We start from the raw sequence: 72089 nt of genomic DNA, 5'->3' as shown, positions 1-72089 counted from the left end.
TTGGACAGGCGTCCACGGAGCAGTACTTCGCATTTTACTAGCTTGTCATAGCAAAACTGGGGCGAGCTCGGCAGCGCGCACAGGCCGCTCAAATAAGGCACCGCAACGTTTTCGCACCAGTGCAAGGGAACACCACACGCCGGCCATGAGCTGAAGAGCAAAGACTTTGAACTAGCAAAGTGCGGAAACTTTGCAATGTTTGCAAAGTGAAGTTTGCAAAGTGCGCAAACTGTGCAAACTCCCCGATGTACACCCAAGCCTCCTGCCGAAACGAAGACCACATACAACACCAGCGCAGGCTATCGTTTCCGGTTCCCGAAACGACTATATGACGTCACCCTGAGACGGCCAGACACGCCAGACAATGTGTCGTCACGTTGATAAGGAGTTCGCTAGTGCTGCTGATTTCCGGTAGCTCACGGACGGAACAATTAAGATCGATTGTCGATGTGATTCTCTCCTGGCGTAGTTTCAAACATTTCTGTGAAGCATCTATACAAAATACTAGAGCCAATTACATCATTTTCTAGGCTTCAATATTTGGTGTCATTACTCCTTTGAGGCCCAACTATCAGTTCGCTTTTAGTTCTAATTCGTCCTTTATAACATCACCGCTTCTTCAATTCTGTCGTGAAGATTATGTGCTCTATTTTAGATGTCAACTGTCAGTGCCCCGTTTGCTTTACCGCCCTCGTATTTTTTTATTTAAGGTCATTCAGCGTGTATGCCTGTGCAAGATGGCAAGACCCGCCGAATCCCGCTTTTTGGTTAATCTTTTATCATCCTTGGTGAGCCGCATGTGCCTGCGCATCTATGTGTACAGGTACTGACACCGCATCCCCTAATCTTGTCCGACGACAGGCTTGTAGGTGTGAAATCTGTAGAAGCAGTTTAGACTGCTTGAAATTGTTCGTCTCCACGTGCGGCCACGTATAGAACAAATTAAGGTGTTAAGCGTGAAGTGCAAAATGCTCTAAACCGCGCAACTACTCTGGTACATACGTCACGACACGTCACGTTACCGGATGCTCGTTGGAATATGATAACATCTGGAAGAAAAGTTCAATGCTATGCCCCTGAAAACTTACCCTCTCACTCACCAAAGACTCCTACATGCACAGGCTCCCACCCTTCATCTTCACACTTTTCACGAAAAACATAATCGAGAACTCCTCGTATTACGAAGCGTGCAATATACACTAAAAATTAAGCATCACCTTGGCCCCGTTTTTTTTTCTATTTTATTGTCGTATAGAGTCCTGCTGCATTTTTTATCTGTTGCCCTGTTTCTTTTCAGAGTAATGTTCGCACACAACTGCGTGATCAAGGTAGTTGAAATTGAAGACGTATTCGAGAACAAACAGATAACGACACCGACTGTTTCCGCTTCGCAAGACATGATCAAACACGTTCACGGTAGGCGCCATGTCGTTAGAGTCCGGTTTCAAGAAAACGTAGAAAAAACACCAAAATCAAGGGACTTAAAACAGTGTCTTTGTACTTGAGGCCGAAACGGGTCTAGTGGGAACACGCCGACAATGTGAACACGACCTGGAGAGCAATTCCTGTTTAGCTGACAGGCCCAGCTTTTTAGGTGACTCAGCTACGTCAGAGTCCATCAATGCTTTACTGCTCACGAAACGGCTCCGTAACTCAATGGGAGAGCTTCATATGCTGCGTTTGGCCGCCGCGCGGTGGCGCCACTATCTCACTGAGGTCACTCGTCAGGCGGCGTTGCGCTGGCTCGAACGCCGAAGACGCGGTGAGTTGTGTTAGTTTTGTGCGGGAAAAAAAAATTTAACATGCATCTCGCGCTGTTACGACGATGCCGAACACGTGTTGCGTCCCGGGATTTCGTCCCTTGTACAACGATACAACCGAAAAAGTTTCCTTGTTCTGTTTGCGGAGCGACGGTGAGCTGCGTGGGAAATGGAGACGCGCCATTCCAAGGCAAGAAACGGGAGATTTCAGCTACGATTATAAAGGTGTGAATGTGTGTAGGAATGCACTGTGTGTGAGAGCGAAAAAAGCAATGTACCCTTTTGAGAGCATCTTGGACCTAGAGTTGTACAAGGCTAACTTAAACCGGATTTTAGTCAGGACAGTCAGGTAGTAGCGGTGCTTCATTATCTGTTTGCGAACTTGTATTACCTTGCTCTCAGGCTCGCACGTAAAAAAAGCTTTGGGACGTCCTTGTGCTTTTATTTTTCATATTTCCGCGAATTATCCCTTGGGGTTCGTTTTTATTGTTGTGTAACCACGCGTGGCTGCTTCCGGTTTTCTGATCCGGCATTTCAACTGGAGTGCCTGTTGGCTGTTTTTGTCGTACGTGCCGTCGGGCAATATTCTTTGATATCGAAAGGTTGTCACCTTGTCGGTAAGTTGATTTTTGCTTCTTCGACAATGATCTGGATCCTATTTCCAGGGATCTCAAATTAATAACGTTGCGAGAGTAATGCATGTATAGCAAACGCCGCGGAACTCACTTTATCGACATTCATCTGTGCACGTCACACTGCGGACTGCTTCTTCGACGTTTGAGTTTCATTCTAGTCTTTTGAAGAGCAGGAGGTCGCTTTTATAGACGTCTTTCAGAAAAGCTTTGCGTCGGTCTTGGCTACTTGGCAATATTCTGTTTCCTCCGTGTGCTGCACATCGCCGCGCAAAAAATATATTTTTGTACGCTGCAACGCACTCTTTTGCCTCCTTTCGTAATATTGAAAATGTTTTGTTGCGTGTAATAAAATCAGTGCTATTGTTCTTTTTTCTCTTCCTTTTTTTGCAAGGACTCCAAAGCGCGGAAGTGGAAAGGCACACGGTGCAACGTATATCTCTTCGTGTTTTGATCTTTCGCGTTTCTGCAGCGTTTTTAGATTTTCTCAAGTATGTACCAACTCCTCAAAACAACAATATTATTGGGCTATCTCTTTTAGCGTTCTGTGCATTTCAGAGCATTCAACAGATTCATTTATAGCGTAGTCTGAACGACGCGCACTTGGTTTCTTTCCTTTTTTTATTGTACTATCGATAAGCACGGAGCTACCGTATATATGGTATTTAAAACTTTTGCTTTAGGAAAAGAAGCAATAGAGATTTAAAAATCCCCAAACACGACAACGCAGCGCTTGTGCCAGAGGACGCAGAAGCCGTTGCCGTTCGCGGCCGAAGTCTACGTTAATTTACTTGAAAAATAAAACTCCATTGAAGGTAGGGGATATACACAATATCTAAACTATTTATCGCTAACTACTACAAAAAAAATCACACTTAATCAGCGCGCAGACACCAAAAGTAGCGAGCGCTTGCACGCCAAGAGCTGGCCAATATGTCGCACGCGCGGCGGCTGGATGCCCTTCGTGCGGCGGTGGCGCCTGTAGTGGCGCCCGCGGTCCCAATATGAAACGAGTGCCGAAATTTCGTGACCAGTAAAGCATTGAAGGACTCTGGTTACGTCGAAGTGCAAGAAAGCGCGAGCTCGTAGAAATACTTACCACGTTATATTTACATACCGGGTTTTCGTTCGGATCTGATGTGCCAAAAACTGACTTAGTTCTGTACTGAAGCCTTCCTTCAAGAATGGGTCTAGAGGAATTCCAAACACGTGCTATAGGTGTGCAAAGCGATGGCTGTAATCAAATTAACCCAAAGAAGAATGGACACTCGTGTTTGTAACTATCGGTGGTTTCAGAATCCACCGTTGCGCCGCAAAAAATTACGGTTGCTTTTATTGAAAACAAATTTTGACATTTTTGCGACCAGCATTTGCAGGCGCTGGTGGAAAAGGCTGTTTCCCACTATTTTATTCTAGACCTTTTGGGCTATGTTGGTCAGCTAGAAATTTATTTTATGAATCATTGCCAAACATGAGGCAGCATTGGCAATCACTGCGTACCAAAATGTAATTGTATTACTGATTATTATCATAAAAGCAAACAAAACGTTTTTCTTAGTTTGACGCTAAACTAGACATTTCCTCCGAATCGATAAACTATTAGCAATGGCACTGTATTTTTGCGAATAGTGTTTGCTTACCAACAGGCCTAATTTATAATTGTGCCTACTAACCTATGGCCAGCGCAAGTTACCGACTGAATTAGGTATTAATTCTGGTAGTGCTTTAGGGCATCACACTCTACAAGATTCATGATGAGCGCTCGTGGCAGGATGGACTTCGCCAGTTGGTTTTTGCTTGGAAATGGTTTCGTACATAACCATTGATGATGCTATTTCTTTTGATGCTGCAAGGGCATCTAGTGCAGACAGCGGCCAAAAGCATATATAAGAAACGGTGGTGCCAAGTATAAGCAATATTGGTCAGATAAATCAAAACACCGTCTGTTAAAAACCAAGCATATTGGATAGGGTCTTGTGTAATGTAATGGTATCCCTTTGGAAATCTCATTTCCAATAAAATATTAAAATGCGGTTTTCAGGACTCATTGCTTTTTTGTGTAAATAAGTGGAAGTGTAATTGAACACCCTCAAGAGTGAAATTCTGAGGAATGACTGCTTGTTTTTGGGTTTAATGTTTTGCATTTGGTTAGGGTGCTACCAATAAATAGGTGTTCTCAGAACCCATTACACAGAGTCTTGAACATTCAATGAAAAGCGGCGGATATGTGACATGTGTGTAGCATTTAACTATTCTAACTAGGAAGCAGCAGTAAAGCGGTTGCGTGTTTAATGCTGTGTCGTCCCAAGTATGGTTTTATACCTGCTGTTTCCCATCTATACATTGCTGACTTTTGTCTGCCAAAGGTGTTGAAATGTCCGTAATATATATGGTTCCTGCGATCATGTGGGACTGGTTCTCCATGTCACTGCATATTGAGCCCACTAACCATTCAATTATGCAAGTTTGTCTTTGTTTCTTGCATGTCGATTTCCCAGAGAGACATCTCTCGCGTAACAAATACAACGTTCGGCAGAAAGGTCAGCAAACGCTAATTTTAAGTTTCTTTGAACTCGGAGAGCCGTGTTTGAGATCTTGCGCTTTTATCTGCATAAGATACGCGGGAACGGCTAAGCACTTTAAAAATATAAAGCCAGAGGTGCATTTTACAATGACACATCAGCATTCAATTTGCAGCGATGTCACCTTCCCAGTGCACACCATATCTGCATTGGTACGTAAATGATCACAGCACGAATTATCAGCCTCAATATGCAAGCTTTGAGTGAACCTGCTTTTGAAAGCTCCAATCGCAAGGCTGAACGTCAGATGTATGACTAGACCCGAAATGTTTGAAACCGTCTTCGGGACTGACCCATGTCCTTTCGAACGTCCCCCCCCCCCCCTTCACAAAAGCAGCCATCACTCGAATGCGCCAAATTAAAAGGAGACTTTAAAACACACTGCATCATTTCTGTGGGATTTCTTTGGAAAATAGATTCATCGTCCTGAAATATACCCGTTTCACCTGCTTCATATCATTGGAAATGTTGTTTTTTCTTCAGCCGTTCATCAAACAAAAGTTGTGTATCTAAGTGAAATCTCGATATAACGAACTTCAGGGGACCACAGAAAATTGCTAGTTTTTCTGAAAGGTCATTGTAACGAAAATCGCAAAACGTAAGACAACAAATAATGCTTCAAAGCCTATAAGACCTCCCGTAGAGCAGTGCATCCTTGAACTCCTTTTCACAAAAAAATGCACAAGTGATCATGAAACAATGCACGTTTATTTAAAGCAGCTGGTAATTTTCATCTGGTGCGTGCAGCACAAACTTCCTAGCACGAAGGACTCCAACTGTTCCACATTCCTGTGGACTGAATCAGTGGCCGTGCGGTTTTTCCCTGGAGATGTGCGGTTTTCGCATGCTGTTCAGCACATCCGCAATCATCCAGTGCTAGTCGCAGTCATCGAGTGCTTCCGCGGCATTCTCCGATGCGTCATCGTTCATGCCGTCCTCGCTGCCTTCTTCATCCTGCACGCTCACGGTTTGGAGAGTGTTCTCTGTAGTCAGCTACTCTTATGTCTATGAAACTCCAGCACGCCACCCGAGCAGCGGTGAACGTAGAAAAACTTGGGGTGGGGCGCGAATAGGGTTGTCGCGGCTACCTGGACGGAGGCCACCCATGCTTCAATTTTTTTTACTTCTTCTGGCCTTCTTTTTTTTCTCGCATCGGCTCGCACATTTTGCGGAGCAAGCTGCAAGACGTCCCCTTCTGCTCTGCACTTTCCCGGTGGTCTGCCTGTCTGCTCTGCTAGCTAGGCTCCGGCTGACGCGATTGTTTAACGGCAAGCTAACAATCTTCGCCCTTGAAAGTATGAGGTCGTAGTACTGAGGCGTTGTTAACATGGTTCAGAAATTAATAAAACGATCGTTATTTTGAAAAGTTCGCTATTCTGAAGTACATAGTAGAGAAATAATTTTGCTTTACAATTACACGCTGTCGGCGTGGGATTCCTTAAATGTTCGTTAATCTGAAACGTTCGATAAAGGGACCCAGAAAAGCCTTTTGTAAAAGTTACAAAAGGCTTTTATTGTCGCGTAGTACCAATATAGCGATGCAATTCCATTGGAATTATTAATCTACATTGAGCATTAGCTGCACCAGAAGCAATTAAGTGCACCTTTCCCCCCTTGCCAAACGATTCCACCTCCCTCTCTGCTTCTTTCAAAGCAGCTGGAAACACTGGCAATAGCCATGTGACATCGCGATGCTCGACTTCCATTTTCCGCTAGCTACATTCCTGCGCCTAGGCAAGCGTCAATCGCTGGAGGCCCGCCTTTGCCTCGGAATGGCGCAGAAAGGAGGAAGAGCAACCCGAAGCCAATGGCAGTGACGTTGCCGGCGACCGACGATCGGCCGAATCAGGGGGGCGCCTCGCCGTTGCGTCAGCCGCGGTCGGCATTGCGTCAGCCACGGTCGGCTCGCTGCGGCGGCGCGCTCATCGGCTGAGAAAGGCGATCTTCAAAAATTGTTTACAAATTATCCGTACAACGTATGGGGCTCACACTTGGCTCAAAAATCCCCCGTTATGTGTTCTATCACCTGAATGCATTTTATCGCCACCTTCGCAAAGTTTTTGTTGGTCCCTTTATTGTGGGGTTCGTTGTACCGAGATTTGATGGTATATCATTTCGGAATCATTGATTTGAATAGTACGTTCATTGATTTTAAATAGTTCAAAATTTTGTTATGATTGCTGTCAAGGGGGAGTTTTACATTCGTTGTGCTTAAAACATTTATTCTTAATATTAGGGTAAAGGCTAAACACCGACTATTTGAGGTACCGGCGCTCGTTGAAACCTGCGCGTGGTCAAAATTAACCTAGAGCCCTTCGCTACGGCGCACCTGATCACCGATGCAGCGTCGACGTGTTAAAAAAACAAAAAAAATGCGCGCCAATCCACCCTGTCAAGCTGCTTGGAACGCGAAGATGTAAACAACGCCCACAATGATTACCAATGCGACGTCACTTGAATTAAAACACGGGGATTTACAAGGAGTGAACCCAGAGAGAAGTGAAATGCACTTACACAACCATGTGTTCCAAGAGATATTATTTGCTAAGGTTACCTTAGTGAATGAATAATAAACGGTGGTTGGTTGAGTTGTATTGGTCAAGAACATGAGTGGAAACTCTTATTTATAAAACAAAGGAAGCTCACACCTGGTGTTAGACAATTTCATTTCTCTGCCTGTGCCGCTGCCAATAGGGGCAACGAGATCGGCTGCACAGACTGAGGTGAAGTGCGATGTCATTCGTTGCTGTGAGTTTCCTTTACTTTTTATAACACCTAGCCCATACTCATGGTGCAAACACGGCCGCTACACGTCCCGTAGGCTGAGCACAGAGGGTCCCGAGAAGTCACGTGACATTATTACGCCCCATTCAGCGAGAACGCAGGGAGTAAACACGCAGATATCCTCGGTGAGTTCACGATCTGTCTCCCCAGTCTCTGTGTGGGCTGGTATCTCAGCGAGCCTCGCTCCATTTCCGTATTTCTTCCAGGTTAGATTCCTGGCGGAGAAAGTTACTTGTTTTATTCGTTGGTGGGAGGTTTCCTCTGACATCAACGGTCGCGACGGAATCCTTGGACGGTAGAGGTAAAAAGTTTCCCTTGAAAACATGATTTTCAGCATTAGGCCATACTGGCTGGACCTTTCGGGGGAATGTAAGACTCTGGCAGGACCCCGCAGCTTTTGGAAATACAACCGAAACGCAATTGATTATATTTAACAGATTATTGTACACATAGACAGTTTTCTAATACCAGGCTAAAGCTGGGGTTCACAAATACAAATTTAACGTGTGTGTTAAACCTTGTTCTTCGGAACATCGTCTTGCCTACGTGGAATAATATAGTTTACTCGCGGAATTATTAGGGAAGAGAAACCTTTTCAGCGTAATTGGAAATATAGCGTCACGACCAGCTTATACAGTGTTTAAACCTTGGAATGGCAGTGCTTAGTCCCAAGATTGATAAGGTTAAGAAGAATTCCCAGAATACACATTTTGCTGAAATTGAAGTGCGGTCACTCGGAATATTGGGAGACTATTCTTTAAGCAGAGATTAGTGTCGAGCTCGTTGGTATAGCATGGTTGGAATGTTACACTCGATCTTGTAACTGAAACGCACAACACATGGAGACGTACACTTTTTTCTTAGTATGCAGTAGAATACGTTTTTTGCAGTGCGTAAGAAAACTACATAAGTAAAAGCACTACAGACCATAGCCCCAAAGCCTGCGTCTGTATCGGGACCATTGATAAATTAACGCAGAGATAACGCTTACAATCATTTGGTAGAGACCGCGCAACAATATAACCCGCTCAAAATAAAGGCAAGAGGTGATTTCCTTTAATGTAAACAATTAAAATAGAAAAACCTCACCACAGACAAAGTAAGACAAAACGGCTTGAAGGCAGCGCATATATGTAAAAGGTTTTATTCAAAATGATGCGAAATATCTAAGAAAAGGAAACCAAATAACGAATATTGCAAGCAAGTATGGAAGACAAGATACATGGCTACAATAAATGCTGGCATGCGTTTTGGCCGAGGAACGTGCTGTTGCTATAAGAAATGCTCCAAAAACTGCGGCTCATGCTGACTGAAAGTGATAGAAGGGGAGCTCACGCACTATACTCTGGGGCCGGAATTCATTGTGAGTGCTTCGAAAATCTCCGGTGAACTTCGGTCACGTTAACCAAACAAATTTGTTCTCTTTTATAAGACTGAGTCACACTTTACCTTAATCTGTGTGCGGAGAGATGCCCTGCCATCAGTACTTGCTTCAACGCATTTCCCTGGTCCCTTAGCGTATCGATGATGCATCGGTTGAATAACCAAATCGTAACTACTACAGCACAAAGGTATCCAGTTAATGACACAATGTGAGGAATTCAGAAAAAACGCACGTGCTTCACTTCCATTGCGGTTTTAAGGAGCCGTTTTGCATCCGCTTTCTACGGCAATGATATACCCATAAGTTTTACACGATCTTTGTGATACACCAGACACTTTATGCTTGCCTGTAACTTTTTGGACTAAGTAACAAACCACCAGTATTCTGCGGTACGGAGGGACGCCGTTCATTTGTTCTTTCTTTCAAACATTTTCGCTTGACCATAGCTTTGACCACATTCTTTTTTTTCCAAGCTTTTCCTTTGATGATAGTTTTGACAACCGCCGCGATGGCTCAGAGGTGCAGCAGTCGCCTGTCATGCGAGAGGCACCGGGTTTTAATCTACGTACCGCCGGGCACCCACCTGTATCTTTGATAGGTACCAGGCACCCCTGGTCGAGTGCCGAGACTTGAAACGGGAATCCACGTCTGAAAAGCTGCCTTTACCCTTTTGAGGGGGCCCTTACTGTTGTAGAACTGGCGGGTCCCTCCACCCATTACAACACCACGCTGTCGAGTTACAAAGTAGTTGTGCGGCATGTCTTGCCACAGGCGTTTACAAGTTGAATGTCTACCATGGCTATGGAAGTCACCATGTGTATTCGCGTGCCTTGATGGGGCCGGACACGTACCGGTAAATTAGGTACAAACGGCTCTGCGGTCTAGCGTTTGGCCCTTTTGCGGGGCTAGAATGCTTGGGAAGTTTACGTGGCTTGCATGGCAAATCGCCCCTATAGAATGAGGAGGCCACATAGATGTAGAAACTTTTTCCTCCATTTGCCACAACCCCGTTCAGCTCCATGAGGGCTACAGCCGTCATTTTATGGTTCACGCAAGAACTCATTATAATATTCTTCGACGTCTGTATCTAGTAGCGCTACTCTTATTTTCAGGGTCCTGTTGTATTTTTAGTCATTGAAATGTTTTTTTTTACGGTAGATGTTGCTTCCCACACGTGCAAACCTTTCTGTCTGATCACTACGCTCTGCTTCCCCCGAAACACTCTATGTGGAGCGCTCCACGTGTTCTCGAGTTTGTCCCGTCTACTCGCCTATGCCAGCGATTTCCCTTATATCTTCATATTTTTCTTGTTCTGTGTGGTGGAGGGCTTGAAACAGGACCCATTTCGTTAGGCTTATTTTGCTTCCCCCTTGTTGGGGCGTCCATGCATTTATATTCCTATAATCAAAGTAGTGGTCACTGCACATAGCTTTTCGTGTGTTAATCCAAGCAGCGATCGTCACGTTTATCAAAAAAATGTGCGCCAATTTAAGCTGTGAAGGAGAGCAGAAAGCGAAGCTGTAAACTACACCCACAACGATTACTCATGCGACGTCACTGGAAATCCCCCACGTGGCTCAATAAAGAGTGAATCCAGAGACAAGTGAAATGCACTTAACCCAACTCGTTAGTACTTCAAAGAGGTGTACTTTGCTAAGATTAAATCACGGCATCGTCCTCGAATGGTGGTTGGTTGAGTGGCGTTAGTGAAGCACGTAAGTGGAAACGCTTTCTTTATAAAATTAAAGAAAGCTACATTCATGTGTTACACCATCTCACTTGTCCTTCGTGTCAGCCAATGCGCACTGGGGCGGCGAGAGCGGTGGCATAGACGGAGAAGAGTGATGCCATGCATTGGTGGGAGTTTCCTTTTTTTACTAACTTCTATCGCACGCCCAGGCGCGCACACAGCTTCTCCACAGCCATGGGCGGAGCGCGCAGCAGCGACAGGCGTCGCCTCAGGCTATCACATGGCATTCAGCGAGAACGCAGGGGTTAAACCCGCAGATGTGCTCGATATGTGCACCGTCTGTCTCCCCCTCTCCGCTTAGGCTCGTAGCTAAGTTGTTAATATGACGTCCTCTCGCGCCATTTCTGTGTTCGTTCTCGGTTCGATTCCTGGCGGTGCCAGTAAATTCTTTAATTTCTTCGCGGGAGTTTTCTGTTGACTTTAAAGGTCGTGACAAATCCCTTCGGAGGTAGACGTAAAAACCTTCGGTTTAAAAGTCATATCCGCCGTGGTGTCCGAGCTATCGCATTTACCGACGCGTGTGGGAAAATCCGGTCTGTGATAAGTGTCATACATTCCTGTCGGGCATCGATATGTCGGAGCATCGCCGAAGATGACGAAGCACCGCACTAAACCTGACTTCGGGAGCCTCGTGGAGGGAGCGGTCATGTCTCCTAGGCCCTCCGAGAGTGCGGCCAGGCATCGTCACCGCTGGCCGGCAAGTGCCTTCTGTTTTGAATATATGGGTTGTTCTGTGCCTCGGCGTTTTCATTGGATAGTGCTACCATCATCCATAATTGTCTGCCGTTCCGTATTTCCGTAGCGTTATTCAAGACCGCACGTGGCGCGCTGAAAACGTCCACTATTATTACTGCTGTGTTTTGGAGATGTGTGACGTTGACGAAAAAGTGGGGCTAACTTGTGCTTCTTTTTCAGATTAAAATACACCTTCAGTACAGAAAGGGTCCCTTTCCTCGTATTTTATCGGGAAAAGATTGATTAAAAAGACAACTGTTTTGTTCCGTTCACGGGACTCATATTCCCGGTACGTTTTAAAAGTTTTTTTCTATGACGCGGGGGCGATGAGGAAACTCCATGAACTCGGCCGCTCCTGTCGCTCTTCTAGTTTTTGCAAACGTACTACAAGTAACTTCTCAGGTGCACCCCACCGCTTCTTTTTTTTTAATGCGATATATTGCCCTACGGCCTAACAGGAAGGTTTTCGGTCTCTTCTTGGCTCTCTTCATGTACTCTGAAACCTCCCACCGCTTCTTGAAGTCATGTCTACTTTAATTCACCACATGTGTGCATTATTTGTAGCTTTCGTTTCTGCATTTGTACGTTTCGCTCGATTTCGAATAAACCCAGCTGCAAGTGCGCCGTGTTCACGCCAGCGTATGACAGTTTTTTTTATTGTGGGTATAGTAAGTTCCACCGCAATCCCAACCCATGAAAATGAGGGTTGTCCGCGCATTCCAGAAGGCGTAAGGTGGCGCGACCAATTTTGCCTTGTCTAAAAGGTTCCCTTGATCTGACTACACGCCTCCACAAGTTCCTCTTATAGGTTATGTACCACTTCTTGAAGTAGCTTCCTATTCAAAAACGTCTGCATACTGATAAATTATCTTTGGATGAATATGGTGTTGAATTTCAGCCGTTAGGCATTTTAACGCTGAAGATGGCCACACAAAAATCCCCGAATATGTTTATTTTGTAACCCCAATAATAAAAATTAGGAGTGGCTTTGCTCGGCTGTGCCAGGATGTACGTAGCGTGAACTAAGGTTCAGCTGGTTTTTCTTACGTTTCCTGGTTGTCCAGGACGAGCTGATTATCATGCTTACTGCTGCTAAAACGATTTCCAATCCAATCCAATCCAATCCTGTCAAGTCGAGTCCAATCTAATCCTATCCAATTAAGTCCGGTCCAGTCAACTCCCGTCACTGGTCCTCGCGCATGTGCAGCACGGCTGTCCAGGAACCACGCGAAACGGCTATCAAGCGGCTCCGGCGCACCGTCAGACTTGCCTACTGCGCAACGGAGGCGGCTATAACGCCTGCAGGCATCGTATTCTTCTGGAATACGCAGACCGGAGAATGTGGCGACCAAATTTTCTACACACCCATACTGCAATTGAATTGGATTTCCCAATCTAAGATAATCTAATTTATTCAAATCCAATCCAAATCCAACTCCATTTATTAAATTCCAATCCAATTCAATCCAGTGCACCTCGCGCTTGCGCAGCACGGCCCTTCAAGGTCCAAACGAAACTCCTAAACCTCGGCCAGTGTAGCTTACGTTACAAAAAAATTATTTTTCCGCTTCATTAGCACCTCAACGGGCGAAATAAGATTTTACGGTGGTCTCAACAATTTTGAGATCATTTTGGTGGGGCTGATACTTTGAGGCCCGCCTTTTTGGATGATTCCGGTACTTTTGTTTAACAGCTGGGAAATGTACACAGAGACAACCGAACTTTCTATAGTACTTGTCTTGTACGTCATATAAAAAGCAGCGTAATATATATGGGCTAATGGGCCTAATAACTTGAAGAGAAGAATTTCAATTTGGCACTACAATTTCTGGGGGCTTACGGGTGGCGGAATGTAAGGTAGAAACGCGACACTACCGTATGTACACGTGCAGATCCGTCAGTTTCAATGCGTGATTCTATCACCGCATGGAGGCATGGGAATGGCTGTCTTTTATATATTGTTTGGGTGTGCACAATTTTCAAATGCCTTTGCATATTACGTTAGTAAATGTATGTTGCAGGGCCTATTACTGCCATTTTGGCAATGATTCGTGTTCGACGCATGTGTAGTGCTTTCAGATTTAAATATCCGCCTTCACGTGTTTTGTTTAACTCTAATGAAAACTGTGTAGGATCAATGTGCTTTATGCATTTATCGTTCAATTGGGATAACAAACATACACTGTAAAAATACCGGTAGTTCATTATTCTATTGGTATATTAAATTGCACAAGCGGGGTTATTTTCGCATGTCGTCTCCATATAAAGTTGGCGACCACACGGGAACGGTTTTGGAAAAAGAATGACTTGCCCAGGCAGCACAGCAAGTCCGATTCTTGACCGGCCAACCTACGGCTGTTCTCCGGAATGCTCGGCCATCAGCAACAAACTGGGCAGTGTTGAACATAAGATAAACGGTTTGAATACGGCCACCATCCTCTGCGCACGTTTTCGGCAGCCAATGTTCTTAAGTTGGTCAGCTTTCGCTCGTTAACCGTCAACACGGTTTCCCCTCGGCGAAAGTTACGCAGTAGTTATCTGGCGGATCAGCCACTGGCGATGAACGGCACTTCCCGCCGTTCAGGCGGCAGGTTTCCCGCCGCCGAGTACTCGCTTGTTGCTTCAAAGCGGGTTTACAGAAGATGATCAGCCTATGCACGGTCACCAGGTCACCGTTTTGTTTCCGCTTGCAGTGGAACACATGATGAATGGCTGTTGTCCAGTTCTAGAGTACTCGTGTTTCGTAGGCAGCCGCTGTTCAAAAGTTGTTTTGGAATCGTACGTTTTCCGGTCCGCTTATGAATCTGCACGCTCCTGCTCTTCGAAAGGTGAAAGGCTGACGTCTGTCGCAGGTCTAGCACCGCCCGTGCCCATTCACCGGAATTCCGAAGGTCATGCGTGGACACGCGTCCTGTCACCGAACATTGTGCTGTATATACATGTGCGCTCATGGACAAATGAACCAGGACACAAAAATATTAACCGAATGTGCTAAATCAAAGATAATGGATAGTGAAGACAAAATAAGGGCTTGCTAGTGGTATATTTGGAAGGGCACATTTTCAGTCTTGTGTTGTGACATGTGTTCGCGCTTTGTGGATATCCTGCTTGCCACTTTGGAAACACGTGAGGCTAAGGATAAGCTTAAATGCTGCTGCAAAAAATCGACGAACGGCGGCGTTTTCCAATGGCCGGACAAAAAAAGTTCGGTAAGTTCACTTTTGGTGACCATTTTCTTGTGCGACTAAGGTTCGGTGCAGAAACGTGTTACGGCTCGATTTCCCTCTTTCACTTCAGTTTAACGGTGTGGTTCGAGGAAGCTAAATTGAATTTACTGATGCTGATGACGTTCGATATGTCTAGCGTTGCTGATGGTCAGGTGGTAGGCGCAGCGGAGGGGGCAAGGAAGTCTGAAATAATTGCCGGTGCTCTTGCTGACATCATGAGGAATGGAGGTGTTTTGTACCGTATGCAGGTTTTTATCGCACGGGCTGCGTTTATACAGGGTGATCAAAGTTAAGTCGACATGTTTTTTTTAAATAGGCGCTTAGATTTACGCGAAGACCACCTCTACAGTGAGGTTATTCTCCCAGGGGGAGACATAATTAGGAGGTATATATTGATATAGGTGGTTTATTAACTAAAATTGATTAATTATCTTTTTATTGGCGGCAGTAACCAGGCATGATTGTATTGGAAAGTTATACGCAATCGTGTTCCTACGCAGTTTCAATTGGCAGAATTCTTCTAGCGCATCCGTAGTCCGAGATATGAAACGGCGAAGTTTAATTGCCGTTCGCATGATTACGCATGCTCGAAGTCAAGACCAGCGCATAGCTCCTCCATTTTGTTCTGTGTTTCGATAGCGGTTCTGAGTACTGCAGATTGCAATATAGTAAGTAAGTAAGTGGTTCGAGTGAAAAGGAAAGGAGATGCACTGGGGATATTATTGAGCCCAGCTGGGGGCTCACCTGCATACAACCCAGTGCGGGGGGGAGGGGGAGGAGGGGTATATAAAGATTAGAGGAGAAAGGGAGTGATAAAAGGATAGGTAGGAGAAAGGGAGAGATAAAAGGATAGGTAGGCGAGCACCAGATTGCAATACCGCACGCCAAGAATGAGTGGGTGCCAGTTATCACTTTTTCCTGGGCCTCCACCCCTTTGTCGATCTCAACACCGTACACAGCAGGCACGTCACAGAAGGGAGAAGATTTGCGCCGGTGCAGACTGTCTTGCATGCGTAATCATGCGAACGGCAATTAAACTTCGCGTTTTGATATCTCGGACTACGGATGCACCAGAAGAATTCTACCAATTGAAACTGCCTAGAACCATGATTGCGTCTAACTTCCCAATAGGTCTGGTTACCGTAGTCACTAAAAAGTAATTAGTCAATTTTAGGTAATTAATCCTCCGAAATCAATAATTACCTTCTATTTATGTGTCCCCCTGGGCGGATAACCTCACTGTAGAGGTCGCCTTCGCGCAAATCTAAGCGTCTATTTTAAAAAAAACCCGTCGGATGGCGGTTTCACCGCACTATCATGTGACTTCGATATCTGGACCACTTTGAACAAGGCAAAATACAATATGCGACTGCTGAACTTTTCGCAGCTAAAACTTTCCTTGAGAAAAAAAGTAAACATGGAATAGTTTAAAAATCTAAGCTTTCCAATAAAATCGTTTTCCTATTTTTATTTTTATCTGATTTCTGGCTGAAAACCTTTCTTAATGCTTTCTCGGTTTCTGTTTCTTTGGAAACTACTTATTTTCTTTTACCAATGTTTTGTTCAGGAGCACCACGGCTGAACGCGCGAAAGTTGTGCGCTCTCACCTGGAGTGGGGTGTGGCTCACGCTGTTCTCTTTGGGGGCCATCGCTATATCGTAGGCCGTGGAGTTTTTTTTTTTCTCCGCAACGTGGAGGGGTCTATTTCCCGTCTGGTGCCACAAAAAAAAAAAGCAGGAATCGCTGCCTATTCGCAAGAGCGTGCTCAGTCTGGTAGGGCGTTTTCACCGTAATGAACGTTTGTTGTCGAGTGATCTCGTAGAACGGGGACTATTTAGTCGGTCACTGAAACTCCTTGCGCACTAAAAACAGAACAGAACCCCCAAAACTCTACATACAGGTTCCCTCTTAGAAGAGGTTGGTACACAGCGCCGACGAATAGGAAATGCAAGAAATAAGCCGCAAAGTTGTCCAGCGGCAGCAAATAGGACAGCCATGGCCATAATGACGTTGTTTTGGCCATGCCAGGGGTGCATAATGAGCAAAATTGAAGAGAGTGCGGTTGGATTTTCCGCGTCTTTCACAGTGATTTTTCGCGCCCACCGCTTCACGTGCACGTGTAATATTTGGCTCAGGTATTTCTGGCAGTGTAATCTAAACGTCGTGCACGTTTACTTCCACTGCTCCAAGAGTATTGTAGGGTCCCTTTAAAGCAAGATACATTGCACATTAGCAGTGTAAATATCTGTAGGTGCCTCGAACTGCCTTTCTTAGTTTGGTGAGAGTGTGATGTGGGCAGAGTTCTATTTTGTCCTTTTTTTCTTTTTTTTTGTGCTGCAGGTGCTCCTGAGCATGGCATGATGTGGTTTCCATTGGAACTCTGTCTATGACCATAGTAGCGGTTGCATCAAATGGAAGCAGCATCACCATAGGAGCAGCAATTGAGAAAATAAATCTGCACCACATTTTGTTATCAACAGTCTTTTTCAGTTGCTGAATTTAATTGTTTAATTAAAAGCAGGGACGATTGCTGTTACGAAGTTAAAAATTCGGCACTTGGCTTTAGAAACAGCTCGACTATACCCATTCTAGGGCCGGATAAAAGCTGCAGTACCACAATTATTATGCCTCCTGCAGTGGAACGGCCGGACAAGTAAGTTGCACGGCTAAAGTTCAACCTTGCCTGAGCGGCTCTGGTTCAACAGCTGGCCTCCAAGCAAGGATGAATACCCGTCGTCTCTAAAAGTTGAACGGCCGTGGGTTGTTAAAGGTTGAACGGCCGCCGGCCAACAAAAGAACAGCACACCGACGGCAAAGTCTGGCGGCCGAAGGGCGGTTGTAGGCCCCTTGGCGATGCGTTGGTCAAAGGTTAGCAGCTGTTCAGCTTACACCAGGGAACTTTTAGCACACGGCCAAGGCCCACTTTTGAGTACGGGCTTTACACTCTGACGGAGCAACGGTCGAGCAGAAATTACCCGGCGAGAGATGGACAGCTCATGTTTAGCTGTACATGCTTGAGCGGCTTGGGTGGGTTTGGCTGCACAACGCCCAACCATTGTGCCAGCGTTGGAGGTAAATACACAAGTGGCGCGTTTATAAGGCGAAAGACTTACGGGCCTTACTTGAAGGTACACCTAGAATGATCCCCATCTATAACAATGGTGCAGAAATTTGGGTGACCCAAGGAAGGCCAGAATAGAAGGAAAGTATACCAGCCTTCTATAAAGAGTATTAGGTATTCGCACAGTTTCCAAGGATTGATTAGTGATCGGTTGTAACGCTCGTGAGGCAGTATTAGGGCTGATTGACGTGAATTAGTAATAGTTAGTTTTGAGTGAAATGAATTTGGACACGTTACAAATGGGTTAGTGATTGATTGAAAACCCTAGTAAGGGCATCTGAACATTATTAAGTAAATACTTCAACAAGAAATAAAAATATAATAACATCTATAAATGAATTAAAAGTAATTTAAATGAATTTGGGTAGAATTACACAGAATAATGAGAATTGCTGTAGGAATTGCGTTGAATATTAGGCTTAGCTAGGACAGTTTAATTGGTTGAAGGAGGTAAAATAATAGATCACCTCAATGTAGCCGTACAAATGATTCTTAATAAAATTGATAAATATTAATTCAACTGTATAAGATGAATTCCAGCAGCCTAATGCTAAATATGTGCAGAATCAGACACATTTCGGTGGTACTAAACATTCTATGGCAGTGAATAGTGCAGAATAATATACAGTAAGGTGGAGTACGGTGTGTTCGGTTGAAAAACATTTAGAAAGACGGATTTACGAGGTAAAGAAGCATGGATGCTCTTCGGTTTTTGGACATGTATACAGAGCTACTTGTCCAAATGCTATGATAGAATTTTTTTTTAGAGCACGTCGGAGCACCAAATAACAAGATATATATTAAAGCTTCCGATTGGCGTAGATAAGCCTTTCATTTTTACGGCGGGAAAATTGGCCATCTGGTGTTAACATGCTTTCTTGATTATGACTGAGGAAAGTGGAATAAGGCGGGCCCTCTTGTGACCAAGTGAATCGAGTTTCATGGCAAACAATACTGTTACTCTCAGAATTGAAAACGATATTTATTTATTTATTTATTTTTATTTCTTTATTTATTTATTTATATATTTATTCATTCATTTAGAAAATACTGCAGGCCAAGAATGGCCCAGCCAGGAGTGGGGGTGGTACAATAAAAGAAAACGTGACCAAAAAAACAATACAGAGGTAATACGAACTAACAGGTAAATTTGGAACATAAACATATATGATTTATGAATCAAGATATATGTAGTGTTTGTTTGGTGGTAGTTCGGGAAAGTACACGCTTACACCAGTAAAAGTTCCTTACTTGAACATGGGTTCGTATTCGAACAAGGCTTACGGTGGCTCCAACTTCCTCGGTGTGTACCAAACGTGCGCTTCAATTTGCTTTGTGCAGGAAAGTATTCTTTAAAACAACTTTATCAAATTGGCATTGTTATGTGTACGGGCTTCGCCCGAACGGTTTAAGACCACCCAGTGGTTCGGAGCGCATACTTGAAATTTGAGCGGAGCTGTAAAAAACAGGGAAAAAGAGGTCCGAGGAAAGCTTGAAGTATGTTGGAGGTCGAAGAAATGTGTCAAGGCTCGGAACACCATATCAGTACTACTAGAGTTTCAGTTTCATCTTCCAGTTGCTGTTTCCCGACTATGCCCGATAACAATGATAGGATGATATACGTTGCAGAAAAAGCCTTTTGATCTTGCGATTCCAAAACCAGCCGCTGCACTACAATTTTTTCTGCCTTCGGAAGACACATAGCATTGGGAACGGTGTGTCAGCGACCGCTTTCGCAAACGTCCTGACATTACTAGGTATGAGCACGTGCTATACACCTGCTCCTAGCTGCAAGCTTTATTTGTTTCCTTGAGATCGTGTAGACCTATGTTTTGTGGAACACAAAAAGAATGTTTGGCAATTGTATTTTCTCCACGCTTTCTAGCGAGGCGCTTGGGTACGCATATTGGCTGACAATATCTTTGCTAATCCCTGCACCCAAAAACCACAGAAGTAAAAAGGTAGAAAAGTAGAACTATGCGATGCAAGCCCAACGGAACTATTAGAAAATATGTCTTCTGCATCGATATTCTCCTATGTATCTGTTCCGAACGCGGAAAATCACAGCTGACGGCGGCGACGGCACATGGTTTCCAACATTCTCGTTCGCCGCCGGATAATTCTGATACAACACTGTTGAGGAACCCCAGTATTGCTTACGTTGGCTGAACTTGAACTTTGGGTGATTATCTCAGACTCTTTTGTCGGCCTACATGTGTCACGTCCTGCAAAATAAAGGAGTTAATTAGAAAGAACCCCAGCTAACGCTTTTTACACCGCCTATAGGGTAGATATGGCAGGTTTCTTAATAAGTTTCAAAAAAACAAATTATGCCACACACTAGGACGGCGTATCATTCAAAATTTTTAATGCAGAGCTTTCTGCCTCTAGCAAACGGTTTCGTCGTGGCGTGCACCACATGAAACTCCTAACTAGGCTGAATAAACCTACTGGCACCGCCAGGAATCAAACCCTCGGCCGAAGAAAATCAGATAGTCAGCCCGTCGTCTGAACGACTAAGTTACACAAACAATTTTTTTCTTTATTGCACAGCAAAAAAAGTACAACAAAATCAGCCCGAAGGGATTAAAAGACAAAAGAACTCGCATAAAAACGCCGCGGTCTTAGCTGGTGGTTATGTTTTTGGGAACATTTAGGACAGCAAGTTGATAGATAACCGATATCATGTGGTATTCGCTTTCCAGCCTAAAGACACCTCGCGGAGCTTACACACGTGTTCTAAAAAGTGGTTTACAACAGACTTTGCTTTCACATCTCCATTCCCTACATCCATTCTATTTTCCCATATGCTGTGTACAACCAAAACAGAAAACAAGTCGAATAGTAAAACATCTGGCTTGACGTCTAGAAATTCAATTCCACGTGCGGTAAAGGGTCAGTCTTTTTCACCGTACGTTGCAAGAGATCCCAAAAAACGACATCGTCCGAACATTGGATAAAGACAGGTTCAACTCTTTCCGCGTTTTACATAGTGTACAGCTGGCGCTCCACGGCAAAAATAAACCGTTTTTAATATGCACGTTCTTACCGGTAGCGTACCAGTGTGTAATTTCAGGAAGAACGTTAAAGCCGGTTCTAGCGCTACCATTCTTTTCACTCTCCTTAGAACATCATGTCCGGATCGAACACTAGGCAAGCAACAGTACGTCGGCTCAGGGAAAAGACAATCGATCAGGCCACATAAAAAATTTTTACGGCTTACAGTAGACAAAAGTTCTCTACAAAAACGCGCGTTTAGAAACCAACAGGAAAAAAACTTTTCCCAAAAAGAGACTACCCCAATTGCATGTCGAGTCCGCTGACGTCAGTACAAGGTCGGGCAAAGCACTCGCAACCATAAGCAATAAGAACATGCGTATAATAAACGGGTCCCCCTGATCCCGGAAAAAAAAGGGAAACAAGTTATCTTACAAAAAGATAGGAGAGAGACCGTTCTCCCTTTCAGAATATTCTAAACCAGTTGTTCCTGTCCGTGCTCTGTAAAGTAGACTGCGACACAAAGAGGGCAAAAATGCGGTGAAACTTCTGCACATTCAGCCGAGGACAAGAAAGGGCCTACATGACGTACCACATTTTCTAAGCCGGGTAAACATTACAAACTGTTGCGCGGGAAAAGATTGAGAGGCCGCGCCCCTCCAACTCTGGCGTTGGCCCGATCGTTTCGAATGCTCTTTCGCTCCAGCATTTAGGGCTATTTGCGATACTGGTTAAGGGTATCCCTATACGCCTCGAGATTCGCGATCGCTGCGCCGCCTGCCGCCGCTTCTCCGCGGCGTTTGCGGGATTAGCGCTGCGTGGCTGATAGGTGGTCATGCGGTGTTTTGGTTCTCCTTCGCTTCCCTTTGCCTTTCCGCGCACTAAACAACTTGTTGAGGTGACGTCTGTAAGCTAACTGCACGTTTAGGGCACTTAAAAGAAACAGCTGCGTCTTGGTAGAGCGCTCTAACGCCAACAAGAGCGACCCGGGGAGGCGGTTCTGCGCGCTTCTTGGCGGCTCTTGCGGGCGTCGGCGACGGCAGCAGCATATCACCGCTGTCACCTTCGAACACGTCAGCACAAGTGAATTCTATTTATTGTCGCCTCGTTTAAACCTGATATTGCCACTGTAAAAGGTTCGTTCGATTTGCAGCGCAGACAACAAATGCGGCTTTGCTTCGAATATGTACGTCGTCGAAAAATATGTTTCGTGGATGTGATAACCCAATAGCTGACAAAAACTTGTGCCTTTTATGGGAATATAAGCCACGCGAAAATGTTAAGTACACTTAAAGGCTGTGCATTGTCAGATATGTGCCCACTCATGCCTTATAGTAAGAACCAAGGTATATGTTAATGAAACCACGGGAAAATTTATGGTCTGCAAGTCAGGAAGAAATAGAATAGTCGTACGGGAATGAAAAAAAAAACGAGTGCAGCTTCTGAAATGCTAAAGACGTTTGTTTGAGCAAGGTAGTATTCACCAGACCAAGTATGTGCGAAATGCACTGATATTTCGCTAGATATGGGGGGGGGGGGTGAGGAGGCGGACGCTCAACTATCGTTGTTTACAAATGCGGAGCAGAATCAACGAATGAACGTTTTAGTAATCACACCCACAAGCGGCGTGTTCACTTTTCGTTTGTTTTTCGCCTTCAACGAACGGCTGATCACTCGGCGGACGCATTTTTTGAAGAATACAGGATAGGCAGTTCACAAGCATTATGAGGTGTCGTTGGAAGAGTTGACTGATTGATTGCAGGGTTTAACGCGCCGACGCAACGGAGAAGATGAGACACGCCGTAGTGGAGGGCTCCGGATTAATTTTGACCACCTGGAGATCCTTGACGTGCGCCGAAATCTCGTACACACGGGCTCGTTGGAAGAGTGTCGTATCTGATAAGGGTCTCTGATTTGGTTTATGCTAGATTCTGCAGTCTCCCTGTGTCATATGACGATGTTTCGAAGAAGAGTTTGGTCACGGACGCGGATTACTCTATAAGTCCATCTTCGCGCTTCTCGTGGAGGATAAATGTAAAAGATGAAACTTTGCGAGCGCTCACCTCGGGACAAGACGACCCAGCATTAAATTTCTCGTCGTGTGCTGACTCCGGAGTGTAATTTTGCATTATCCATCGTTTCTTTGGTACAATGTTTGTGAAATTTATGCCGCATTGGCTTGTTCATGCTACTCATCAATATCTGATATGTGATATTGGCAGGCGTAACTTGCGTGCTGTCAGGTATGAGTGCTCCGCTGGATTTTGTAAGTGCACAAAGTCGATTTACATCATAGTGTGTATGGCCGCAACATGACCATTGGAGGAAACACTGCTTACGGAGACGCTGCCACTAAATTTGATTGATTGTGGGGTTTAACGCGCCGACGCAACGCAGGCGATGAGGCGCGCCGTAGTGGAGGGCTCCGGATTAATTTTGACCACCTGGGGATCTTTATCGTGCGCCGAAATCTCGTACAAACGGGCGTTTTTGCTTTTCGCCTCCATCAGAAAAGCGGCCGCCGCGGCCGGGAATCGAACTGCCACTAAATTTCAGGGCAGCGGAATTGCAATCAGCTGCATGCAAATGCTGGCTCCGGGACCCCGGCCTGTGACACACGCCGGGCGCTCATATTGATCTCACTAAGATCGCGCCATAAACGTTTATACTCTCGTGAACACACCACGCTTGCAAACAGAGTGCCTGCTCCACGTTATTCGGTATTTCGAACGCGGACAAACGGTAAATCGCTGTCTTGAATGAGCCCGAAAAGCAACGGCGGATGGGGGGAGCGGGCCGGGGACTCCCGCGGCTACTTTCGAAACGGGCCGCTAGAGGGATTTCAGTGGCGCCCCTACAGGCCGCGCTCGAGGCGTATATTCTAATTTGGCTGGGTTCTCCAAGTGAGTCTTTCAAAAATATTTGGGGCATTTAACCATTCACCAAGCCACAGTCGAGTGCATTTGCTGAAGTTAACAGAACTACAGATTATACTACAAAACTCTTGGGTTATACTTAGAGCGGTAGGACACTCTCTTTGGTCACACAAAAAAAAACCATATAATCGGCTTACGCAATAAGATTAACCTTGCAGGAATTTACAGTGTAGCCCTGTACCAGGGTGTATTGATTAATTCTAGCGAACAAGGGTTCAAGATTGAGGGCGAAAACAAGGGCCGAAAGGGCACACCCCCGACGCACCGATGCCTAAACTTTAATTGGTTGTGTTCACTATTAATCAACACTCTTGTTGTGCAATCCTCTTACGGTGTTTTCACTCCATCTAAGAATAATTTCTTGATTTAGACATGTTCAAATACTTTAAAAAGGACCTTATCACCAACCTTGTCAAATGCCTTCCGTAAATTTATTTGTAACATAATTGGCCTTCGGAAATCCATGTCACAAAATTCCACGATACTTCTTGCTACCTGAATGATAGCAGATATGTTTCTTTCCTTGATCCCACATGTTTGGTGGACTCCAACTAAGGTTGTAATGACTGCTTGTACACGATATGTGATCACATTCGTAAAGATGTTATAGTCTGTGTCAGGTAATATTGTCAGCCTGTTCCCAGTGACTTTCTCGATCTGCTCCGTAGCCCCGCACGGGGCACCTTGAGTATTCATGGTGACGGTGAGCAGCGCCACTGCGGACCCTGAGCTCCCAAACATAGGCTGTGTCCAACCATGGTGAGGTGTTTAAAGGTGAAGGGTAGAAGCCGTAAACGGTGGCCGTCGGAGCCTTGGTCAAGCTCCAGCCGATGTGCTCCCTGCCTGTCTACCAGACAGGGAGCTCCGGGACCTCTTTGACTACCAGGGTAAGGTAAAAAAAAAAGTACCTCCGTCTCCCTGCTTTTTCCTATGCCATATGGATAATTCAACCTCCCCCAAACGTGATCGGCCCCCGAAAATGGGCCGCACCGAAGTTTCCTTTCCACCCCTTCCAACAATCCACATTCCGAAACCTAAACTATCCTCGATTCTTGGTTATCGAGGCAGTTGACAAAACAAACCCAGTTTCTTCCATGTCCGTATTCTTGATCACTACGTTCCTGGAAGGCATCATCGGAAAATCGTTCGATGCTAAGAAACTCCGTACCGGTGAAGTCCTAGTCAATGTTAAGACGCAGCAACAAGCCACTAACCTCCTGTCGCAAAGCTGCATGGCAGATCTGGCCATCAGAGTCACTCCCCATCGTAGCATCAACAGCTCAAAGGCTCTGATTTCGGAGACAGATTTGTTGAATGAGACCGAAGCTGATCTGTTGGAAGGCCTGAAAGATCAGGGTGTAACTGCAGTGAGGCGTATCACCATCAGAGGAGATAAGCAGGAAATATAATCTTGACTTTCAACCACTCCACACTTCCTGAATACATTAAAGCAGGCTTCATCTCGTGCTCCGTTTGAGCGTACAACCCAAATCCGCGTCGCTGCTTCCAGTGGCAGCTGTTCGGGCACGGTACTAGATTGTGTTGGGGCCAGCCAACCTGCGCCAAATGTGCGCAACACCATCTCACTGATGACTGTGCATCCAATAAATTGTTCTGTGCCAACTTCCAAGGACCTCATGCAGCATATTCGCCGACCTGCGACTGGTTTAAACTTGAGAAAAAAATAATAAACATCAAGATCATGGAAAACATCACCTTCCCAGAGGCGCGAAAGAGGTGTGCCTCTTTCCCCCTGGGGAGGTACGCCGACGCAGCTCACCGGGGAGCGGAGCGGCGTCTGGTGTCGCCGGGAACCCAGTACCGAGAGTCGGACCTGGTCCCGCCCCCGACCCCCCTGGGTTGCCTCTTGCAGCCCAACCCGCCTCCGCACCACTCGCTGAGCCGGCAACGGCTGTGGTGGCAACCACGTCTGGTGGGGATGCTGCTGCACCCACTGTTTCCTCTTTTCCACCGGCCCGAAGCACACGCGAGGGCCCGGAGGAGATGGAGACGGAGGCACCCGCGGCAGTTTCCACCCCCGCCGCACCGCCTGTGCCACACGAGGCGCTCCTGACGCCCTCGGATGTTACGGCTCCAACTAAGGGCACCTCGAAGGGTGCCAAGTTCGGGGGGTCCGGTACGCCGGGTGCCCCTTCCAAATCTGATGACGACATGGATGTGGGACCTTACCTGTCTCTTTCGCCGCGGAAGGAGCGAGTCCCTCCATCTAAACCTCCAGAGAAGGTAAAGAAACCTCTCCCAAGCGTGCAAGCTCCTAAAGACCCTACATAAATAGTCACACACAAGTAGCTCTAACACATCATAATGGGAACACAAAATATCGTTAAATGTAACTGCAGAGGCCTTCTGAACAATCTTGACGACGTGTAGGAGATTCTGCATGCCAATCAGCCAAGTGTGTTGTGTGTCCAAGGGACACATCTGAATTCAAAACACGCATATTTCTTGAATAGTTACCTGGTATACAGAAAGGACAGACATGGCTGCACACACTCTTCTGGTGTTGTGGCCATAATTTCCCGGAGATCTTTAGCCTGCCACCCTGTCATTCTGAACATCATCCTTGAGGCTGTAGCAATTAGCACAATAATATTCTATGGGTTGGTAATGGTATGCTCTATATACATTCCTACCGATCTTGCAATTTTGAGCTCTGACTTTGAGGCGCTGGTCGACCAGCTACCCGAATCATACATCCTTACAGGTGACCTTAATGCACACAACTCTCTTTGGGGCTCTTCTCGCACAGATGCCCGAGGTCCCCTGATAAATTCCTTACATCTTCAGGAGCATGCCTTTTCAACAATAAACAGCCTACATACCATACCATAGGACAGAACACATCTTGACTTGGCTATTTGTTCTGCAATTCTCTTCCCATATCTTGAGTGGGGTGTGGGCAAGTACCCGTATAGTAGTGGCCATTTCCCCACTTGATTAACGTACATAGACACAGGCCCGAGCCGTCCATCTTCCCATAACAGGTTTAATTAATCAAAAGCAAACTGGAATACATTTACAGAAACATCCAAACTGCATCACACAACCATTACACACCTACACATTGAAGAAGCTTCCCAACTACTCACGGCGCAGATCCTCGACGCCGCCGAAAAGTCCATTCCCCACGCCTCTGGTGCCCCGCGCTACCAGCGGAGGCCCTGGTGAAATGAGGACTGTAGGCGGGCGCGAGAGGCCCAGAAGAAGGCGTGGGGTATCCTTCGTCGGTACCCCACGTCGGGAAACCTCCTCTTGTTCAAACGGGCCAAGGCGCTTGGAAAACGTGTGCGCCATGAGGCAAAACGTGATAGTTGGCGTACATTCATAACATCAATTAACTCCTACACAGACACACGGAAAGGATGGACACTAATACGCAAACTCAAGGGACAACAAACACACAGCCTGCCTCTGGTCAGCACAACAGGGTACACACTCGAAGACCAGGCTGACACACTCGCACAACACTTCCAACACGTTTCGAGTTCAGCACACTACACAAACACCTTCGTGAAACACAAACTCGTGGCCGAAAAGAAGCCTTTACATGACGATGACAGGTCAGCCACTTATAACTCTGAGTTCACGCTTCATGAGCTGGGGGGTGCTCTATCACGTGTAAACCCTCAGCTCCAGGCCCAGACAACATTACATATACCATGATACAGAACTTACACACAGACACTCTTGTAATACTTCTTCACCTTTTTAGCAAGATAGGGCTTTCGGAGCCCATTCCAAACTTTTGGAGGGATGCCATTGTTGTAGCATTCTTGAAAAAAGGGAAGGACCCTTCTTCTCCTGCTAGCTATCGACCCATTACCCTGACCATCTGCCTGTTCAAGCTTCTCGAGAAGATGATAAACCAGAGGCTCGTGTACTTTTGGAGTACAACGGCCTTCTCGAGAGCTGCCAGGGAGGCTTCAAGGCGGGGAGATCCACAAACGATCAACTTGTGGCACTAGAGTCATACATCAAGGATGCCTTCATTCACAAATATTTCGGTTTAAGTGTGTTTTTCGACCTCGAAAAGGCCTATGACACCGCCTTGATTTATGGGATCCTTACTTACCTCAAGTCATTTGGTGTTTCTGGAAATATGTTTAACACCTTTGCTAGTAATTAGTCTGAGAGAACCTTTCGCGTCATTGTTGTTTCTTCACTGCCAAAGGTACATGTGCAAGAAAATGGCGGGCCGCAAGGTGGAGTGTTGAGCTGCACGCTCTTCATAGTTAAGATGAATTCTCTTGTAAAGCATTGCCACCCACAATCTCTTTTTCTATGTATGTAGATGACGTCCAGATACTTTTAAATCATGTAACATGTCCATCTGCGAACGATAAGTCCAGCTCGACGCCAAGAAGCTTGCCGGCTGGGCAGACAAGAATGGTTTCAAAATTAATCCCGGAAAGAGCTCTTGTGTTGTATTCTCCAGGAAGCGGGGGTCCACCCGGACCGAGACATCACTCTTGCGAATGTGCCAATTCCTGTGAACAAGGAACACAAGTTTTTAGGCATTTTATTCGATTAAAGACTTACATTAATTCCTCTTATCAAACAGCTCAAATGCAAATGCCTAAAAACAATGACTATTCTTAAGGTCCTCTCACATCAATTTTATGGGGCCGACAAACAACTCCTGCTGCGCCTATACACAGCGTTGGTGGGGTCTCGGCTCGACTATGGCAGTGTCGTGTATGGGTCGGCGACAAAGACCGCTCTGAGAATGCTCGACCCAGTGCTGCATCTTGGCGTTCGCCTCTCATGCGGCGCTTTCCGCACTAGCCCTGTCGAAAGTCTTTATGTCGAGTGTGACAAATCGTGTCTACGGCATCAGCGGGAGTAAGTTGACCTGCTATATGCATCTAAAATTGTGTCTCTTACCAACCATCCTTTTCATCCCATCATGAACAATACATCAAAACTTGCAACTATTTTTAAACAGGTCTTCTATTTCCTTACCTTCCTCTCTCAGAGTTAAGGAGGAGGCTTCTGCACTCACGGTCCCACTTTCAGACACGCACAAGGCACCCATCCATAATTTACTTCCACCATGGCATCTACATCCTATATCATGCGACCTATCATTCACATTAGTAGGAAAAAATAGGGTACCCAGGAGTGCAATCCTGCAGCACTTCCTGTTCCTTCAGGACAGGTACAGGTGCGCAGAATACTATAGCGACGCGTCGAAAACTGTTTTTACTGTCTCTTGGGCAGCGCATGGACCAAATTTTACCGTTACTAAAACAATAAATTTTCATAGCAGTATTTACACGGCAGAAGCGTATGGCATTTTACTCGTTTCAAATCACATTCTCGAACATAAAATTCCAAAGTCCATCGTCTACAGAGATTCCCAAAGCGTTGTACAAGCACTGTCATCAGGAAAGTCATCTAAAAACTATGTGATCAATGCTCTTTTCAAGGTACTAATGACTGCATATGCCTCAAATCTTCAAATAACTATATGCTGGGTACCAGGTCACTGTGGGATCCCTGGCAATGAGACTGGTGATCAAATGGCTGGTGCTGCTGCTCTCGTGACCACAGTTGACAAAACAACAGTACCTTACACCGACCTAAAGACACACATCAGACGAAAGCTTCGTCACACATGGCAATTACGCTGGAGTCAACAAACAGACAACCACACGTAATAAAACCACAACTGCGAGGCTACATAACTGACTCACACAACAGATACACTGAAGTCGCCCTGTGTAGGCTGCGGATAGGGCACACACATGTGACGCACTCCCACCGGCTCACTGGAACTTCCGGACCCACGTGTAGCAGGTGTGGAAAGGGCCTATCCGTAGTCCACATTCTTATCACATGCAAGGCACTTGACACAACATGACACTAACATTTCCCTCAATTATACAGACGACACACACCTTTGCACCCATCATACTTTTTTAGCCGACGAACCAATGTTTTCTAATGAACGTGTTTTTAAGTTTTTATCTGAGGTAAACTTTCTTCAGCTCTTGTCTTATCACGTGTAATCATCCTAGCCCTATACACCAGCCATCTCCATTGTCTTTTGTTTTGCATCACCTTTACTTTTAGTCACATGTTTTAGTATTTACGGTCTGATCCAAAATTCAGTAACTTCTTCTTCGGCGCTCTTTGCCCATAGTCGGCCTTGCGCCGATATATCCCAACTATCATCATCATCGATTTGCTCCGTAGTATTGCTTTTTGTAATTAAAATTGTGTGGGCGTGGAAAAATGAGGGGGGCTGGGAAACCGTATTATTGTCCAACAACAATACCTCAAACATGTGACAGTTGTGCTTGAATTGCCTTATAAAAAGCAGCGCCTAACCCATTAGTACCGGGAGACTTACCGTTGTTTAAAATATAAAAGGAATCCTCTATTTCCTCTACTGTTATTGCACTTTGCAGATCATCGGTTCTATCTTGGTCTAGTTGTGACATCAGAGTTAACAGGAAATTCCTCAAATCCTTGCTTGGGTGTTTTGAAAGAGGAAAGCTCTTTGTAATGCCTCGTAAAATCCTCCCCCCAGTTTCAGCTCTGTCAAAAATATTCCTTCGTGTTTATTATTGTGGAATTCCTTCCTTCGCGCATGAATCTTTTCGTCTGCCAACGACTGTTTCCTTGGTATTCCCTACCCGCTCCCCATTAGCCTTTCTGTGTGAGCCCTCATCTCACCTCCTTTATTTTTTTCTATTTCGACGTGTCCTATTTTGGCTTTATAGCCCCCAAAGCTTCAATGAACTTCCGAGGCCTTTGGCCTTTTCAACTGTTAAAAGCTGCAACAAGTTACCGAGTTCTTTTTCTCCTTTTGCATTAATAAATGTTATCTCTGTCGAACATTGAATAGCGAGAAATTTGACTTCATGCTTAAAGGATTCCCATTCTTTAAAGATGTTTTGGTTGCAGAATTTAGCTGTTTTATTTTTTGTGCCACAAGTGCGGCTCGAAACTTATTATTTTTTAGCTGGGAATCGTTCATTTTCGAAAGATCCAAGTAACATTGATTGCCGCTGCTTTTTCCCGCTAACGCGGACGAAAAGCAAACAATATCGGATAAGGAAACCGCGTCGACAGCGTATAGCGCATGTGATATGGAGTAAGTACTGCTTACACGTAGGTTCCATCTAAACAAACATATCTCCCTTCTTGACAGTGCGCGTATCTGGCCGCTCGTGTTGCGGTAACTATGTTTGCAACGACTTCAAGATATCAGTCCTTCATACGCTCTTCAAAAAAAATGCACTAGAATATATGGCACACTTTCATTGGCACGGTCCGCGGGCGTGAAAACACAATTGAAGTCTCCGAAGAAAATGACTTGCTTTTCACAGTCAACAAATTTAACAACGTCTTGAAGAAAGACACGAAGTTGGCTGCATTTCGCTGGTGCGTAAACACAAACTGCCCGTGGAGGGTGTTTGTGCCTCTGACACACAACCGTGTACAGTTTACAATATTACATTTCACATTTTGGACTCATGATTCACGCTTTATGGCGAATGTCAAGTTTAATAAATCTTCTAGGAGGATAGCTGAAAAAACCTTTTTGCTATAAAAGCTCTTCTAATGTCACTGTGGTTTTCAGGTGAGTTTTTTGTTACCGTGGACGCTCGCCAGCTGCTCCAGTCTTCGATGCAATGGCTGACGTGGATTCGATAACAATACTTATTGCGATGCAGCAGAGCACGACCCCTTTTTTTTAGGCAGAAGAAAGCTACAGAAGCTTCGGTGCCCCATCGGTTGCAAGGGTATGCACACATGTGCAGAAAAACAATGGAGTTCACAAAGCTACATGCGCCTACTTCTATTCACACGAAGCAAAACGTTTTCCCTTGTGACATGAACCGTTTTTGCTTTATTTGTTAGCAGATTGTGATGTTAGAACAAAAATCGAATAATCCAGCAAGATCGCCAAATGTGGATTTAGGTATATGGGCTTGAAAAGCTATTTAAGCGCGTCTTCTCGGAAATAGATCGTTCGAAACGTAAGCAGCACGGTGCGCCATGACGAATACTGCTTATTTTGCCGTTTTTGTCGCCCTAATCTTCATTGTTCAAGGTACGATTTCTGAGCCTAACGTGGTTTTGGATGTGCACAATGCATAGAAAAATATTCAGGCATATGCGTTCCGGACCATTGAAGGGATATGAGATGAGCTGAATTCAGTTGTCCGGGTGGTGTTTCGTGAACTGACCTTTTCAGGGACAATATTTAAAAAAGACACAACTGCTAAAATTATGATCAGCAATGCAAATTAGGGGAGGATTTCTTAAAGAATACAGGTCTAGCATACAATTCATGTTAACAGCACCTATGCTCGAAAGTCTTCATTTCTCTTTGTTGCAAAACAAACTGAGTGCGCGAAACATTACTGCAACCAAGCTTTCTTTAATAAATAGGTAGCGGGAGCACCCAGCGATGCCTGAGTGGGCATATTATTTATTTCATCAATGAGTATAACACTGCTTAAATTGCCTGTTGTCATTATTTGGTAGTTGACCACACAGTTGTACAAATTTTGAAACTCCAGCTGGCTTTCAACACAAGGCTTCTAGGAAGCGTCTGAACTTGTGATTTATTAGAACTATCCAGAAACATCGTACCACAGTGCTGTGCTAAAAGAGCCATTTACTATTGAGAAGCGCATTTGGAATGTGTAAAGAATACTCCTCTGTCACACTTTTTAAATAAATAACACGGGCTCTGCGGGAGGAGCGTGGTTGCAGAATTTTCCCACAAATGGCGACCGCTATGCTACGCAAAAACTTCTACAGAACCGCACTTCAAAAGGAGTTTAATTTCAAACACCCGCTTGCTTGTTTGTACAGTTCATGGAACAAAATTCGCAAATTCCCTTTCGGACAACTTTATGAGCAGCTTGTTTAGGCAAAAACGAATTCTATTTAAAAACGAGCGGAAGATTTATTGAGAAGTCCGTAAAAGCATTTTTTTACCGAGAACCTTGATTCTATGTTTTACGCGGCTGTTAGGGAGAAATCTTGTAAAGTAGTTTTTACAAATTTGCGTTGGTTAGAGCTATGAAGACGAGCATCTTTCTTCTTATCTGCACCAATAAGCCCGCGATTAGAAGAAAAATGTTTGGAACAAGCTTTCACGTTTCGCAATCTGTCAGGGAAATACTTTTGAAGGATACAGCAATATTAAGCCCCTTCGCCACATGTTTTGAATTGAAGAAGTTTAGACAACCATCCGTGTGGCTTGCCGTTCACATCATTGCACCAATTCAGCCTATTCGGCCCGTCACGCGTGGAAAGGTTAAAAATCTGTTTCCCCATTTGAGCGGCGTCCCATGGAGAAATCCTTCGAAATGTTTTTGGGAATTTGTATCAGAAAACTTTATTACTGAAAGCCTTTCAGATAGATCAAAAGGTAAAATATTTATTGACAAATATTTATTAATGAACATTTTGTTCCGAAATGCACAATCCTTCCAATAGTGTCGGTTTTGGTCGATATCCTCAAACTACTTCTTAGGTATTCCTAGGGCTGCACATATCAGCAAAAAGTAGTTATATATGTGTACGGGTGACCGACCCAAGCAGCCAATTACGAAAACACAAGCTTTCCCTCTACGCCGGTTTGGAGTACATGGTCAAAACATCTCGCCTTATTGATCCTTTATGTCATGACACAAGTGTGCTCCAGACATTTAAAGGCTCTAGGTCAAGCACTTCTGGCTGGACGTTGATGAATATAGTAGTGAGTCAGTCCGGTGGGCACTTCCCTTTGGAGGTACACGTTGGTTCAGGCAGTGCGTTAGGTATTCTGAAAAAAAAACCGCCAAGAACCGCTAGTCTCTTTACGCAGCTTTGTTATGAATCCATGCTTGTTTGACGATAAATACACTCCTGGCGCATATTCTGCAATATTTGTTTCCGCAAGTCCTTCTTGGAATATGTTTAGTCAACCAAAAAAGTAACGAGAATAATAACGATTATTGGAAGCGAAAAGCGACCCTGTTGTAGTAACATTGTTCCAACGGTGGTGCAAGTTGCAGCGGTAGTCCAAAATGCACAAATTTCAAAAGCAGTACCCGTACGTATTTAATGTATATTTTGACAGACAGCCGTCGGGGCTTCCGATTCATTCTCTTACTTTTGTTAAGTTTTCTGAGCCAACTTAGCGAGAACACAGATAATTGTTTAGGTGGTTCTAATGACTGCCGGCATAGACAAGGCAACGTCTGGACTAATCGATAGGTTACTTCAGCAGCAATTCATCTATTTTTGTTGTAAGCAGTACGGGCTTCAATTGACTTTTAAAGCAACTGATTTACTACGAGTAGATTCATGTATAATAGCTGTACCTAAGTTAGGTACACCATTCTCACATACTTCACTGTTTTATTACCAGTAGCTTCTGAAATCACTGTAAGATTAAAAGGGATCAACTGTACACGCCTTACTGGGGTTTTTGTTGTAATAATGTTTGTGCGAAAATAAAAACAGATATTTTTGTGTTATATTACAGGGCAGTATTATCCGGTTGTCCACCCTGGTTATATGGGTAAGTGAGAATACTTTCTTTCTCACATTCGCTCAGTGATACTTCTTTTTACTTGGTTAACGTGTGCCCTATGCCGTAAATACGCGTTCGTGACTGAGCGTCGGGAATATTTGTCTTCTACACATGAAAAACCACAAAGGTTGCTTGGTTATTTCTTGGGGTAAATCAATGGACCCAAGGTTTATTTACCTACACTGTCTCGCTTCAATGGCTTGCTGCCAAACGAATAATGTTAATCCTACAAACGCACCCGCAACACTTACTAAATTTGACACATTACATTGTTACTTTAAACCATTTTACCGCAGTCTTTGTTTTTTTCCTACCCTGGCCGCCTTCTAAATAGTCATACATGAAGGGACGGAAATAAACATACGTCCTGCATAAAATGACGTTCGGAAATAACATCCGCTGAAAACTTTTTAAAAACTCGCAGTAAAAATGTCTATGACAAATGAAGTCAGGAACAAATTAGGTCTTTACAGCTGTACTAAAAAATCAGTGTCAGTATACTCAAAGGCGCCTAATGTGTTTTGTCCCTGATACACCGTATCGGCTACCCATACACCGTACCTATACAACAAGTTTAAACTACACAAATATTCGCGGTTTTTGAAAAAACGATAGTGACAAAATAGAAATGTCTAGATATATCTACTCCCGCAGGATCTTTTTGTTGTTCCAAAATCTGATATTTTTAATTTAAATGACTCTTCGGCAAATAAACACCACAAAAGAACCCCCTTATAAACAATTTATTTGCTACCCTTTAGCCAAAATACATGTTTTAAAGTAGTACTCAGGGATGCCAATATCAGAGAGCATTTCATGATCGCGGAAGCCACAATCCATAAGGCCAACGAGCCCTTCTATGATGGGCCACCGGCGGTGTAAACAAGGGCACACAATCTTACCCAATTGCAGTCTGAGCCCTAAACTTTAAGGTTTAATTATTGAGTATGTGGTTCACACAATCTTACCCAATTGCAGTCTGAGCCCTAAACATTAAGGTTTAATTATTGAGTATGTGGTTTAACGCGTCAAATCTCCCCGCCGTGTGAGGCGTGTCATCGATCTGGCCTCCGTATTATTTTTATAACCTGAGTATATTTGCGTGTTCCTAAATCTCGAACACACGGGAGTTTTATGACTACATCAGAAAAGTGGTCTCCCCGGCCGTAAATAATACGGTATATTAATAAAAAAAGAAAATCTGCGATATGTACAAGACTATCAAGTCTGCAGGTATAACGTTAGCCCTGGTAACCTTTCTCATAAAAAAATCTTTGAGTAATTGCATTCCAAGTTTAAACACAATGATTTTACTTAAAATATTACCTCATCAATGATAAATTTATCACCAACAGTTTTGAATACAGCAAACTTTTTGTTGTAAAGGTGTGCCTTATTCAGGCATAAGGAATACCGAAATGAAGCAAGAAAGTTGAAAAAGAATAGTAGAATGTACGTATTTATGCATTGTTTAATTTGAAGATCAGAATTTCCCCCGTTATTTTCATTTGCTTACACGCCGCGGTAAAATGGGTAAGCTTGCAAACACATCTCGCTGTAAAAGCAGGTGTTAAATTTTGAAATGAACCCGAATGGTCAACTGTGCAGCCGTTACTAAAATTTGCTTACTGTGTCGCGCAAGAAGCTTAGGTGACCCACTCTAACCAATCTAGTGACTTTCTAAAATCTAGCTTAATATGAGATCATGATTGTACTGCATGAGTTTGCAATTTAATTAGCCAGTTTACTGCTATAAAAGCCTTAAATGAGTGACCAGCAACCTTTATTCTGAAAACCTGCTATCAACGTTGTTAAAATTTTGCTTAACTAAATCTGCGCGGGAAAGACCCATTAGAACTTTTGCATTTATTTCTCTGCGCTGGGTAAAATTCAGAAAATTTGTTTTCCCGCCACGATGGCTCAGTGGGTAAGGCGTTGGGCTGCTGAGCACGAGGTCACGGGTTCGATTCCCGGCCGCGGGGGGCCGCTTTTCTGACGGAGGGAAAAAGCTAAAACGCCCTTGTGTACGAGGTTTCGGCGCACGCTAAACATCCCTAATCGGGCAAAATTAATCCGGAGCCGTCCACTACGGCACGCCTCACTGCCTGCATTACGTCGGCGCATTGAAACCTACAATCAGATCATGAAAATCAAATCAATTTCTCTTTGCTTACCGCTAATAGACACGGTTACTCAAAGAAAAACAATTACTTAAAACAATTTCGCTCTTTCTTTTACACGTATGTATTTGCACGTTTATTTACTCGTGAAAAAGTAAGTTACTGTTGTTTAAGAGCTAATATAGGATGCCATTGTTAAGGTGCAGTGTTGAAAATGTGATTATCAATAATTATTTAATTTATACAGCGTATGCTTCACTTTCACACTTTCCGCCTCAGGTGAACAATATCAATTGCTAATGCTGTGCTTGACGTAGTTACAGTACGAAAACTACGATCTAGTTAGTAGTACATATATTTACTCAGAACGTGTTTTTGGCAGGGACAGAGCAATTGATATGAGTACTAGGGCTGGTGCTCGACAATTTTAAATAATTGTTAGGCCGAAAGCTCCACTGTGGCCACTGCATGCTATTGTCTTAAATTTGCGGCCAATGTATTGGCTTAATCACGTATCTCAAAACAGTCTAAACCCATATTTCGTCCAAGCACATTTCATTCCAATAAATGTGAAGTTTGAATATCCCAAGAATGAACAAAATACAATTCCTCCGTTTTCTTATAGGTTGGCGTATCTGCCAAGTATGCGAGCTGCAGCCTGTCACGGGCAATTGTAGAGCAGCACACACTCGATATTACTACAATCAAAACTCCCGTGATTGCAAAGAATTTACTTACGGAGGATGTGGAGGCAATGGGAACAATTTTCATACCAAAGAAGAGTGCTTGAACGCTTGCGGCGGTAAGGATCCTTCCATGTGGTTATTAGCCTACATAACGTTGCCCGAAAAAAATTGCCATTGTGTTGTGCATATCAATGCTTTTTTCAGCACTTTAGGGTGCCCATTAAGTTTTTATCGATCACTGTAACTTCAAAAAACATTGCTGTTTCCAGCATTGTCAAAAGCATAAGGAGGACACATAACATTTTGGAAACACTCCTTTATTCCGTCCTTTTTGAAGCCTTCAGGGTATTTTAAAATGCGGGCGATTCTTTTTTCTAGATTCTACTATTATTGTACACGGTATCCGAGTATAGTGGAAAGGCGACTAGTTGTATTCCAATATATTACAAATTGGACAATTTCTTAAGCTACTACAGAAATACAATATTCTAATAGTTATTCTAACCAGATATTAGCACTACTGCTTCTCTACAGAGTTTTATACGGCACAGCAGTAAACATTTGCAATATGTTTCCCGCAAATATGTTATTACTTCCCAAGGAAGTCTTACTTCATAATCAGCAAAACGATATAACAAATTACAGTTACTTCCAAGCGGCGCCTTCGATAAAAAATTTATTGATTTTCCTAAATGATATCCGCTCTGTATCTCTGCACCCATACGTAAAGGGACCCGTCTCTCATGTGTGTTTACATCAGGGTTTCGGTGTGCAACAAAAACCGCAACCGATAACGAAAAAAAACAATATGTTTCGCCAGAACGAAAACGCAACCGAAAGATAACTTTTTGGTTTAGAAAGTAGAAAGAATTTAGTAAAACAAAAAGAAAGTTTTTTTCTGTCTTTCCAAATTCTTTATCTGTTGCAATGACCTAACACATTCTCCCCTTTGCTTTCCGAGGTTTTCTTGACTGCCATACCCTTAAACGAGGCCCTCATTTCCAATTCTAATTCGCTACATGCATAGCAGGGGCCTCTGCTCTGGCCGTCTTTGTGCCAGAGAGAGCGTAAGAGGGTAAACGCTGGTCGTCCGCTGTCGACATGTCGTAGACACTCGAGTCACGGCACGGGGGTTAAAAGAAGTTCCCCTTCAACCACGGTAGTCAGAGTGGCGCTGGCTACCACCCGCCAGTGCAGAAAAACAAAGTACCTCAATAAAAATACCCGAGAAAGTGGAGTGGGAAAAGCCCCGCTGATAGCATAGTTGTCATCGCACCAGGCGTATATTGTGGAGATTGTGGTTCGGTTCCCACCAGGCGGCCAATTTATGTCCACTTTATTTCTGTCTTTCCAAATAATTTATCTGTTTGAATGATCTACCACATTCTCCCCTCTGCTTTCCGGGGCTTTATTGACTGCCAACCCTTATTTCGGTCTTAAGTCAAAGAGCCCCTCATTTGCTATTCTATTTCGCTATATGCATAGCGATGGCTCTGTTCTGGCAGTCTTGGTGCCCTAGGGAGCTCAAGAGGGTTCAACGCTGGTCGACCACTCTCGACATGTCGTAGACACTAGAATCACGGCCCTGTGGGTAAAAAAAAAAAAGGTCCCCTTCACCCCTAGTAGTTCGAGTGGCGCTTGCTACCACCCCCAATCGCTGAAAACAAAAAAATACCTTAATATAAATACCGCAGAATGTGGAGGGAAAACTAGCCGCACCAGGCGCGTATTCTGGAGGCCGTGGGCTCGGCTCCCACGCGGCGGGCATTTTGTCTCCATTTTCTATCCGTCTTTCCAAATTTTTCTTCGGCTTCAATACCCTACCACATTCTCCCCCTCTGTTTTCCGAGGTTTTCTTGACTGTCAACCCTTATTTCGGTCTTAATTCAACGAGCCCCTCATTTCCTATTGTGATTGCCCCGAGGATTATCGTGAAGACGTCGAAGGCTCGACTCGGACGTTCATGCTCACGAGCTCGTACCGTCTGGACCTGCGCTCGGCCCGTTGCCATACGCGACGCCTTGAATAAGCCCCCACGATCAACTACCGTCGTGACTGCTATTCACCTTTACAAGTGGTGAGGTGCGGGGTAACGATCCCCGTACCTCTCGCAATATATATATACCACCCCCAAGCACAGGAAAAAGTGCAATGACATAACTACCCCCGAAAGTGGAGGGGAAAAATAGCCCCGCCGGTAGCGTAGTGGTTATCGCACCACACCAATATTCTGGAGGTCGCGGGTTCGGATGCCACATGGCGGGCATTTTTTTCGCCACTTTCTTTCCAAATTCTCAATCGGTCTCAATTACCTACCATATCCTCTCCTTTGCTTTTCAAGGTTTTCTAGACCAAACTGTATTTCTGTCTTATAAGTATATATGTATATATTGTAGCGAAGACGACGGGACATTCCCTGACAGCGCCATTGTCGTGCATTATCGTGGATCATCATCACTGCCGTGCTTTTGGCACACCTCATCTATCATCATCAGAAGGAGCTTGTGAAGAAGAGGTTCAGCTGGCTCGGCATCACCCCTTGATTACTGACTGCTTCCTCGGTGTTCCTGAGCACCAATAAACCCCTTAACAGTTTGGTGGAGAGTGCGGAGTCCTTGTCCCCACCCTGGAACTTCGCAGTCGGACCATCCCTACGGCCATGCCTGACCCGCCCGTGGTTCCTCCGGCCCAAACCATCATCTGTTCTGGCGCGACCCGGCAACGAGATCCTGCCAAGTTCAGCGGAGCAGAAGACCAGGATGTCGAGGACTGGTTGTCGGCGTACGAACGCGTGAGCACGTACAACAGGTGGGATGATGTGATGAAATTCAACAACGTGGGCTTCTACTTAACTTTACTCGCCGAGACGTGGTTTAATAACAACGTCGCGGGCATAGACACCTGGTCCGAGTTCAAGACGCGCTTCTTGAGAGCTTTTGGCCGTCCCGCCGTGCGCAAACTGCTCGCAGAGCAAAGCTTGCGCACCCGTGCGCAGAAAACTGGTGAAACGTTTACCAGTTACATCGAGGACGTTCTGGACCTGTGCAGGCGTGTCGATCCATCCATGGCCGAAGCTGATAAAATCAAGCACGTCATGAAAGGTATAGACAACGATGCCTTTCAGATGCTCTTGGCGAGGGACCCACGTTCAATTGCTGACTTAGTAAACCTCTGCCAGAGTTTCGACGAGCTTCGGCGGCAGCGAAGCCTCACGCGGCGGCCTTCAGCTCCTGACGACATTTTAGCAAGTTTGATTGGTGACCCCGAAAGCCCTTCATTGTTGTCGCGCATAAAGGAACTTGTCCGTGAGGAAGTCGCTCGTCAGCTTTCTCTGCTGCCTTGCGTTGCCGAGACTCCGTCCCCTGTTGTGCCGACACTCAGGAGGGTGATTCAGGAGCAAGTAGCTGAAGCCCTGCCGCGTACTGCCGTTGTGGATCCTCATCAAATGACTGCGTTAACCGCGCCGATGACGTATGCAGAAACTGCCGCCCGGTAGCCCCCGGCGCCGATTATGACGTGTGCTGACACCATGGGAGTCCCTCCACGTCAGGCCACACCATCTTATCAGCGCCCGGTACCACCGATGGCCCCATTTCCCCCAGTTCGGCCTCCTGCCCAGCTTAACAATGGCTGGCGAACGTGGGACAACCGCCCAATTTGTTTCCTTTGCCGTTATGCCGGGCATGTCGCGAAATATTGCCGCCGCATACCGCCAGCCGCTGCTGTTCTCCGACCGCCGACTTATGGTTTGTCCAACAGGCCGCCAGTGCCTCACGACGTCTCCGATGGATATCACATCAGTCCCTCACCTGCTGACCACCGCGCTTCTGGGAATCGTCGCTCGTCGTCTCCGCGTCGCCGCTCTATTTCTCCGATGCGTCGACGGCAACCCGCTTCCGAAGAGGAAAACTAGCAACCGCAGTTCCTGAGGCAAGAACTGCGTTACGGTCGAACTCTTCAAGGCCTCGTTTTTCTCCCCTGAACGTTATCGACGTATTAGTAGAAGGCAGACCAACACAGGCGTTAGTCGATACAGGCGCTGCTGTGTCAGTGATTAGTGAAGACTTTTGTCGGATGATCAGAAAAGTGATGACGCCGTTGGGTGGCTTCTCGCTGCGTACTGCGAGCGCGCAACACATTCAAGCATTGGCGGCGTGCACAGCTCGTGTCACCATCCAAGGCCTCTTGTACATAATCGAACTTATCGTGCTGCCTTCGTGTTCCCATGACGTTATTCTGGGCTGGGACTTCCTCGCTCGCCACAATGCCGTCATTGACTGTGCGCGTGCGGAGGTTGAGTTTACTTCACAGTGTGACGTGTACAGTGACAAACCGAACGCCGCTAAACTTGTCGTCAGCGAGGACACTACCATTCCGCCGCAGTGCTCTGTTTCCGTGCTTCTGGGCTGTGCCTCTTATACTGACGCCACTGTGCTCTTTACGCCATCTGTGCTCTTCAACCGCCGCAGGCGTCTTCCGCTGCCGTCCGCTCTCTTATCGACCCACGCTGGTGCTAGCCGCATGCTGGTTACAAATTTGTACTCCCATCCGTTATCTTTGCTGCAAGGTGAAACACTCGGATGGATTGAACCTGTCGATCATAATGCCGTAGTTGACGTGCCTGATGATCCACCTCACCTTGATATTCTGGAGTTGAGCCCAGTGTCAGCAGAAGACGCATCTAACTCCGACGTATTTAGTAAGGCCATCGACAACGACCTCGCCCCAACTCAACGAGCTAAGCTGCTGGCACTTCTTCAACGATTTCGGTCGTCTTTTGACTGCGTGAAAGCCTCGCTCAGCCGAACATCAGCAGTGGAACACAACATAGACACTGGCTCGCACCCACCGCTACGACAACGACCCTATCGTGTTTCTCCGAAAGAGCGTCGCATTATTGATGTCCACGTGGATGACATGCTCCAACGCGACGTTATTAGGCCCTCCAACAGTCCCTGGGCGTCACCAGTCGTTCTAGTGACGAAGAAGGATGGATCTATACGCTTTTGCGTCGACTATCGCCGCCTCAACAAGATCACCAGGAAGGACGTCTACCCTCTACCGCGTATTGACGACGCACTTGACTGCCTACAGGGAGCTGAGTACTTCTCGTCGCTTGATTTGCGTTCGGGATACTGGCAGGTGCCTATGGCAGAGGCTGATCGCGCAAAGACGGCATTTATAACACCCGACGGACTCTACGAGTTTAACGTCATGCCGTTCGGCCTTTGCAATGCACCTGCCACGTTCGAGCGCATGATGGACAACATTTTGCGCGGACTAAAATGGAAGATATGTCTCTGCTATTTGGACGACGTCGTAATTTTTTCCCCAGATTTCGACACCCATTTACGGCGCCTGGAGCAAGTTCTGACCTGTCTTGCCGGCGCAAAGCTACAACTAAACCTAAAGAAATGCCACTTTGCTGCACGGCAGTTAACCATACTGGGTCACGTTGTCTCGAAGGACGGTGTTCTGCCCGACGCCTCTAAGCTCAAGGCTGTTGCTGAGTTCCCCAAGCCGACCTCTGTGAAGGCACTGCGGAGCTTCCTAGGCCTTTGCTCCTACTTTCGACGATTCGTCCGCAACTTTGCCACCGTTGTTGCGCCATTGACGCAGCTACTCAGTAATGCTTTCACCGATCTCTCTGCGTGGACCCCTGAATGTGAAAAGGCATTCTTGACGTTGCGGCGACTTCTTACGTCACCTCCTATTCTCCGACATTTTGACCCTGACGCGCCTACGGAGGTCCACACTGATGCCAGCGGGGTCGGCCTTGGCGCTGTACTGGCCCAGCGAAAGTCAGGCTTTGATGAATACGTCGTTGCCTACGCCAGCCGCACCCTTACCCGAGCCGAATCCAACTATTCCGTGACGGAGAAGGAGTGCTTGGCCATTGTTTGGGCGCTGGACAAGTTCCGGCCCTATTTGTACGGTCGCCCTTTCGACGTGGTCACAGACCACCACGCACTTTGTTGGCTGTCCACACTGAAAGATCCGTCAGGGCGGCTCGCACGGTGGGCTCTGCGGCTCCAGGAGTACGACATAAGGGTTGTATATCGATCCGGCCGCAAACACTCCGATGCGGATGCCCTCTCCCGTTCTCCAATGTCAGTGTCCCACGACTCCGCGTGCCTCCGGGCTGACCATGCTGACATGTCACCACTTTCTTTCTCCGACATCCGAACAGAGCAGCGAAAAGACCCCTGGGTTGTTTCCCTCATCTCTTTGCTTTCTGGCACGTCACCCGATCACGGATCTCGGGCTCTGCGCAGGCAAGCTTCGCACTTCACGATTCGCGACGAGTTGCTCTATCGCCGCAACTACGACAACGAAGGACGGAAGTGGCTGCTTGTCATTCCTCGTCATCTGCGCATCGACATTTGTGACACTCTTCATGCCGATCCCACCTGTGGCCATGCAGGGGTGCTCAAAACATACCAGCGAATCCGCCTGCGCTATTATTGGCGAGGCATGTATAACTTTGTGCGCAAGTACATCCGATCATGTGCTACCTGCCAACGCCGCAAGTCACCGCCGTCACGTTCTATTGGTCCGCTGCAGCCCCTTCCTTGCCCGGCGAAACCATTTGACCGTGTAGGCATTGACCTGTACGGGCCTTTGCCCTACACAGCCGCCGGGAATCGATGGGTCATTGTTGCGGTCGACCATCTCACGCGCTACGCTGAAACCGCTGCACTGCCTACCGCCACAGCACGAGACGTCGCCTCCTTTCTATTACGTCGCTTCATATTGCGCCACGGAGCGCCTCGAGAACTCCTAAGTGACCGAGGACGCGTCTTCTTATCCGATGTTGTCGCGAAGCTCCTCACTGAGTGCCGTATTATCCACCGCACCACAACTGCGTACCACCCGCAGACTAATGGCCTCACTGAGCGTTTTAATCGAACTCTTGGTGACATGCTGTCCATGTACGTCTCCTCCGACCACGATGACTGGGACCTTGTGCTCCCCTATGTGACGTACGCATACAATACGGCCATACAGGCTACAACCGGCTTCTCCCCTTTCTACCTACTCTACGGACGAGAACCATCGTGCACTCTCGACACCATACTTCCTTATCGTCCGGATGTCTCGGAGTGCACCCCAGCATCAGAAGCCGCCAAACACGCGGAAGAGTGCCGCCAACTTGCGAAAACCTTCACAGCTGAAGACCAGTGGCGGCAAAAATCTCGCCACGACGACACAGCTTTGGCACCGACTTATTCGCCGGGGTCATTGGTTTGGCTATGGATTCCCTCGACCACCCCGGGACTGTCTACGAAGTTTTTTGCCAAGTATCATGGCCCCTACCGCATCTTGGAGCGTACGTCACCCGTCAACTACATCGCTGAGCCTATGGCCCTCTCTACGGACCTCCGCCGCCGTGGGCGTGAGACTGTCCACGTGCAGCGCTTAAAACCCTATCACGAGCCTCTGGTTTCGTCTGCTCCGTAATTCGCCGCCAGGATGGCGTCTTCTTCCACGGGGGGAAATTGTAGCGAAGACGACGGGACATTCCCTGACAGCGCCATTGTCGTGCATTATCGTGGATCATCATCACTGCCGTGCTTTTGGCACACCTCATCTATCATCATCAGAAGGAGCTTGTGAAGAAGAGGTTCAGCTGGCTCGGCATCATCCCTTGTCTACTGACTGCTTCCTCGGTGTTCCTGAGCACCAATAAACCCCTTAACAATATATATATATATATAGAGAGAGAGAGGGAGAGAGAGAGAGAGAGAAGCAGAAACGGGAAATAAGGGGTTCGGTGAATTAAGACAGAATAAGGGATGGCAGTCAAGAAAACCTCGGAAAGCAAAGGGCGGAATGAGGTAGATCATAGAAACAGGTGAAGAATTTCTTGAGTCAGACAGAAAGTGGTGAAAAATTGCCCGCCGAGTGGGATCTGAACCGACGACCTCCAGAATACCTGTCTGGTGCGATACGCTACCGGCGGGGCTGTTCCCCACCAATTTCTTGGGTATTTAGGTCAAGGTATTTTTTTGTTTCCGGAACTTGTGGGTTAGCCAGCGCCACTCGGACGACTCATGGTGAAGGGGACCTTCTTTTTAACCCCAGGCCCATGCCTCGAGTGTCTACGACATGTTGAGAGTTGTCGACCAGCGTTGAACCCTCTTAAGCTACCTTTGGCACAAGGACGGCCATAACAGAGGCCCTCCCTATGCATGTAGCGAATCAGAAATGAGAAATAAGGGGCTCGGTGAATTAACACAGAATAAGTGTTGGCGGTCAAGAAAACCTCGGGAAGCAAATGGGGGAATGCGTTAGGCCTTAGAAACCCATAAAGACTTTTTTGAGTCTCAAAGATAGCGGTGAAAAAATGGCCGCCTGGTAGGATCCGAACCCACGACCTCCAGAATACCGGTCTGGTTCGATAACCACTACGCTACAGGCGGGTCTGTTTCCCCACCTCTTTCTTGGGTATTTGTGTCAAGGTATTTTTTGTTTCCTGCACTGGGCGGTGGTAGCCAGTGCCACTCGGACTATTCGGGGTGAAGGGGTTCTTCTTTTTAACCCCCGTGCCGTGTATAAAGTTAGGAAATGAAGGGCTCGTTGAGGAAATACAGAAAGATAGGTAGGAAGTCTACAACGCCAAAATAGGCATAGGGGTGTTGTTATGCTCCTTTTTTTACTATGGTTAATGAAGTTCACTTTTTTTAAATATAAGGAAGAAAGAAAGAAAAACACGCTCCCAGAGTGGGGACCGAACCCACGCCTTTCGATTAGATCTCGAATCCTTTACCAATTCGGCTATCTGGGCAACTGTGTTCTCCTTCACTTTCTGGGGTATTTATATTCACTGAAACTCTATCTAACGCTCGAGAGTGGTAGACAGCGCCACTCTGACAAGATGGCGAGAAGGGGACCTTCTTTTTCAACCCCCGGGGCGTGACTCGAATGTATACAGCCTGTCATGCGCGGGTAACTGGCGGGAAGCCCTCTTATGCTACCTTGGCATCAAGGCTGCCAGAACCGAGACCCTCGATAGGCTTTCGCAGAATAACATAGTTAGGAAATGTGGGGCTTGTTAAGGAAATACAGAAAGATAGGTCGGAAGTTTACAACGCCAAAGGAGGCATAGGGGTGTTGTTAGGGTCCTTTTTTTTACAATGGGTAATGAAGTTAACATTTTTAAATATAAGGAAGAAAGAAAGAAAGAAAAACACGTGCCCAAAGTAGGGACCGAACCTACGCCTTCCGTTTAGATCTCGAATGCCTTACCAATTTGGCTATCTGGGCGACTGTGTTCTCCTTCACTTTCTGGGGTATTTATAGTCACTAGAACTGTATCTAGCGCTTGATGGTGGTAGCCAGCGCCACCCTGACTAGACGGGGAGAAGAGGACCTTCATTTTCAAACCCCGGGGCGTGACTCGAATGTCTACAGCCTGTCATGAGCGGGTAACTGGCGGGAAGCCCTCTTATGCTACCTTGGCATCAAGGCTGCCAGAATCGAGACCCTCGCTAGGCTTTCGCAGATTAACATAGTTAGGAAATGAGGGGCTTGTTAAGGAAATACAGAAAGATAAGTCGGCAGTCTACAACGCCAAAGGAGGCATAGGGGTGTTGTTAGGCTCCTTTTTTACTGTGGTTAATGAAGTAAACATTTTTTGAATATAAGGAATAAAGAAAGAAGGAAAGAAAAACACGCACCCAGAGTGCGGATCGAACCTACGCTATTCGATTACATCTCGAATGCCTTACCAATTCGGCTATTTGGGCGCTGTGTTCCCCTTCACTTTCTGAGGTATTTATATTCACTAGAACTGTAATGCTTGAGGGTGGTAGCCAGCGCCACTCTGATCGAAAGGCGTGGGTTCTAACCGAAAGGCGTGAGATCGGTCCCCACTCTCGGCCCGTGCTTTTCTTTCTTTCTTTCTTTCTTATATTTCAAAAAATGTTAACTTCATTACCCATAGTTAAAAAAGGAGTCTAACAACACCCCAATGCCTCCTTTGGCGTTGTAGACTGGCGACCTCTCTTTCTGTATATATATATTTATATATACATTCATATAAACGAGTTAGAACAAACACAACCAAAGACGTTCAACTGGAACATCACAACATAGTTTTGCAGGTGGGAATAGAAAGATGGCGCGCCGCAACTCGCACTGGTTACCATGCCGATCGTTCGCGAGTCATATATACTTTTTTGTGTGCGCTAAACAAACTTCAATTGACGGTCTATGGCTCTCTTGTCTTTCTTACGGATGTGCGGGACTTTTTTGTGGTGTTCAAGTTATCTCTACGAATAACCTGGTCATTTTCCCTAACAACGCAGAAAGCACATATAAGAAGACTACATTTTTATGAAAAACATGTTGTTCATGAGTAGGAAAATGATTTCCTACGGTCGTATCAAGCAGTGGCATAAACAAATATTGGTGATTTTGTGAATATTTCTGTAAAGAAAGAAAGAACTGGAAATGAAATTGTCCTTGTTTTTGTTTGCGTTTTCAGTTCGACGTGGTCCCTGGAGGGGGGGCGCAAGGTGGGAGTGAGTCAGTGGGCCAAGATGCGAGGCCCCAGAATAAAATTTCCCTTTTACAGATACACTTCCAACTATTACAGTGTTTTCATAAATCCTTTGTGTGTCGTAGTCCTATCAGCGTAGGGATATATTTCTTTGTAAAATAAATAAAAGTTTTCTTTTTCTGAGTTTGAAAAGTACTCTTTTAATTTAACGATCACAAGAACTATCAATGAGTAATAAATTAGTTCTGAAAATAAAGCCTCTAATACATGTGCGGCTCTAAACTACGGAGTTCAAAATTCCAAGCCATTGTTTTGAGGCATGAAACGATTTTTATTCCTATCGTTTAGAGCAATGTCGCCCTACAAAAAGAAACAGGTTTCGTCTTGCTTGAAAGACTCTTATAGGGCTTCTTGGCGGGGAGCTGCTCCCACAACAAGTCGAAAGGCAACCCGAGAGCCCACTCTTCCGTGAGAAGCTCGTGCTTATAGGATTCAACGTTGTTACAGCGTTTTTTACAAATGAAAGGGATCAGGTTGGGACTGGTTTTAATATTTTAGCGAAATTCGAAAAGAAACCGAAGTCGATCACTTCTTTTGCATTATCTATGCGAAAATACCCCTGGCACTAGCAGTTCAAACAAGGTGTACATGTCACGAAAACCTATGGTTGAAATATGAAAACCACGATTTACTGTGAACGCTGCGAAGTACCTTGTGCGTCAAAAAGGACGCGTGGAGATTGGGTTGCTACATTGTTCTATGAGAGCTTTCAGCGAATTCTCGAGTGACATTTACCCGTATAGCTTCTCCTATGAGATGATGGCTTCTGTTTTTTTTTGATACCTCCGGTCGCCTGCAATTCGCACGTCACGGGGAACAACCGCACAGGCACGCTGCCTTTAAACAAATTGCGCAGCTGAAAATTTAAATGTTCATATTTATATATATATATATATACATATATATATATATATTTAAATATATATATATATATACATATATATATATATATATATATATATATATATATATGTATATATATTTATTTATTTATTTATGTGCGTGTGTGCAGTGTATACCCCACGATTACGAGATCATATTACCCTATAGTTATTGCCGGAGAATAATGCACATAGAATTCCTAAATCACAGTGAAGGGTACGCCTATGGTATGCTACTTGTTTATTTATGTATTGATGTATTTATTTAGTTATTTTCGATACTGACAGTCTCCTTCCGACACCATAGCAGGTGGGCGTACAGATTGTACATGCAGGTGGTACATAAATAAACATCAGCCCAGAAAACTGAAACCGGAATGCAGTCAAATAACAGTCATCCCAAAGTATAGGGCTAAAATTATGCAAATTAGTTCTGTTTTAATTAGATATAGGAAGAATACGCATCTGACATTCTTGAACACTACACTTGTAAAACATATAACATATACACACTTATACCAAAATGCATAATCAAGTCACACTTTTCACCCTCTGACGATACAAAGAAACCAACAGCAAGAAGAAACGAAATTGTGCATGAAATCCAGTGGTACACTCATGGACAATTCAAATATGAACGGCAGAGGGCACGGCCTAAGATACCGGCGCCGTCACCTGGCAGCGGCCGTCGAAAAAGCACGGGCATGCGCAGTTGAGATGTCGGGTGCGAGGCTGCGTGTCCCACTGCAATACGTCGCCCTCTCGTCGCACGGATGCTTTGCCTTGTCGCAATACCGCAAGAGCGCTGCAAGCACTGCAAGTACTACCGCCACTGGAGCTGAAGGTGTTGGTCGAGTTGAGAGCAATGCGGAGCGTAATTCCTTGCCGCCAAGAATGCGCTTTTGTTTCACGGAGTCACTGCTGAGGAATTTCGCGGATTTGGTGCTTGTAGCCAACAATGGCTATACTACTCGAATTTTTCTCCAATGATAAAGTATACATTAGCTGAAAGCATTGAGTGGGCTGGGAAAATCACAGGCTGAATTTTAATATTCACAAAAATGGGAAGATAGACAGGTCCAACCATTTCATAGGCCAGTTGCGCTTGCACAACCGTTTTGGCGGGCTGGTTTTTTTTTTCTTTTTTTTGGCAGGCACCTGAGTGCTTTTATAAATCTGCAGAGCAGGCATCACTCAGCATGGTTGGGGTGCGAAACAGGTGTTCATTGTTGTTTGCTCAAGCTACTAATTTCCATATGCAAAGATATTTCCGCAATATCAAGCCGGCACACACGGGGGGCAGGCGCTTGCATGAGCCGAGCCCGCAGTGCCCGCCGATGCTAACTCGCGCCGCATCGCCAACAATTGTTTCCAGCTCTCTTGCGGCATTGAGACAAGGCAAGCATGCGAGCGAGAAAAGGGCAACATAAGGCAGTGGGACATGCAGCCTCGCTCGCGACATCTCAACTGCGCATGTCCGTCCGTTTTCTCCGGGCGCAGGCAAATGACGGTACCGGTATCTACGGGCGTGCGCTGGGCAGTTTTTATTCCAATTGCGCACGACTTTACTGAGGCAAATAGAAGCAAATTTGCAAACACTATAGTTAACACTTATATACGCCACTAATATGCTTTTTTGTTGTTCATTCACTTTTATTTTTGTTCATTTTTCATCGCTCGTCCTGTGTGCCTCGCTTAAGCCTTTGTTCCTGTCGCGCTGTATTATTAATAAATAATATGCTTTCACTGGTGGCGCAATGCCTCTGGGGATGAGAGTGTTACCGCATTACAGAAGATATTTTCTAATTCTAATGTAAAGTCAGATAACGATTTCACAATATTTACGGAGGAATCTGAACAGTTCAATTCCCTTATAGCAAGTGGAAAAAAGAGGATTCCTTGCACATGTCATTGCTCTAGGAGTACTCTTTCTCTGTGTGTGAATGTTTGTGCTTGTTAACGTGGGAGTCTCAAGGACGGATGTACAATAATGGGTCAATTGTGTAATGGTTGTGAAGTAGCTGAAAAAGAAGTTTAAGGCACGCTTGTTTTGCTCAAATTGCCAGCGTTTGGGTGCCAGAGCCTGTTATCGTATTTGTGGGGGAATCAGTCTGCTTATATTTGTTGCAGATGAATCTTGCTGCCTTCACCTGTACATTTTCTAGCTTTTGTATGTTAGTAACTGTATACGAAAAGCATTCTTTGTTAGCATATTTTAATGCCGGTCATAACGTAAGCAGTATAGGCTAAAATCTTGGTTGACTGAGTGGCCAACCGAAGGCATCTGCGAAGATAAAAGAGCTTCCGCAGAGCAACCGAAGAATTATAACAGGTGTGCGCATCCCATCTGAGGTTTCGAGTAATCGTGACGCCTAAATATTTTTGTTCATTCACTTTTTCAAGCCTGGTGCCTCCAACGCTGTAATCATACTTGATAGCATTTTCGGGTTATCTTTATGCACACTGTTTTTTTCGACATTTGCCACATGTCGCATCAGCTGGAAGATGACGTAGCGAATCGCTTAGTGCAAGGTGATCTGAATGAGTGTTGATTTCTTTGTAAATATTGCAATTCGTCGGCGAAGAACCTATTTTTGCAAGAGATATAGGCTTTGATAGCGATAATAAAAATAAGAAACAACAAAGGCGCCAAAACGGAGCCATGTGTTACTCCAGACGTCACAGGCAATGTTTCTGACCGTACTTGGTAACACAAGACCTACTGAGAAGGGTCGGTTGAGAAGTCCTTAACCCAATCTGTTAATATTCCATCTCCAGTAGTACTTCAAAGATTTGCAATTATTTGTTGTGACAATGGAATCAAATGCTTTGGCAAAGTCTAGAAGTAGGATATCTGTTTGCCTGCAGTTAGTAGAGAGACCCGCCGCGGTGGCTCAGTGGCTAACGCGTTGCGCTGCTGAGCAAGAGGTCACGGGTTCGATTCCCGGCCGCGGGGGCCGGTTTTCTGACGGAGGCGAAAAGCAAAAACGCCTCTGTGTACGGGATTTCGGCGCACGTTAATGATCCCCAGGTGTTCAAAATTATTCCGGAGCCCTCCAATACGGCGCGCCTCATCGCCTGCGCTTCGTCGGCGCGTTAAACCCTACAATACGTTAGTAGACAGTGCGAAATCATGAACAATTTTTTTTAGTAGCGTGTAGTCGACAATCTGCAGTGAAACCAATGAGGCCAGATGACAAAATGCCATTCGTCTCTAAAAAAGAGTTGTTTGAAGATTATACGTTCCAATATTTTGCAATACGTGCTAGGTACATATATTGCCCTAAAATTTGAAGGATTATCCAGATTTCCTGCTTTGGGAATCAGTAATATTTTAGCTTTTTCCAGTCGTCTGGAAGTTTTGCTACGGCGAGAGATTTTCGGAAAACCAAACCAAGGTATTTGCTGCACCATTCGGCATATCGTTAAGAAAGGAATTGGGGACGTCGCCCAGCCAGAAGATTTTTGGGGTCTAGGTCGAGCAAAAGACGAAATATTACTTCATCAGCTACACCTATTCGGCTGATTCCAGAATTATCGATACATGCAAGCTGTGTAATTTTCCCGTCATTTATTGTAAAAACAGAGCGGAAAAGGTTGAACATATTGGACTTCACCGTTTTCTGTTGCAATGGACATTCGAGACTGTTGTTTTTTCTAGGGCTGAAATGGTTCCAGATCCTTTGTGAGTTACCAGTGATGATGATGACGGTAGCGTTCCTTTAAATTGATGTTGTTTCGTTTGTTTTGTTTTGGCCATAAAGTATGAACTAGCTGTTTTTAGTGTTGATGTATTCGCACTGCAGCTCTGATTTTTAGTGCTTTCCGTAGTCCATTAATATTCCGCTTTGCGTTTAGAATTTCTCGTGCAATCCAGGGGTTGTTTCTGTGCGGCCGTGTAGGCAGCAATGAAATAAATTTATTAATGCAGTACAGAACAAGGTGCTTGAACCTTAACCAGATGCCATTTACAGTTGTGGTGGTATCAGAGTTCAATTCTATAAACTCATAAATTTGATGACCCTTGAAGCATGGTTAACGGTTGATTGTAGGTGTAACCTGTGATCAAGTGTTAACCGGCAAATAGGCACACTGTGCTCTGAAATGCCCTCTACAACATCAACTTGAGTGTCAGTATGGGTGACTACTAATAAGTATTTTTTCTAGTTTACTTGTGGCTGTTCCTTGAACGCGAGGTAAGCATGAAAGAATTCGATAGAGGTTGAAATTTAACATTAAATTGAATAAACCCTGCGAAACCAGTGAGGTATCGTGCATGGTACTTCAGTTTTTATTAGCATGGGTAAAACCGCCCATTAGCACCACTGCAGAGCTATGAACATGCTGCTGAAAATATTAGTGAACGGAAACTTTGCATTCCGATCCAGAGGATTGGCTCCCGCCACTATGCTTGTGCTATTGCACAAAAGTTTACAGAAAATCGCTTCTCTGTTCAGAACATCTGGCAGTAGTGTGTGTGAAATTGAACGTCTGAATTAACAACGCGAGGCCTCCGCTTTGAAATTGTCTATGTTTTCGGATGACAGCGTAGTTAAGGGGAGTGAGTTCATGGCAGAGTACATCAGATGAGAGCCATGTTTCTGTAATTGCGACAATATCTGGTTCATGATGTAGCAACAAGTCTTCAAGTGGCTCCATTTTATCCTCGAGGCTTCTGGCGTTCACGTTTAGTAATGGGATTCATTGTTTGCCTCTTCGGAAGTTTTCAACTTACCGTGCTACCTTTTGCTTCTTAGCAACCTTTGCGTTAAAGGTTTCTATCACAATAGTGAATGGCATTGTTGCCTCCTTCATTGCTGATTCGATGAATATATCTTCGGCTTCATCATCATAACTTGTTGTTGGCGCATTGGCATGTACTTGTTAAACCTGTGTCACAAGTTTAGCTTGATAACAACAGCTGGGACTCTCTGGTTGGTGCTAAAAAATCATCCGAATACTGACCAAGGCGTAACGTGTTACGGCACGACAAACGCCATTTCCACCGATCGGCAAGCAAGCATTATTATTCCACTCTCTTGGTGTCGACGCGGAACAATCGTTCTCCCGGCTGCACCGCATGCCCGCCCACCCTGTCCTCCCGGTTAACCCAAGCATATTTCCCCACCCTTATGTTAAATAGGCCAGTAAAACATTGTCCTGCATTGTTTGGAAGAAAGGCATTAGCTTCGCCAACAAACAGGTGTCAACGCTTGGATGGCTGATGCCTTGACCACACAATCGTCCGCTAAATGAAAAAGCCCAAGTGGCCGCATACAAACTTGCTTGCGCAGAATGCGATACTGGTTACGCCGCTGGGATACGGAATTCACTGAACAATTCCAACAGCACAAAAGCGATGCTCACAATTAAACCATTTATCGCAGACGATTCGCCGGCAGACACTGCGAGAAAGCTTATCATCGGAGCGACTTCGACGGCGCCCGGATGATTGGCAGCAAAATAAATTGCTCACAAAGAACGCTGCTCAAATCAAGGCACATCCAAGGGAGTAGAAGAGGCCTGAATAGATCCGTAGTAGCCGTTCCTTACATTCGGAAGGGCTCCTACGACGCGCAAGGAAATCATTAGACTAAATAAAGAAAGCAAACAGAAGCAGCTTTCTATGGCCGCTCCTTTTGGTCACAAAAGTCACTCCTGATGAAGGAGCCGAGTCAGTTCTTAAACAATGAAACCGCTATTGGTAAATACCTTTGGTTAGTGTATTTGCCTCTCCCTCAACACTATCCCAAACAGAGATATGTCGAAAATGTTCACATTCAATTCGTTACGCGTTGACTTCGGTCAAGAAGCAGCAGCTGTGGGAAAATGTTAAGTAACCGTCAGGCGAACAATGTCATCCTGCAAGAAACATTTTCCTTGTAGTAAGAGCCATCGTGCCTTGGAGCCAGCAGCTCAAGCTCATGGTCAACCCTCCAGAAGGAAAACAAAACATTGTTGCGGAAGCTCAACCGCATTTGGCGAACGCTCGAATTCACAAGTGCCAAGCGACCCTAAGGAGGAAGGAATTGAGCCTTCTCTTTCTTCGCTGGCAACTGACGCATCCCATACCAGGCAAGTATGATTGACTTGACTTGCTTGCAAAAGCTATGGCTTCGTATGCATCTGAGTCCATTCACGCTTCCCAAGAGAGTAATCTTTAAGCGCGAAACAGAAATGGCAACACCTGCTGACGCAGGTGTGGCCAATATTTATTCTCAAGACAACTTTCTGCTTCTGAGATGGGCGTTTTAGCCAACTGCAATGACTTTAACGTAACTAATACCCGACCAACTGTGTAAAAATGGTAGCAGTCATCGAAAGCAGGATTGTGCACCTTGAAGTGGGGCTTTACAGGAAGTCCCCCTGAGAGCGATCGGTGTTCTTTCGTACATTCCCCTACAGCCCCAGAGGAACTATAAACCACATCAAGCCGCATGTATCCGTTGCCAACTGAATGATGATAAGGTAGTCATCCTTCATGCTGACAAATAAAATTGTACTGCCGTACTTGACCATTCACCTACGAATAAAGATCCCAGAGCTCCTACATTGCTCAACGCGACCAAAGCTGAAAAGGGAGCCAACCCTAGAAGTTCAAACAGAGCTGAAGCAACTCTTGGCAACATGTTCAAGAAGTACTCAACTTCCAAAGCTTGTATCTACGACTAATCGGCAGTGATGGCTGAGGGGCTTGTTTTATGGTCGACACACAACTCATTAGCCGGATGCTCACCTACGGCCAATGTGAACTTAACGGATTCACCACTTCTGGCCCTGTCCAACTTCACTAGTTTCCCTGCCTTCTCGTGGGCAAAACCACCACCCACCACAAGAGCACCGGTCACTTCATATACTTGACTCTAAAGTACCGATCGACCCAGATGGCAGACTCGTCTCTATTCTGGGCGTATTGCTTTTAACCAGTGCTTTACAACTACCCTACTCCTGCAACTACTCTCGAGAACGATGATATTCTAGGCTTCAGGAGTTGCCTTAGCGTCCGCGAAATTGCGCCACTTTTCCTAGTTCTAGCTTGAGACCACGTATTTCTGCTACTACAATAAAGAATATTTCGAGCAAGCGAGTGGGACTGCGATGGGAGGTGCTATTTCCCTAACCCCATCAAATCTTGAAATGGGAAAATTGAAAGGACCAGTCTGTAAAGTTTCCCCGAAAGCGCTATGTCTTTCGATAAAACTGACCACAGGATTTACTTCGACGTCGCGCAGATGGTGGGCACCGAAAGAGATTATTCGCAAAGAATACTCCACTAGTCCTCGCGCATACAAGGGAGTAGGGGAGGCCTTTATAGATCCTGCGATGCCTTACTGACCTTTACAGAAACTGCCTGCGACCCGCCAGGGGAAGATTGGAGTAAAAGAAAAAGAAAAAGCACCCACGTCATATACCTGATGCTTGCGGTCAAAGAATGTCACCCATCGAGGAATGGAGTCGTATAGGTTATAAAATCTGTGTAGCACTTTTATTTTAAACGCTATTTTTTGGTATATTGGGCTCTTCCTCAACTTTAACCCAACAATTCAGATTTCCGCCGAAGCTGTTCACATTTGAAAGCATTCAAGAAATCTGTTATCTGAACCATAAATATTTAAGCAAGCTCGCACTAGTGCGTTAGAATTAATGGTAGCTGAGCTCTGCGCATCCTTGAAGATGCGCTACAACGGTTCCAGTGCGCGATATTACGCCGTTTGCTCCTTCTTCGCTGCCCCAACGACATTTACTCTATCTTTGTGTCTGTAACGGCGAAGAAGAAGCATGTGGACGACGCAGAGTCAACGAACAGGCACTGTGCACTTTAAATAACCGCCCGCACGGGCAACGTGTAGCCTCCACGTGTTCTGTGTCGAGCAAGTGGCGTGTTTCCTCTCCCCACAGTCACAGCGAAATGACCAAGCCGTTCGACTACGGGGTAACAACTCGCGGTCGTACCCGAGTGAGTAATACAGCCGTGCTGTAACTCCTTTGATGTACCAGTCAGGTTCCCATCCTGCCCGTGTCGGTGATTTCTTTCTCTTTAAAATGTTATTATACGTTTTGTGAAACGCCGGAATCAACGAATTGCTAAACGTTATCACTGTTCAAAATAGGCTCTAAGGGTGTATTGCTTGATTTTCCAGCGCGTAGTTTGAAAGTTGCTCTCCTTACGTAGCCAACAGCGGTCTAGACATCGAATAATAGTATACATGACTGAGGCCAATATAGGACCACGCTTTCGAACCAGAAATGTCCGCCGATTCCGCGCATTAATTGCGATTGGCCCGGGAAAACTGCACGAGTGTCAATGCAAATGTTGTAAAAAGATGACAGGCTTCTCCCATGTCTGCAACGCAACTGCTTTTTCCCGCCTTACCCCCCGCCCTCCCCCCTTCATTTACAAGCTGCTCCACTCGTGTCTCGTTTTAAAATTGGAGGCTCACTGAGTTCATTTTGGGCGCGTTCGTACTGCTAGCGCCAGCAGCTGGCCCAGTTGGGGGGTAATGTTCAAGCTACCAGCTCGATACATAAGCCTTGTAAATAAACATTTTGAGAGCAAAAAGTTATTTCAAAAGCGCTTTATTTTGTTTGCTGTCTTAAGCCTTGAGAAAATGTTTACGTGTAATGAAAATAACAATACAAACTTCGGTTATGTGGTTACGGTCGCAATTAAATAAGCGCAGCAATGTATTTTTGTTGAACGATATTCTAAAATTTAGTATCAAGGGAGCAAGTATCAAGGGAACACGTTCGGTTTCATAGACTGCTCCATGTTTATTGCAATATTTTTCGTGCAGAAACTCCCAGGTTTATATCACAAGGCTAGTCTGGAACAAGCGGTATTAAGAAATCGCTTTGAAATCATTTCATAGCTGATTTTTCAGCCAACGGATTCCAAAGCCGCTGTGCACGTTTTTTCCAGATTTGAGCTTTGGAGTAGCCCCCTTCCCACTCGCAATATTGCAAGATTGCAACATTCGATGCCGTTCTTTCATTCAGTGATAGCATCGCATGAGCAGAAATTTCGAAATCAGTTGGATTGAACCCTGGGCGCGAACCCACCATCAATTGGGCAAAACAGGTTGGAAAAAACACTTTGCGAACAGAGCTGCAACAGCTCACAAAATAGACAAGGCAGGACAGCCAACAAGCTGGAAAGCGAACAAATGACTTTAATGGTGATTACGACAGCGGTGCTTACGTAATGAATTACTCTAGTTGTGTCTGTTGCAAAAAAAGTATAGTTTTTCAACCCTTTTCTTTCTTTAACGTCAGATACCTCAAACCAGTGTTTTTTTTTTACGTTTGCACAATTATTTCTATGGTTTCAGGATAACCAACTGATTCTTTTTTTTTCTGTCATCTGCATAAGTTGCCACGTCTACTGTGCCATAATTGAGAATATGCACGTAACCTATTTTTCTTGTTTTAAAATTTGCATTATGGAAGTTAAACCAAAATATATGTAGTGGCGGAAAAATATTTGAATTACCTTAGTGTGATTTAAATATTTCCGGTACAAAAAAAAGAGCTTAAAATTTGTAAAAACAAAATAGGGCCTTTATTATGCAGATACCTTTAGAAGATGGGGAGAAAAATGCACCTCAAATTAGCCAAAAATTTATGGGAAATATAGGGCTTATCTTGTGACATTAACAGTAGTCCTACGTTCAAGACACCGTCTTAAAACAAACAGAAATGAAATAGGTAAAGCTATACCTGGAAGAACTTGAATCACACGCGATGCAAGTAGTCGTTTGGGATGGGATATGTGGCGCCGGCTTTCTGCGTGTGGAAACGCGATACCACTGCGCGCTGTGTCTTACCTCTAGTTCTCTTATGCACAATAGAGAAGCACTACATACACGCAAGAATTGGCTGTGCCGAACAGTGTCAGGACCACGAACCGGTCAGCAGAGCATCGCATTAGCTCTCACACCCACACCACCCTTTTTGTCTTCCTTCGCTCTTTGTATGGATCTCTGCACTCTAAGAAGTAAAGCAATTGGGAAACTCTTCCAAGGAGTTTAAATGCTTGTCCCATATACAATTCCCTTTTCAAGCATAAGGTAACAACCCAAAAAACCAGCTTAGCCGTACCGTTCACGCGGGACTCCCCGGACTCTCACGAGGAGGGGGTGAAGGTATTCTTAGTTGAGTTGTGAGGCGCCCTCGGAAACAACATAGAAAACTCTCAACAAGATTTGGGGAATACCAGCGGCTATGGTTGTTATAGAACGGTGAACTGAAGTCCTATGATGATGACTTTTAGAGTTTAATGGCGCAAGGCCGACTAAGGGCAAAGAGAACAGAAGTCCTACTATGGCTTCCCAAAGAGGGTTACCTTGCTCTTTGGGAGAATGATAGTATTTCTGTTAAAAAGCATTGCTGTACTCACTGCTACAGTTCGGACGCTGTTTCTTTGTGTGCCTACACTGGAAGTACTGCATTACGCTTCACGAGCTGGAACGGGCCGGAGGCCACGACGTCTCCAGCGGATAGCGTGGCAGATCCTTGCTATAGGTTTTTACTTTTTAGCCATATAATTACAAACCCTCATACCTGCTAAGAGGAAACAAGGGCCACCTTCCTACAAGAAAACCCGAGCATCGCTACAAAATTGAGCCAGAAGCAATTGGTCAATATATTAAGATAATTTCGTCCTACTCATTGCTTGGTGTATTATTGAAATCTGTCACTAAAACTAAGTCGCGTCGTGAAAGGAAATTTTTTCTCTTGGATAAAGAAATGTTTATTGGGAAGCTATAAGAAATTGTTCAAAAAGTAGCTTGTTATATAATTTGTACTGCACACAAATGGACAAATATATCTCCAACCTGAGGAGATAAATGGAAAGTCCATCCCCATGTTAGTTTCTTGCTTTCGCTAATCTTGATTGGTTGATAACAAATTTGTACAGCAACCCCGGCAAGGGTGTCCTGCCATGACAAACCCCACGTCACTGTGGCGCAGCACCATTTCAAATACGCACGCACGGTAAATGTCGATATAGAGCAGGGGCATAGCGGTTGCAGTCTGTTATCGCAGTACATCACGCGTATTCATCGAAGTACGAATTACCCAGGGTACTGCTGGTTATCGTCGCTGGACGAATCGTCGTGCCAAAATGCTCGTTATCCGGGCCACTTTTCTTGCTTGTATCACAGCTTCCGTAACTTCATATGTGGCGGCAGGCACTACCTCGAGGCATATGCATGGTTTTGCAAAACTTCTATATAAAGTGCGCACAGCGCAAATATGCCGTCGAGCCTCTGAGCAATGCTTCCACTGCTAAACTTTGACTGAAACCCTGAAGAAACGAACGGTCCCCAGGATTAAGAGTGAAACATCCTCCACGACCCCTCCTTATTGTCCTGTTTCTACATTTTGTTTGGTCCCCCGCGTGGCGACAGTTCTTAGATGACAGCTTTCTGTGGATGGCAACATCCCCGACCTGCTCCGACGTGGTTCTTTCAGCATGTTTTTTGTAACAGGAGTGAGTGTTCCTTAGCTGTTTTATTACCTCCCGCAAAAAGAATGCAACCACCTTTCAACCTCATCCAGCGTGGAGAGAGTTCGCGATTAGTTTTATTCTGCTTTCCTCCAGGAGTGAACAGGGCATCTGATGCCGCCCCGGCGGCAAACGAAATCAAACCACGCCCGTAGGAATAGAAAACCTGTTGAAGAAACAAATTACACCCCACATTTCTTAAAGCGTGAGTCCAACCAACGCTGGTATGAAGAGCTGCCTGCTCCGGATGTACGCATCGTACCGGATACCTGATATTATAAACCAGATAGGTCTAACCATACTGCTAAGGCTCTTTGGTGCACCAACAGCATTCCCTCGCAACAAAAGGATCAAGTCAATGTGGTGTAGCAGTTGGAAAAGACCTCCTATGGTTTGATAAATCAAATTTCGGCCTACATCCCCAGCAGCTGTAGAACACCCGACGATGGCGGTGGTCAGGCTAACAGCACAGGGTCTAAGAATCTCTGGATCTGAAAAGGCCACTATTTCAACCTGACCATGGCAACCTTTTCTGCATGAACCATGTCTAGCGATGGAAGCTCAGTTGTACCACTGTAGTGTTATCGTGGTTCGTGCGAAGGAGCAGACAAGTTTCCATGAGTGAGCGACGTTTATTTCCACATGCTCGACTGAGCGTGGCTGGTCGAGATAAGCGCGCTGGCAGGTTGCGGTGCGCGCCTTTTATTCTTTTGGCGCGCATGCGCCTTATCGTCCTGACGATAACTGCGGCGCTCGGCCGGACACGACATCCCTCCCCTTTTATATTGGGTAAATTAACAAGCTAGACTCCAGCTTGGTATCTGTCCGGTGGTCGATGGTCTCTAGTAGGGTAGCGTCTTGCACCCGCCGTCTGGATCTCTTGCGAAGCGGCTGGCCCACTGGTGGGAAGGATGGAGGGGGTCACCGGGTCGGCGCTTGGTTGAGACGCCAGGAACTCGTCTCCCTCCTGGTCAGCGTCTCCGCGGTCTGGATCCGTGGTCCGCGCGAGCAGCTGGTCCATGTGACGACGCCAGGTGAAGCTGCCTCTGGATGTGGTAACACGAACTGTAAAAGACACAGGCCCGGACTGTCCCACAACAACAGCAGGAACCCAGTTTGGCCTGCCTCGATAGTTGCGAACCATCACTAGGTCACCGACTGCCATGTTGCGATCACGACGCGGGCGCGCCACGGTTTGCTTGAACTGGTTATACGCAACCCTTCCTCCCACCCCTGGCTTGACAACATCGAGTCGATTTCGCAGCCGTCGTCCTAGTAACAAATTCGCTGGTGACTCATTTGTTGTCGCATGAGGCGAGTTGCGATAGGCAAGCAAGAACTTTTGAAGTCTCAGATGCAACGTGTCCGTTCCGCTAGGTTTTCGAAGTGCGTTCTTAAGCGTCTGAATAAAACGCTCTGCAAGCCCATTAGAGCTGGGGTGATACGGTGCTGTAAGCACGTGACGAGAGCCCATCTCTTTCACAAAAAGCTTGAAATCTTCGGAAGCGAACTGCGGCCGTTATCTGTGACAATGGTTTCTGGGAAACCAAAACGAGCAAACAGCTCTCTCAAAGTGTCAATTGTAGCCTCCGCAGTAGTCGAGCGCTGAATACAAACTTCGGGCCACTTGGAGTGCGCGTCCACGACTACAAGAAACATTGCGTGCAAAAAGGGGCCCGCAAAATCGATATGCACGCGCTGCCACGGTGCTGTTGGCCAGGACCAAGGATGCAGGGGCGCTTTGCACGGCTCGCAATGCTGCTCTTGACAACTTACGCAGGCCTTGACGCGCTGCTCGAGGTCCACCTCGATGGACGGCCAGCAAACGTAGCTGCAGGCCAGTTGTTTGCTGCGCACGATGCCTGGGTGCCCTTCGTGGAGTTCGTCCAGCAGCAAGTTACGCAACTTTTCCGGCACGATCACTCGCATCCCGACCATGATGCAGCCTTGGTGAACTGTGAGGTCGTTGCGTCTCTCAAAAAAAGGCTTCAAATCTTTTTCAGTCACAGACGATGGCCACCCCACACTTACGAACTCTTTCACTTTACAAAGCATGGGATCCCGAGCTGTTGTTCGGGCAATGTCATGGCTTGAAACTGGCATTGATTGCAACCGCAATGAATAAAAAGTCTCTTCGCTTTCTTGCGTTTCATCTTTCGCTACTGAAAGCGGGAGGCGTGAACAGAAATCGGCTTCGGCGTTCTCGCTTGACCTTCTGAAGATGAGCGAATACCGATAAGCTGATAGCGTGACTGCCCAGCGCTGCAAACGCGCTGCTGCTATCGTCGGAATGCCGGTTTTCGGGCCCAAAATTGTTTGAAGTGGTTTATGGTCGGTGATTAAAGTGAACGCACGGCCGTAAACATAGAAATGAAACTTTTTGACACCGAATATTATTGCAAGAGCCTCTTTCTCAAGTTGGCTATATTTCTTTTCGGCATCGGACAGGGTACGCGATGCGAAGGCGATTGGCTTTGTGCTGCCATCATCGAAAACATGAGAAAGGACTGCGCCTAGACCGTACTGCGATGCGTCACATGATAGCTGTAACGGCTTACACGGGTCGTAGTGCGCCAAAATCGGTGGAGACACAAGCAAACTCTTTAACTTGGCAAACGCTTCCTGGCAACGCGCGTCCGAGCACCACGGGGCGTTTTTACGTAGCAGCCCGAAAAATGGTTGTGCCACCGTTGCTAGGTTAGGAAGGAACTTGCCGTAGAAACTGACGACTCCCAGAAACGACCGCAGCTGCTGCTTGTCTTTAGGGGCTGGAGCCTTGAGGAGTGCGTCAACCTTCTCCGTCGTTGCCGAGATGCCTTCTGCGCTGATTCTGTGTCCGAGGTAGCGAAGCTCCTGTTGGAAAAACGAACACTTCACTTTCTTGACGCGGACGCCTCTTTCAAGAAGTCGTTTTAACACAGCTTCCAGATTGGTGAAATGCTCTTCGTCATTTTTACCCGTCACCAAAATGTCGTCTAGGTAGCAGCAAACCTCGGGTAGGCCTTTCAGCATGGTGTCAATTATTCTTTCGAAAATCCCAGGTGCGGAAGAAATTCCAAACGCCAATCGATTCACAGCAAACAATCCTTTCTGCGTGTTCAACGTGAGGTATTGTTTTGACGACTCCGACATGAGCACTTGCTGATAGGCCCGGTTTAGATCAATCTTCGAGAAATGCTTACCTACCGACAAGGCTGCGAACAGGTCGTCCACCCTCGGTAAAGGATAGCGGTCGACATCAAGGCACGCGTTAACTGTCGTCTTGTAGTCACCGCAAATCCGTATGCTACCATCTTGCTTGATTACTGGTACTGCTGGAGTAGCGTATTCTGACGTCGTAACGGGCGATATAATTCCCAGTTTTTCCATTTTAGCCAGTTCAGCGTCGAAAGCTTTTTGCAACGCGTACGGAACATTCCTTGCCTTAAGGAATCTCGGCTTCATGTCAGGTTTAAGAAAAAGTTCTGCTCACTCTTCCGTTATCGTGCCTAACTCGTCTTTGAAAAGGGATTGGTACTTCGCAGCAATGCGTCAAGCCTTTTTTTTACGCCGATATGAGGAAAAGTGCCTGACCTTGTGATGTTGTTCAGGTTCCAGATTTTCGTCCACGCCAGCTGGACGGCGTGCAGCCACTCCCGGCCCAGTAAAGGGGGTCCCTTGTGGTCCACAACGTAGAGCGGGAGACTTGCAGAATAGTCGCCGTGCTGCACGTTGACCAAAGAGACGCCCTGAGGTTGTACCAGTGCTCCTGTGTATGTCCGAAGTTTTACTCTGGTGGGCTCCAGTACCGCCGAAGGAAAGAGCTGACGGAACTGCGTCGTTGACATGACGCAAACCGCCGCTCCCGTGTCGAGCTCCATGTTCACCAAGACGCCGTTGATGGTCATCTGCACAATGGCAGGGTCGTGTTGAGCCGCCGACACGCCATTTAGACTGAGAGTCGCAGATTTCCTCGACACAACCTCCAGTGTCTTCACGTTCCTTTTTACCCGCTTTTGCTTCGAAGCGGTCTTACCACCACTTCGGCAGGCTCTCTGGATATGCCCTTTTCTATCACAGTTGAAACAGGTTGCGTCCAAATGAGGGCACGCTTCACTCCTGTGTTTCGGCGAACCACAGCGAAAACAGGTCTTACCTGCTTTCAGCGATTCTGCTTCCACCTTGTGCACGTCGCCGACTGTGGCGTCGCTGCCCCGTGCCTCCGCAGCACTCTTCTTGGCTGCTTCCATGGCAAGAGCGCGCTCCACCGCCTTCTGGAACGTAAGCTTGCTATCCTCAGTGAAAAGCACTCGCTGAATGTCTTCTCGTAGCAAGTCACACACGAAGCGGTCCCGAAGCGACTCGTCAAGGGCGCTTCCAAACTCGCACGTTTGCGACAGTTTACGCAGCTCGGCCACAAAATTACTTATGGACTCGCCTTCTCGTTGACACCTCCGGTGAAACTTCGCCCGCTCTCCAATGACGGACGGCTTCGGGGACAGGTGGTCGCTCAAAACTTTCTTGAGGGCTTCGAAACTCTTCGTAGAAGGCAGTTCCGGAGCTGTCAATGACTTCAACAAACCGTAGGTCTTTGGACCGATAATGCTCAAGAAAGCGTGTACCCCGCACGGGGCACCTTGAGCAATCTTGGTGACGGTACTGGCGATACCGCGGACCCCGAGCCCCCAAACATACGCTGGATCCAACCGTGGCAATGTGTTTATAGGTGAACCGTTAGAAGCCGCGAACGGTGGCCGTCGGAGCCTTGGTCGAGCTCCGGTTGATGGGCTCCCTGCCTGTCTATCAGGCAGGGAGCTCCGGGACCTCATTGACTACCAGGGTAAGGTCAAAGAAGAAAGTACCCCCGTCTCCCTGCTTTTCAATGTGTCACATGGCATTTTCTAAACCCCCTCCCAAACGTGATTGGTCCCTGAAAAGGGGCCGCACCGAAGTATCTTTTCCTCCTTTGTCTTCGATCTCCATTCCAAAGCCCGATAATTTCTCGCGCTTTCTGGTAATGGAATCCCTGGATAAATCAAAACCCACCACTTCCCAGTCTGTCTTTATCATTTCCAAGTTTCTTGAAAGCCTTGTAGGCAAATCGTACAAAGCTAAAAAGCTCACAACGGGAGAAGTCCTAATTGAAGTCCAAAACAAACAGCAATCCTGTAACCTCTTGAAGCAAACCCGCATGGTCGATGTCGACATCAAGATCACGCCCCATCGCAGTCTTAATAGCTGCCAGGGCGTGATCTCTGATAGAGATCTAATAAATGAGACTGAAGCAGATCTGCTGGACGGCCTTAGCGATCAGGGGGTAACAGCTGTGCGGCGAATCACTATACGCCGAAACGACCAAATAATAGCTAAACACATAATCTTGACATTTGACCGCTCAACACTTCCTGAGTCGGTCAGCGCAGGTTTCCTGAGATGTCCGATCCGACCCTATGTGCCGAACCCACGCCGCTGCTACAAGTGTCAGCGGTTTGGACATGGCACTAATGCTTGTCGTGTCGACTAACATGCGCCAAGTGTGCACAACATGATCATGCATCTGACAACTGCCCATCGCAAACGCTCATCTGTGCTAACTGCAAGGGACCCCACGGGGCCTACTCTAGAACATGCGAGAAATTCAAACAGGAGAAGGAGATCATCAAGGTTAAAGTGACTGAGAATCTTACCTTCCCAGAGGCGCGAAAGAGGTTCGCCTCTTTCCCCCCGGGGAGGTATGCCGACGCAGCTCGCCGGGGGGCGGAGCGGCGTCTAGTTTCGGCGGGGACCCAGTACCGCGAGTCAAACCTCGTCCCGCCTCCGCCCCCCCTTGGGTTGCCTCTGGCAGCCCAACCCGCCACCACGCCGCTCGCTGAGGCAGCAGCGGTTGTGGTGGCAACCTCTTCCGTCGGGACCGGTGCCGCTCCCGTCCGTGCCTCCCCATCGTCCAGTGCGTTGGAGTGTGCCATGGACACCACGAGCCCCGCACCGGCTCCCACCGCCACCGCACCGCCCGTGCCACTTCTGGTGCCTCCGAAACGACCGGCGGTGGTGGGTCAAACGAAGGGCCCCGGAAGGGGGGCCAAGTCCGGGGGGCCCGGTTCGACGGGCACACCCAGGACATCGGACGACGAGATGGACGTCGTGCCGTTCTTGCCTGCAATGCAGCGCAAGAGCGGCCTCCGACGTCCAAGCCTTCAGATAGGTCGCCCAAAAAGCCCAATCCAAGAGTCACAGCCCCGAAAGACGACACATAAACATACACACTCCAGTAGCTCTCAAAGTAAATAATGGGAAGAGAAAATATTGTTCAATGGAACTGCAGAGGCCTTCTGAATAATCTTGACGACGTGTATGAGATTCTGCATACGAATCAGCCAAAAGTAATGTGTGTTCAGGAAACACATTTGAATTCTAAACACACAAATTTCTTGAATAGTTACCTGGTATACAGGAAAGACAGGGATGGCTGCACACACTCTTCTGGCGGTGTGGCCATAATCGTCCGGAAATCCTTAGCATGCCACCCTGTCACCTTGAACACTATCCTTGAGGCTTAGCAATACGCTTAATAATATTTATTAGGTTGATAACGGTATGCTCCATATACATTCCTCCTGATGTTTCACTTACGAGCTCCGACTTCGAGGCGCTGGTTGACCAGCTGCCCGAACCATACATCCTTACAGGCGACCTTAATGCTCACAACTCTCTTTGGGGCTCTTCCAGAACGGATGCCCGAGGTCGCCTGATAGAAAAATTCCTTACATCTTCTGGAGCATGCCTTTTCAACAATAAACAGCCGACATACCATAACATAGGTCACAACACATGCTCATGTCTTGACTTGGCTATTGGCTGCGCAGTTCTCTTTCCTCTTGTGGAGTGGGGAGTGGGAACTGACCCATATGGCGGTGACCACTTCCCCACCTCACTCACATACATAGGTAAAGGCCCAAGCAGTCCATCTTCCCATAATATGTTCAATGAAGCACGAGCTAACTGGAATACATTTACAGAGACATCCAAACCACACCACACATCCATAGGACACCTACACGTTGAAGAAGCTACCCAACTCCTCACGGCGCAAATCCTCGACGCCGCCGAAAAGTCCATTCCCCACGCCTCTGGAGCCCCGCGCAACTAGCGGAGGCCGTGGAGGAATGAGGACTGTAGGCGGGCGCGAGAGGCCCAGAACAAGGCGTGGGGTATCCTTCGTCGGTACCCCACGTCGGGTAACCTCATTTTGTTCAAACGGGCCAAGGCGTTCGGAAAACGTGTGCGCCGTGAGGCAAAACGAGAGAGTTGGCGCACCTTCCTTACATCCATTCTCTCATACACAGATGCACACAAGGTATGGACAAGAATACGCAAACTTAAAGGACAACATACACATAGCCTGCCCCTGGTCAGTACAACAGGGGACACACTCGAAGACCAGGCTAACACTCTTGCACAACACTTCCAACACGTTTCCAGCTCTGCACACTACACAAACACTTTCCTGAAACATAAAAATACTTGTGAAAAGAAGTCCTTACGTGATAATAACAGGTCAAATTCTGGTTCCAACTCTGAATTTACTCTATATGAGCTGAAGGCTGCCCTGAGCACATGTAAACCTTCAGCTCCAGGCGCAGACCAGATTACATACACAATGATACAACACCTACACCCACATACTCTTGAAACACTCCTACACTTATACAACAACATATGGCTTTCGGGGCACATCCCAAAATCTTTGAGGGAGGCTATTGTAGTGGCGTTCCTGAAGGAGGGTAAGGACCCTTCTTCTCCCGCCAGTTATCGACCCATCGCCCTCACAAGCTGCCTGGGCAAGCTTCTCGAGAAGATGATCAACAGGAGACTCGTGCACTTCTTAGAGTTCAATGGTCTTCTCGAGAGCTGCCAGGCCGGCTTCAGGGTGGGGCGATCCACAAACGACCAACTCGTCGCCCTTGAGTCGTATATCAAGGATGCGTTTGTCCATAAACAGTTTTGTGCTACGGTGTTTATTGATCTCGAGAAAGCCTACGATACCTCTTGGCGATACGGGATACTTTGCGACCTAAAAGCCTTCGGTGTCTCGGGAAATATGTTTATACACTTCATAGCTACCTGGCGGAGCGAACCTTTCGTGTGAGAGTTGGCACTGCCCTTTCAAATGTTTTCCTGCAGGAAAACGGCGTGCCTCAAGGCGGCGTTTTGAGCTGCACATTGTTCATTGTCAAGATGAACTCACTTCGAAAGGCGTTGCCACGAACCATTTCCTGTACAATATATGTAGATGATGTGCAAATATCTTTTAAATCATGCAATATGTCAATCTGTGAACGCCAAGTCCAGCTTGGTGTCCACAAACTAGCAGGCTAGGCAGATCAGAACGGTTTTAAGCTGAACCCAGTCAAGAGCACTTGTGTTGTGTTTTCCAAAAGGCGTGGGATCAGGCCAGATCCAGACATCAAGCTGAATGGTGTCTTGATTCCGGTCAAAAAAGAACACAAGTTCCTCGGTATAATTCTTGATGAAAAACTTTCCTTTATCCCTCATATGAAACAACTAAAACAAAAATGTCTTAAAACAATGAATATCCTTAAGGTTCTCTCCCACCAATCCCATGGTTCCGATAAAGAACTCCTGCTGCGCTTGTATACTGCTTTGGTTGGGTCTCGTTTGGACTATGGCAGTGTGGTGCATGGGTCGGCGACTAAAACAGCGTTGCAAATGCTTGACCCAGTGCTACACTTGGGGCTTCGTCTCGCCTCGGGTGCTTTTCGCAATAGCCCTGTCGAGAGTCTGTATGTCGAGTGTGATAAGTGGAGCATTGAGAACCAACGAACGTACATGGACTTGCTATATGCTTTTAAAATTTCATCACTAACTAATCATCCTTTTTATCCTGTCTTTAACGATACATCAACATCTGTGCTCTTTGCAAATCGCCCATCCGTTCCTGTGCCCTTTTCACTTAGAGTGAGAGAGCGAGCCTCGGATCTCAGTGGTTCGTTTTTAGATGTGTACAGGTCATCCTTTTCTAACAGTTTACCGCCTTGGCAAGTTCGCCCTGTGTCGTGCGACCTTTCTTTTATGAGACTTGACAAAAATCGTGTACCACGAGCTGCAATACTGCAGCACTTTCTGTCTTTGCAGTTTAAATACACATGTGCAGAATTTTATAGTGACGCTTCTAAAACCTCCAGTATGGTGTCGTGCGCTGCTCATGGTCCAAATTTCAATGCAACCAGAACCATGAGCGTGCACACATCAATTTTTTCAGCAGAAGCGTATGGAATTTTACTGATTGTACGACACATTCTTGAAACTGAAATTCCCAATTCCATCATTTATACAGATTCTTTGAGTGTTGTTCGCGCACTGTCATCGCACAAGCCCCCCAAAAACCACATAGTTCATCTTGTATTCAACACTATCATGTCCGTGTCTGCACAAAAGCACGAGCTGGTCCTCTGCTGGGTCCCAGGACACGCAGGGATCGCTGGGAATGTGTTGGCAGACGAGAGGGCCACTGCTGCTGCACTCAGGAACACTGTGGACATTACAACGATACCGTACACAGACCTCAAGCCACACATAAGACAACACCTGCGCAGAACATGGCAAACACACTGGGACGAAAAGACAGACAACAAACTACATGTAATAAAGCCACACTTGGGACGGAACACATCTGACTCACACAACAGACACACGGAAGTTGCCTTGGGTAGGCTACGGATAGGGCACACGCATGCAACTCACTCGTAACTGCTGGCGGGATCTTCTAGGCCCCAGTGCAGCAGGTGCGGAGAGGCCCTATCCGTAGTGCACATACTAATCACATGCAAGGCACTTCACACAACACGACACAAACACTTCAGAGAACTTTACAGACAACATATTCCCCTACATCCATCGTTTTTTCTAGGTGACGATGCCATTGTTTCTGTGAAACGTGTGTTTGAGTATTTGTTAGACGTCAAGTTTTTAAACCTCATTTCCTATCACGCATCATGAAATCTGGCCCTATACACCAGCCATGCTCATTGTCGTTTTGTAATTTCACTTTGGTTTTTGCTGACTTTACTTAGTTTTTAAGGTTTCACCCCTCATATATGACTATTGTTTTGGCGCTCTTTGCCCCAGTTGGCCTTGCGCCATAAACATCCAACCATCATCATCATCAAGAAAGCGTGTACCTTGTCGCTGTCGGGTTCCCGGTTGACAATCAGGAACGACGTAAGCCGCTCTTCGTACGAAGCCCAATCGGTGCCGGACTCGTCGAAAGGTTCAAACTGGCCCAGTCGCCCAACGAAGTGCGTTCCGGCGGCCTCGGCTCCAGTCATGACAGTCCACTGGCTTCGCACACTGCAAAAACAGTCTTCTACCCCGAGCGAATTTCGGAAACACTTGCCTTCCAAACTGAAGAACGACGCCTTCAAATCCCATCCTCGTCGCCAGTTGTTGTGTTATCGTGGTTCGTGCGAAGGAGCAGACAAGTTTCCATGAGTGAGCGACGTTTATTTCCACATGCTCGACTGAGCGTGGCTGGTCGAGATAAGCGCGCTGGCAGGTTGCGGTGCGCGCCTTTTATTCTTTTGGCGCGCATGCGCCTTATCGTCCTGACGATAACTGCGGCGCTCGGCCGGACACGACAACCACCATAAGAGGTATGAGACATTAAATGGGATATCATAAGGGGTTGCGAAGTTCGAAGAGGAGGACAGGGCTTTATGCAGCTGACTAACAGGCATATTTTGGGGTACGCACACTCCATAAGAACAAAGAACATGGAGAAGACTTCTTAATGCTAATAAATTAGCAGGTAACGCAAAAGAATTCTTCAGCATGAACAAAGCAGACGCAGACTTTATGATGGAGATACATAGGTGTGAGAGCTTCAACAATGGACAGCCTATGCGTCGACAACTACGTGCGACGATGAAGCCGTAGACATTTGCTACCATGACGTGGGTTGAAAATCCAAGAAGTGAACAACACAGTTCAAAATAGCGGTGCGTGACTTCAACGCAAAAAGGGGTAAGAAGCAAATGGCAGAAATATGAGTGGGAAACTTTAGAATAGACTATCGCAACCGTCGAGGAGACAAGCTTGTGGTATTTGCTGGGAGAAATAACCCGCGATTGATGAACTCCTTCTCCTAAAATCGGAACAGTAGGAAATGGACACGAAAAAAGTCTGATGGTGCGACAAAACACAAAATTGACTTCATTTAAAGTGACAGCTCCGGTAATGTGGAGGGCATAGAGTTATTAAGGAAGTGTCGGAGCAACGATCATAGGATGATTGGATGCAAGGTAGGCCTCAATCTCAAAAAAGAAAGAACCACAGTCGTGAAATGTAGGCCACCCAGTATGGGAGCGAGGCAGAGCCAGGTCCTAGGAGTTTAAAACACCTCTCCAAATCAAATAGGCGCTTCTAAACGAGGAGAACGGGGGCAGTGTTGACAGGATAAATGATAAAACTAACAACGGCAATCACAGAATATGCAGCAGGTTTGCAGAAGGAGGACCTAAGAAAGAAACTGCAAAACTGAGTAAGTAAAGAAGGAAAAATTGGCCGCATATTTGCTCCTTTCGTTGCGAAAGTCGAAGAAGATAGTCGACTGGCGCCTCTGCCAGGTAAAAACCTCTCTTCTCTTTCCCGCTCACCTCTCACGCTGTTCCTCTCCAGTCTAGGTGCTCTCAAGAATACACGCTAGAGCTTTGCTCAACTGAATTTAAATTTACCGTGTTCCACTGCTCCGGGTGGGGTGCCTCGATGCCAGCGCTGCTGTACGGCGGAGACGCGCATGAATCGAGACACCCTACTCCAAAGTTTATAGAACCCCGTTGCCATTTTCCAGGAGCGGTCC

The 72089-nt window shown here is 46.2% G+C and overlaps 2 protein-coding genes across 2 annotated transcripts; both read right to left on the bottom strand.

Moving 5' to 3' along the window:
• Nucleotides 1-61037: 61037 nt before the first annotated feature.
• On the bottom strand, nucleotides 61038-62164 carry LOC144148307 (uncharacterized). Its single transcript, XM_077679861.1, has 2 exons — nucleotides 62012-62164; nucleotides 61038-61322 (listed from the first exon to the last, which is right to left on the bottom strand). The coding sequence occupies exons 1-2, from the start codon at nucleotides 62162-62164 to the stop codon at nucleotides 61038-61040; spliced, it is 438 nt and encodes a 145-aa protein (XP_077535987.1).
• A 91-nt stretch (nucleotides 62165-62255) lies between these two features.
• Nucleotides 62256-64182, bottom strand: LOC144149019 (uncharacterized). Its single transcript, XM_077680561.1, has 2 exons — nucleotides 63809-64182; nucleotides 62256-63088 (listed from the first exon to the last, which is right to left on the bottom strand). Exons 1-2 carry the CDS (start codon nucleotides 64120-64122, stop codon nucleotides 62929-62931), a joined length of 474 nt encoding a protein of 157 aa, XP_077536687.1. The 5' UTR covers nucleotides 64123-64182; the 3' UTR covers nucleotides 62256-62928.
• Nucleotides 64183-72089: the final 7907 nt, after the last annotated feature.

The sequence above is a fragment of the Haemaphysalis longicornis genome, unplaced genomic scaffold, assembly GCF_048455015.1.
Source record: "Haemaphysalis longicornis isolate Haplotype H1 unplaced genomic scaffold, Haemaphysalis longicornis Haplotype H1 scaffold_8, whole genome shotgun sequence".
NCBI lineage: Eukaryota > Metazoa > Arthropoda > Arachnida > Ixodida > Ixodidae > Haemaphysalis > Haemaphysalis longicornis.
This window is presented reverse-complemented; position numbering and strand designations above follow the sequence as displayed.

Coding starts and splice junctions, on each gene's coding strand:
- LOC144149019 (XM_077680561.1), bottom strand. CDS start 64,122: ATGACCATCAACGGCGTCTTGGTGAACATGGAGCTCGACACGGGAGCG. Junction 63,089..63,808: donor AACCTGAACAACATCACAAG/GTCAGGCACTTT, acceptor TTTTTCCAACAG/GAGCTTCGCTACCTCGGACA.
- LOC144148307 (XM_077679861.1), bottom strand. CDS start 62,164: ATGCGAGTGATCGTGCCGGAAAAGTTGCGTAACTTGCTGCTGGACGAA. Junction 61,323..62,011: donor AGCAGCGCGTCAAGGCCTGC/GTAAGTTGTCAA, acceptor GTTGTGGGACAG/TCCGGGCCTGTGTCTTTTAC.